The sequence below is a fragment of the Sorex fumeus genome, unplaced genomic scaffold (assembly GCF_029834395.1).
Source record: "Sorex fumeus unplaced genomic scaffold, SorFum_2.1 ptg000100l, whole genome shotgun sequence".
Classification (NCBI taxonomy): Eukaryota; Metazoa; Chordata; class Mammalia; order Eulipotyphla; family Soricidae; genus Sorex; species Sorex fumeus.
The window spans coordinates 6,081,466-6,152,231 of NW_026606157.1; the positions used below are offsets into that span (position 1 = coordinate 6,081,466).

General features: G+C 38.8%; 1 protein-coding gene across 2 annotated transcripts; it reads right to left on the reverse strand.

Moving 5' to 3' along the window:
• Positions 1–4,010: 4,010 nt before the first annotated feature.
• Positions 4,011–44,800, reverse strand: SLCO1A2 (solute carrier organic anion transporter family member 1A2). 2 transcript variants are annotated; one of them, XM_056134581.1, is made up of 15 exons: positions 44,610–44,800; positions 44,148–44,268; positions 38,262–38,403; positions 34,185–34,317; positions 24,808–24,914; positions 21,909–22,055; positions 19,206–19,304; positions 18,319–18,537; positions 15,026–15,190; positions 13,422–13,617; positions 11,925–12,090; positions 10,500–10,672; positions 8,718–8,782; positions 8,044–8,161; positions 4,011–4,517 (listed from the first exon to the last, which is right to left on the reverse strand). In XM_056134581.1, the coding sequence occupies exons 2-15, from the start codon at positions 44,217–44,219 to the stop codon at positions 4,307–4,309; spliced, it is 2,013 nt and encodes a 670-aa protein (XP_055990556.1). In that variant the 5' UTR covers positions 44,220–44,268; positions 44,610–44,800; the 3' UTR covers positions 4,011–4,306. The 2 variants fall into 2 exon arrangements, with proteins under 2 accessions (XP_055990556.1, XP_055990557.1); XM_056134582.1 differs by lacking the exon at positions 44,610–44,800 and adding an exon at positions 44,395–44,418.
• Positions 44,801–70,766: the final 25,966 nt, after the last annotated feature.

Below are 70,766 nucleotides of genomic sequence, written 5' to 3' on the forward strand. Positions count from 1 at the left end.
CTATCACTACTTCTGTTTAACATAGTACTGGAAGTACTTGCAATAGCGATTAGGCAAGAAAAAGACATTAAAGGCATCCAGACAGGAAAGGAAGAAATCAAGCTCTCACTATTTGCAGATGATATGATACTATATCTTGAGAATCCTAAATCCTCTATCAAAAAACTCGTAGAAACAATATTCTTTTTTATTATAAAATTTTTTAATAGTGAGACATCATGAGGTACAGTTGCAGACTTACACATTTTTGTGCTTGGGTTTCAATTATACAATGATCAAACACCCATCCCTCCGCCAGTGCCCATTTCCCACCACCACGGATCCCAGTATCCCTCCCACCCCCCATCCCCCCCATTCCACCCTGTCTCTGTGGCAGGGCATTCTCCTCTGTTCTCTCTCTCCTTTTGGGTGTTGTGGTTTGCAAAAGAAACATTGAGTGGCAATCATGTTTGGTCTATAGTCTATTTTCAGCATGCTTCTCCCATCCTGGGAGGATCCTCCCAACACCTTTATTTGGTATTCCCCTCTTTATCTGAGCTCCCTTTTCCCCTAGTATGTGTGGTTGGCCTCCAAGTCATAGAGTAAAATTCCTGGTACTAATCTCGGCCATTCTTGGGTGTTAGTTTCCTATTTTGTTACTTTATGTTCCCCAGATGAATGCAATCTTTCTTTGTCTATCCCTTTCTTTCTGAGTCATTTTGCTTAACATAATACTTTCCATGTAGTACCACTTGTATGTAAATTTCGTGACTTTGTCTTTTCTAACAGCTACATAGTACTCCATTGTGTAAATGTACCAAAGTAGAAACAATATTCTTGTACAGTAAAGTTGCAGACTATAAAATCAATGCCCCAAAATCCATGGCCTTCCTATACTCAAATAAGGAGAGAGAGGAAAGTGACACGAAAAAAATAATCCCGTTCACAATTGTGCCCCAGAAAACCAAATACCTCGAAATCAGCCTATCTAAAGAGGTAAAGGACCTCTACAACGAAAACTAGAATACACTACTCCATGAAATAAAAGAGGACACGAGGAAATGGAAACATATTCCCTGCTCATGGATAGGAAGAATCAACATCGTAAAAAATGGCAATACTCCCGGAAGCATTATACAGATTGAATGCAATCCCTATAAGGATACCCATGAAATTCTTCAAAGAAATAGTTCAAGCACTCCTGAAATTCATGTGGAACAACAAACGGCCATGAATAGCTAAAGCAATTCTTGGGGAAAAAGACGTGGGGAAGTATTACCCTCCCCAACCTCAAACTCTACTAGAAAGAGGTAATAATTAAAACACCATGGTACTGGAACAAAGTCAGGGCCGCAGAACAATGGAACAGGGTGGAATATCTGTACAAACAACCCCAAATGTATGAACATCTAATCTGTGATAAGGGAGCAAGAAATGTGAAGTGAAACAAGGAAAGCCTCTTCAACAAATGGTGCTCGCATAACTGGACAACCACATCCCCAAAAATGGGCTTAGACCTCGACCTAACACCATGCACAAAAGTCAGATCAAAATGGATTAAAGATCTCAACATCAGGCCAAAATCCATAAGATACATTGAAGACAAGGTCGGCAAAACCCTCCAGAATATTGAGGCTAATGGTATCTTCAAAGACGACACTCCACTGACCAACCAAGTAGAAACAGAGATAAACAAATGTGACTATCTTAAATTAAGAAGCTTCTGCACCTCAAAAGATACAGTGACCAGAATACAAAGACAATCTACAGAATGGGAAAGGATATTTATCCAATACCCATCTGATAAAGGGTTGATATAAAGGATATACAAAGCACTGGTTGAACTCTACAAGAAGAAAACATCCAACCCCATCAAAAAATGGGTTGATGAAATGAACCGAAACTTTCTCAAAGAAGAAATTCGAATGGCTAAAAGGCCCATGAGAAAATGCTCAACATCACTAATCATCAGGGAGATGCAGATCAAAACAACAATGAGATATCATCTCACACCACAGAGACTGGCCCACATCCAAAAGAACAAAAGCAACCGGTGTTGATGTGGATGTGGCGAGAAAGGGACTCTCCTTCACTGCTGGTGGGAATGCCGACTGGTTCAGTCCTTTTGGAAAACAGTATGGATGATCCTCAAAGAATTAGAAATTGAGCTCCCATTTGACCCAGCAATACCACTCCTGGGAATATATCTAGGAGAGGCAAAAAAGTACAGTCGAAATGACATCTGCACTTCTATGTTCATTTCTGCATATTCACAATAGCCAAAATCTAAAAAAAAAAAAAAAACTGTGTGCCCGCCCACGCACCCTTCCCAGGAGGGAAAGGGTGTCTGTCTCTTCCACCTTTCACCCCTCCTGGCAGCACAGTGGCCCCACCTCAGAGCTTATTGGAAAGCCAGGTATGAGCCAGCAGTGATGGGGCAACTGCAGCCTCATGGGAAGGGGGGCAGAACCGGCTGGGCCTTCATGTCCTTCATGAACCATGAGTTGCTCCCCACGAGCAGCTTTCTGGCATGGCCATGTCACCAGACGCACAAAAACCAATCTCATAATTATCTGCTCTTGGCAGAAATCCCCCAAGATTTAATTAATAAAATATCAGAAATCCAAAATATCGTGGGTTCTATCACGGCTATGCGACATCATATGGTTTTCATAACCAGCAACAGAAAACAAATTATTTCACAATGCCTTTTCAGCAGTTCTGATTGTAGGGGAGGAATTCCAAACAATAATGATGCATCTTTTGTCAAAATAATGCATGTATTTGAAGTAGAGAGAGAGTTAACTAGAAATCATCTGCCTCACACACATCGGGAAGGGGGGTATATCTGGGGTTTGGGTGGTGAAAAATAAGTTCTGGTGAGGATAGGGGTGTTTGATTTTTGTATGACCAAGACTTAAACCTGAAAGCTTTGTAACTTTTATCACAGTGATTTAATAAATAAATTTAAAAAATGAAAAAACGAGTGCTCGAGAACTGATGACTGGTTAAAGAAACTTTAGAACATCTACATAATGGAGTACTATGTAGCTGCTAGAAAAGATGAAGTCATGAAATTTACATACGAGTGGTACTACATGGAAAGTATCATGCTAAGCAAAATGAGTCAGAAAGAGAGGGACAGACATAGAAAGATTGCATTCATCTGGGGAATATAAAGTAACAAAATGGGAGACTAACACCCAAGAATAGCCAAGATAAGTACGAGGAGGTTCCCTCTATGGCTTGGAGGCCAGCCACACGTGCTGGAGGAGAAGGAAGCTCAGATAGAGAGGGGAGCACCAAGTAAAGAGTGTTGTGAGTATCCTCCCAGGATGAGAGATGCATGCTGAAAGTAGACTATAGACTGAACAAGATTGCCACTCAATGCCTCTTTCGCAAACCACAGCACCCAAAAGGAGAGAGAGAACAAAAGGGAATGCCCTGCCACAGGGGTGGAGTGAGATGGGGGTGAGGGGGAGTGGGAGGGATGCTGGGAGCATTGGAGGTGGGGAATGGGCACTGGTGGAGGGATGGGTACTCAATCATCCTATAACGGAAGCCCAAGCACAAAAATTTGTAAGTCTACAACTGTACCTCATGGTGTTTCACTAATAAAAAATAGAAAAAGAAAAAGAAAAAAAAGAAGGGGGAAAAAAGTTAAAAACTGACAAAATTATTGAGAACAAATATTGATGAAATCTGGAAAATAAAGGCATGCCAAAACTGAGAAGTATTTATCCAAGGAAAGAAACCAAATAACTAAATTAATTTCAAGAATTGTGAATCTGTTCTGCGAAAATAAAAAAGACCCAGGCAGTTAACAAAGAAAAAAAAAGAATAATTCCTTAGTAGAATAAAATTTCCTTTCCATTGGATGTAGTACACTTGAATAAGATATTTAGATTTTAATATTTAAATATTCACACAAGCAGAAAGAAAATTCCATCTCTAAATCAAAGTAGAATTTCAGTGGAATTTAATAGTTTTTTTAATAACAGGAGATATTTAGAATAACCTGGAAACAGAACTGTTTTTAATATACCTTTATTATGCAGGAGTTAAAAAAGAAATAGCTTACTTTCACATAAAAGTAAAGCTGACTCTAAATATTCTATTTTGAGATGTTTTTGCTCTTGGTGAAAATTCTCAAGTCCCATTGATGTCTCAAAAATACCATCAGTAGTGAACATTTCTCTTTTAATCAAGTAAAAAAACAAAAGTTGAGGTTCTTAAAGATAAGAACACATTACCTGTAGTACCTCTATTTATTTTAAGAACAAATTAGCTGTCTTGTGTTGTCTTCTGTTTTCGACCTGCCAAGGCATTACAGTTTCGTTTTCAGTTCTTCATCATTCCAGTCATTGGAATGTGGGTGCTTATCATTTTCCTTCCCTGAAACCGTCGCTTCTTCCAGCACCGTTCCCGAAGAGGCCTCTTCACCAGGTAGACGACGCTTTCTCAAAATGAAAAGGACCAGAAAGGCTGGAACATAGCTCGATCCCCTTAGAGCTGCGGGCAGCCCGAGGTAGATGTATCTAGGAGAATCAAAAGTTAGACCACAGTGATGCTGACCATGAACGAGTTTGCATCTCTTCCATTTTATTCCCACACAATCAAGAGTGGCCCATTATTTTGCTTGTCACTCTTCTAGTAGCGAATCTGCTGTTCCTTCTTACTAATTCTACTGGTTACTGAAATGTTTGAGGCTGGTGGAGACTTTTCACTAAGAAAATGCAGATTTTATTCTCCAATTTTCTGTTAGTGTTTTATTGAACTTTGGGAGAAGAGAGGGAGTTCCAGGGTGGGGTGCCACACCTGGTGGTGGTCAGGACTTACATCAGGTTTTGTGCTCTAGGATCACTTCTGGCAGGTTCTGAGGACCATCTGGGGTGCTGGGGATCAAGTCCAATTGTGCCCCCTGCAAGGCTAACCCCCTAACATCAGTACTATCACTTGGGTCCAATTTTATCTTTGCACATTAACCAGAACCTCCAACTTACATTGAATATTGACAAATATTGTAGTGTTGTTAAGTATTTAATAAGAATGCTTCCAAGGAATCACCATGAAGTTTAATATTTACTCTTGTGTATTTATTTTTAAGATGACCTTAATCAGGCTCTGAAAGTTCTTCTCCTTGTACTTTACAAAGTATTTGAGTTATGAATATTTAAAATACTGAATCATTTTTCTATACTCAAGTAACAGAACATCCAAGATTTCCCCCTCTTATGCTAATAGGATGTATTATGCTAATCAATTGTTCTCAGGTTTAATCACCCGAGACTGCCCAAAATAAACCCTAGTAGTGAGTTTTTGTATATTTTACATTCAATTTGTAAATATTTAGGATTTTTGCTTGTATGTTTTTGAATAAAATCATAGCATACCTTTATTCTTTATCCTAAACTTGTCCAACGTGAATATCAAGATTGTCCTACTTTTGTGAAATGAATCGGAAAATTTTCTTTCCTTTACCCCTTCTTGAAATAGCTTGTATAATGTAGGAATCATTCATTTATGGAAGATTTGTAAACCTTACCTTAATAACACCTGGGCCTGGTGCCTTTGAAAAATAAGGACTTTTTAAAAAAAATTTTCCTGATTGATAGTTTTAACTAACTACAAAAATACTAATGTTCTCTAGTTCTAACAAAGAACTTTATTTCTAACTTTATTTCTCACAAAGAACTTTAAAATAATCCTAAGTTGTTCCTGGGTTTTAAGCTAACAGTTTGGTCTGCATAGGTGCTGGCAGAACATTTTTGGTTCTTGGTCAGAGATAAAGGACTTTGGCTTGGTTTGGTTTTTATGGGGGCATACCCAGCAAAGCTCAGTGATCACTCCTGGCTCTGTGCTCAGGGATCATTCCTGGCTGGGCTTGGAGAACCTATCAGGTACAGGGACTCAAACCCAGGATGTGTACATTCAAGGCCGGCACTCTATGCACTGCTCTACCTGTCCAGCCCCACAAAATACTTTTTTAACTCATAGAAAAGTCAGCATAACTTCCTGTTCATATCGGTTTTCCTTAACTTCCAAGTCCCAAGGGGTGACACACCCAAAGAGACCTGGGTAGGTGCTGTGCCTGGGGACCATGGATCAAAAGTTAAAAGGACACTGCATGGGGCTGGAACAATAGCACAGCGGGTAGGGCGTTTGCCTTGCAGCCCACTCGGGTTTGATTCCCAGCATCCCATATGGTCTCCCGAGCACCACTCCAGGAGTAATTCCTGAGTGCAGAGCCAGGAGTAACCCCTGTACATCACCGGGTGTGGCCCAAAAATAAATAAATAAATAAATAAATAAAAAAGAACGCTGCATTTAGAAAATCTCCATCTTTTAGACAGACTTCAAGAATGCATATACCAATGTTCCCCTGCAGTGTACACTGTCTTTATCTTCTTCATCAGTCTCCTCCCTAGAGACTAACATGATCTCCATCTTCCAAGGTCATTTATTATTCAAACATCTTTGAAAAGACAGTGCAGAGCAAAAGTTCCTCCATCGTGGGATGCAGAAATGCAGAAGAGCTCTGGAAAATTATCTCTAACGTCTCCCTCTTCTGTCTAAACTACATTAGCTTCTGGTGAATTTTCCCTTAAATATACTTCATTGGCCACTCTTGTGTTAATTGACAAAGAACGGCTTCAAATATGATTATTTTATCTCAAATACGATTAAATTAACCCCAGAGAGAGTGCGATAGCTAAGGAAGGCACTTGTTTTGTCACGGTGGACCCAGGTTCAACCCTGATACTGCATGTAATCCCCAGAGGGATTCCAGGAGTGATCCCTGAGCACAAAACCAGGAGTAAGCACTGCCAAGTGTGAACCAATGACCAAAATAATAATACTAAATAACTTAACAGTACTAACAACAAAAATTTAAACAGTAGAATTAGGCAGATTATTCTAGCAGTTCTTGGGGTTGTTCAACTGTGACGCAAATCTGTTTTATGTATGGTTTTTCCCTGTGCCCACCTCCACAGAATCCCTGTGGCATTTTAGGTCAAGGGGTATCCTGACTAAAACATAAATCAGGTCTCCTCTATGATTATGATTCTCAACCTAATCTCTTACTGTGAAGATAAAATCTTAGAATATTTTAAGCAATGTTAATTTTTTTTTTAAGAAGTGAGTTTTCTTCCTGTCCTACAAGTAGAAATTAACACCAGTTACAGCAAACTACAGGCCTCCAATGAAACGGAACCAGAAAACAAAAAAATAATGAGAGAGTTATGTTCACCAATATGTTAACATTATCATAGGAGTTAGTTCAATGTGTGTGTGTGTGTGTGTGTATGTGTGTGTATGTGTGTTTGTGTGTTTCAGGGAGGGCAAGACTCAGGAAGTCTAATGTGTCAGCAAATTTTAATGGTGGATAATTCTTGGGATCAGAAGTGGAAGTATAAGGAAGTCAGACTAATATGGAAGACTAACATATGTTAATAAGGTAGTTAAGCTAGTAAGGTTTAGTCTAAATCAGGGAAAATAAAGTAATTAAGAAACTTTGCTTCTATATAGTCATTCACCATCAAACACTGTCCTCCCATTGTTCATCAATTTGCTTGAGTGGGCCCAGTAACGTCTCCATTTTGAGACTTGTTGTTACTGTGTTTGGCATATTGAATATATGCGGGTGAGATACTCTCGGTAGCTTGCCGGGCTCTCCGAGAGGGGCAGAGGAACTAAACCCGGCTCTACTGGGCAGGTTGCGCACAAGGAAAATGCCCTACTGCTGTGCTATCGCTCCAGTATCTTCAATAATATCTTATAAATTTACAGTTTATAAGAATCTGAAAGGCTAGGTTAAATAAGTCACTTATGCTTGCATTTATCAACTACTTTGAAAACATTAGGGATGTAACATTCTAGCTACAAATAAGGTATGGGCATATAATTTTAGTATCCTAAAAATAAAGCCAAATACAATTTTTAAGAAGAAACGACAGAGAAAATGGTGGTGAATGATTCCATTTTATACAGTCTGCTTAGAAATTATTTTTTTAAAAAATGAAAACACGCACAAACACACACTCATACACGTATCATCTTTACCTGAAGTTGATGGAATCATATATCCTGCATGCACCTAACTCACCACATTTCAAAGTTCCCCAGTGTAAACATGTGGAGTCCACTAATGCACCAAAATATATAGGTGCAGGAATCCCAGCTGCAGTTAAAGGAAGAAAAAAAATTAATCAAAAAAGGAAGAATTAGAATATATTGCTTTGTTCCTAATGTTTTACTTTTTTATATTAGCAAAGCAACTTTTAACAAGATATATAAGTCTGGAGCTTTACATAAAATTTTGAAAATTACTTTTATAGTGAAGTTTTTAGGTAATAAAGGTTAAGACATCAAATGAATACATTACTTCGAGAGTAATTGATAGGGAGATACACTGCATTCGTGTTTCTGGTTTTCTTTGTTTGAGGTGTGGAAGAAATTACATTTAATTTTACCAGTATATTTCCTGTTCACTTATTTGTGTGTTTGTAAGTTTTCTAATAAAACAGATTCTAGTAAGTAGAGTTAAAATCAGATAGGCCCCTTTTAAGTTACGGGATATTCTCCATGTCTTCTTGTATTTCATATTCCTATTGATTACAAAGCACCATTTTAATGCAAATTAAATATTTGGTAGACTGTTTTCTTGGGAGAAAGATTTCATTAACTTATCACTCTATCATGGTTTGCTAGACTCTTGGGAAAAAATAAGTTTTTACCAAATACTCTTGTGGAAAATGCATGTAATCCCACACCAAGTGACTTCTCTTCAGACTTGATGCATCTAAAATATAAACAATTGACAAGTTACATGAAAGTAGAGATTGAAATATTACTATTTAAAAAGATTGGAGGACTCTTTATGTGCACATACTGGGCATTAGACAGTGTTCTGAGTGCTCAGTTCTTGGCTATTCAAAGCCTACTTATCATTTCTCTTTTGCAAACCACAGCACCCAAAAGGAGAGAGAGAACAAAAGGGAGTACCCTGCCACAGAGGCAGGGTGGGATGGTGGGATGGGGGTGGGAGGGATACTTGGATTAGTGATGGTGGAGAATGGGCACTGGTGGAGGGATGGGTACTCAATCATTGTATAACTGAAACCCAAGCATAAAAATTTGTAAGTCTACAACTGTACCTCATGGTGTTTCACTAATAAATTTTTTTTAAAAATCTACTTATCTGGTTCACAATTTTCCCAACAACACCACTCTTTATTCTTGGTATTCTACCCATCCCTCTTTGTTTATTTCCATTAGAAAGCTTTCCTCCCAAAAAGATTGTATATAGATCCTCCCTAAATCTTGTTATCTTTAAAGAAAAAAAATACTTTTAAGGGCATAGATTTATCACCGTGTAGATGACTGTGGTGACAGAAAGTGGAAAATGAAATGTAGAAAGCACACTAAAATAAAAATGAAATATTATCCCAGCCCATGAGAGTACTATGTTATGAAATGCAAATTATGATGAGCGGAGGCTGCCTCTGAATTCGAATGAGAGACAATAAATTAGGAAATGAGCACTGGATTAAGATTTTCCACTAGTCATAAAACATGCTCTAAATGAAAGAACACATTGATATTCCATAGCCTGCTTTGGAATCCTAGCTTTGCACTTTGGGATAGAGTTGAGTACTTGTTATTGCACCCATTTTTCATGGAAGAAAATGGACCTTAGAGAAACCAAATGTCTTTCTTAGAACCTATGGATAGAAATGGGTGAAACTAGAGTTTTTAACAACTTTCAATTCTGCTGTTCCATAAGTTGAACTATAGATGATAATTGCTAGGCAACTATCTTCATCACCAAGGTGACCATCTTATAAGAAGAACTGCTCCTCTTTGTATTAAATAATGAGAGGTTCACTAAATGAGGCCCAAGATATATGGAACTATATGAAGGGAAATGCCAGCAGGTGAACATTTATTCATTTATTTATTTATTTGCCTATTTGGCTTTTTTGGTCACACCTGGCAATGCTCAGGGGTTACACCTGGCTCTGTACTCAGGAGTTACTCCTGTTAATGCTGAGGGGACCATATGAAATGCTGGGGATTGAACTGGACTGACTGCATTCAAGAGAAACACACTACCTGCTGTACTATCACTCCAGTCCAGGAGATGAACATTTATTGTGCTGAATTTAACATTTGTCAAGGTTGCGCTGAGGGGCTAGTTTAGGTGGCAGAGTACACACCTACCATGTGTGAGGCCCCAAGTTTGAACCGTGGTAAATATGGCCCTCCGATAACCACCAGGCAGGACCTTAATGGCCCTAAGCACTAATGGGCATGGAACCCTATAAAAAAGTGAATTTTTGTATTTGTAGAATTCAGCAATGCATAATTGAAAAAATCTTAACAAATGATAGATAAAAGCGCTGAACTTTAAGGTATCAGGGATTCCGTGGATTTCTTAGAGAAGAATTCTCTTGATAAATTATCAGACAGAAAAGACTTTTTCCTCTAAAGAAAGAGAAAGAAAATAACTTCTGTACCTTAGGAGAACCATGTAACCAGGTATGGCGGATAAAGAATAGATGAAACTGCTGACGGCTGACAAGATTAAAAAGTACTGGAGCATCATAGCACAGCCCTGGCCTTTGTCACAAAGCCCAAGAACTGCAGATGAATTTCCTGATGTTCGAATGCAGCTACAGTTTTGGAACACCTGTTCAAAAAAGAAAAGATCTTGTAAGGAAGAAAAATTTTGAATGGGGATTTTTAATATTTTTTGCATGGCAGATTGGATTGAAATGGATACCGCACCCTGCGCCAAGTGGTCAGGAGGATGGGATGAGGGCGGCATTGACTGCAGGGTGCTTGAAAATGGGAGGGAAAGAAAGAGAAACTATAACGTTATTCTCATAGCCTTGAAAAATGAAGGGAGAGAGTGAAATTGGTAACTCTTCACACACAGCCGACTTGGATTCAGTCCCCCATCTGGTGTACATATGGTCCCCCGAGCTCCTCCAGGAGTGATCCCGGAGTCTGAGTGCAGAGCCAGGAGGAAGCCCTGAGCACCGCCAGGAGGGGCCATAACCCAAACAAAACTTGCATATGCCAAACAAAATTTGCATGTGCCAAATACATTTTTTTCTAAAGGTCCAGTTGAATTATTTAGATGCTTACAGATCGCCACAACTTCGTTTCAAGAAGTATAGTTTATTTTTAAAGTGGGAGTCAATTTTAGATTGTCATGTATGTTGAGACTTTAACAATGAAAAGTTTTGTACTGATCATCAACCAACGGTAAAGTATTATGACATGTTTAAGGCAAGAAAACATGCCTAGTCTCATGGTTATAAGAAGCCATGAGTCAGTGAAAACCACTGAATTCTTGCAAGCATATGCATAGAAAAAAGGAAGAAAAGCCCCATTGCTGCTCAGCCTGGTGATGTTGGAGACCACAAGCCTTTTGTACCCCAAGCACTGCTGAGAGGTAGAGGGAGCATAAAGGCCTGGCAATTGGGTGTCATATATGCAAGGCACGAGCACTTCACTCCCTTGAACTACCTAAACAGCCCCCAGTCCAGAATATTTTTATTATTTTAAAATTCACATATAGATATAGACTGCAGGGTCAGTGATCAAACCCAGGCCCTCTCACAGACAAGGCAAGTAAGTGCTTGATCACTGAGCTACATTCCAGGAGTATTTATTAAACAAACTCTCTGGGTAATAATCTCAATGACTATAAACTTGAAGATATACTGAGACACTAATGTTTCTAAATTAGATCTAGGAAATACAAGATGAACCAAGTAGAGCATATGGAAATGACTTTTCATCCTCACAAAGTAATTAACTCTGAGGAAAGACTTTCATTACATTTATGAATGTGGCACAGTTTGTAATAGAAATTGTCAACAAGATCCATAAAACAGAAGTTCTGGGGAAAAAAGGCCAATAGGATGTGTTACCATGTTTATTCCTGTTCCAACTGATGTCTCACAGCCAGCAAGACAAGCTGACATGTAGGACAAACCATTTTCTCCACACACCGGGTCCCATGTTTTAGTTGGGCAGTTGCAAGCCATGTTACAGTCAGAGAGAATAGAATCTCCCACATATAACTTCTGTGGTATCCTGAAATGATGCAATAAAATATTATCAGCGTTGGAAGACTGGATGCCACAAAAATTTCTTGGAAACCCTTTCCCAACTGCAACCTTTGGGTCAATCTTGGGGGATGGGGTGGACAACTCCTGCCTTGCCAAAGCCCTGGCAGCCACACTCACACCCCAAAGCCAATGCCATGCCTCTGGACAGAATCCACTGCCTCACATCTAAGCTCCACAGAGAACCTAATCTATCTAAAATTTCAGGTACATGGGGGTTCTTTGGCTGAAAGCTCCAGGTCTTCTGGGAACGAGGATGCACAACCTCCCTCCCAACTCTCTGTGCTTCCAGGAGCCCCAACAGACACACCCATGTCCCACCAAAGCCACCACGTAAGCTCATCTACCAGCCTTGTTCCATACTTTCACAATAAATCTTGAAAGAGTAAAGAAATAATAATAAAGGGAACGTTTTAGGATATTCTTTATTTTTTTTTGTTTTGTTTCTTTGGGCCATTGAGGCTGGAGGATTTTCCCCACTGTATGCTTGGGGATTGACCCTTATCCATACTGAGGAGACCATGTGGGTCCAGGATACACAACAGAGCATATGCTCCAGCCCTTGGAGTCACTTTCCTGACCTCCTTTCAATTCATTTCAACTTATTACCTGAAAAACATTCTGTAAATCAATTTTTCTAATTTATATCATGATGAAAACTTTACTATAAACATCTTATCCTCAAAATATGAATTTTAAAGTGTTCTATTATATCAATAAAATGACATAGAGTATACAAATTTACTTATAATTTGATATACAACTTATTCAAATTGTTCTGCTGAATTTAGATGTATTGTGGGAACATTCAAAGACAACTCAGATTGTATGGCCACTTCAATTTTACCCATTGGTGAAAGTTTATAGATAATATATTTTAATACAACTAAAACTATAGGTAATTTTTTTCATGGAAGCTAAAATCTACTGGGATGTAACAAAGTCAAGCACAGTCAAAAATCACATTAGCTCTATGATATGTTCTCTACATTTTTATTCAATCTTCATCTTTGGTGCATTAAGTTATTATGGACAAAAGATGCAAAAGACGACTGCTTAATTAGTGATTAATTCCAATTAGCAAAGAACCTAATCCTGGAAACTCACTGGAGAATATACCTTACTAATTGTTGAAAGAGTATAATATTCAATTTAAAAAAATAACATACCCATTGGTGGGTATTTGATCATTGTATAACTGAAACCCAAGCACAAAAATTTGTAAGTCTACAACTGTTCCTCATGCATGGTGTTTCACTAATAAAAATTAAAATAACAATAATAATAATAATAACATACCCATTATAAGAGGTAGTTACACCAGCAACTGAAGAGTTATCACAAATCATGAGAAAACTTAAGAAATAGAGGAGATACTCAATTAAAGATAACCAGCACCCTATGTGGGCAGCCTGCTTGACAGTGATCTTGAATTTCTTCATAATTAAACCACCAACAATGTATCCAATGCATATTGGGGGTAAATTATAAATACCTATGAATGAAATATAGTAAATATAAGTAAAATAGTATTTATAAAGTAACTTATCAAAGGAAAACATGGTATCACTCTAATATGCCTCATATAAGAAACAATTCTGTTCCAAGAAATGTAGAATATTGATTTCATTTTATTACCTCTTGCATATAGAAATATTTCAAATGCCTCACAACACTAGTACGTGTTTCACTTCAGAAGGTTATAAATTTCTTGTAGGGAGGCATTACATTATTATTCCTAAGTTTAAAGGTGGAAGTGTTTAAGTCTATTTAACCAACAACTTAGTGATTTCTTTTTAGGAGGGTCGAATTATATTCGTATGCGTGAATATATGTGCGTATGTGGCAGTGTGAGAGAGATGTTTTACATGATTTTTGCCATTGTTTATTCTCACTCTAGTTGTCAAGAATTTGACTTGGCTTTAATTACTTTAGTGATGACTTTAAATGTCTTGTTAGCTCTCATCATCCCCTCACCCCTTTCTCCACTGCAAAGAAAGAAAGAAAGAAAGAAAGAAAGAAAGAAAGAAAGAAAGAAAGAAAGAAACGACATTTCCCTGGCTTGTATTCCTACTGTGTTAGGGTCTTCTCACTGAGTCAGATTTTTGAGAGTTTGTTTAAAATATACTCTAGAGATGGATAGGACAGATGCTAAGGTGCTTGTCTTGTTGTGGTCAACCTCAATTTGATCCCCAGCGCTGCATTTGGTCCCATGGGCACCACTAGGGGGTTACTCGAGAAAAAAGCCAGAAATAGATCCCAAATCCTGCAGTATACATCTCCTCCCTACCCTCCACCCCCAAATGTAGTCGAGCATCCGGTAGAACAGAATTTGATTTAGTGTATCTAAGACATTCTAGCTGAGTCAATGATAACTACCTGGGAAATCTTTACTTTTCAAGGCAGTAAAAAAAAATTGCAAGTGGGGCTGGACCACTGAAAAGGGGGTGGTCACCGGAAGATCAGGAAGTGTGGGCTGCAGAGACACTGCAAACCACCAGAGGGACCAGGAAGCTAACAGAATTGAAACGAGGAACTCATGGAGTAAAATCCGAAAGGGCAGTAAGACGTCTAATGAATTAATTCCAATTTCCTTTCCATATTCTTGGGGTATTCTTTTAAAAAATTATCTAATGTATGCATCCCCCAAACTTTCCCTGAATCATTCTCATGGAAATGCGCTCTGAGAGAAAGAAGAGAACCAATACTTGATGGATTCTTTCCTTCCCCATCCTTTCTCCAATTTCTAGCAAAATGAGAAAGGGACAAGGGACGTGTACCGGAGTGGGAACTATCCTGACAGATACAGATTTCAGTTGGGAGCTCTCCAGACTTATCATCACACAGGTCACCATCTCATGGTGGAACGGACTCAGAGGGAAAACAGTGAGGAACAAACATACCAATGAGGAAGATTGCATCTGAAGAAGATTTTCCATATTGCTGTTCCAGATATTTAGGCATGAAGGAAATCATATTAACAAATGCATTGAACTGTAGCACACTTATTAGTATAAAAAGCATGTAAACTGGGTTGCATAAAAGACTTTTCATGAATGGTAAAAAATCTGAAATAAAAGAATAAGAGTAATGTCAAGCTCATTTCGCTTTCTAATGCTATAATCAACTTTTTTTCTGTTCTATCAACCTCCTCTCCAAGTTATTTTCTCCACTCTATTCCTTCTTGAAAACTAAAGTTCTATTTTTTTTTGGGCAACATCAGCGGCAGATGACAGACCCCAAGAGTTTTACTTGACTAAGTTACTGCAATGTTTAAGGGAGAGGGGCTTTCATGTAACAAAAAAAAAGAAAATACTATTTGTGTTCACACCATTTCCTTCTCTTTTATGTTATGTTTTCCTTGAGGCTCCTCCCAAGTGGTATTCAGTAGGCTCACTAGTGACTCTGCCAGCCAACTGGTGGTTCAATGCAAGGACCCGAGGACACAATGCTTCTTGGGCCCAATGGTGCCAGAGATAATCCCTCTGGTGGTGCTGGCATCCCCACGGCTGCACCTGGCAATGCTTGGGAAACTGTGTGTTGGTAGAAGTCAAGCCCAGGTCAGGCACATGGCGCCCCTTCTCTCTCATTTCTAGAAACAGCCTTTTCTCTAGAGTTCTCATAGGAAGATGCTTGCTCTGTTCTCTCAGACTTGGAGTCAAACCAATTTCACACTCAGAAGCTGATATTCTCCCTCCAGGATGTTTAAAATAAAGATGTATGTTGCAATTCGTAGAATACAAAATTTACCAAGTACCAGGCATTTTTTTCTCCTTAAGAAAAAAATGTCTTTGTGGTTCTGCCAATGGTTCACAACGGAATGTATATTAAAGCCTCCTGGGAATCTTTGGAAATAAAGTCCTTGAAATATGCCCTACCACTTAAGATGTAATTTATTTGTCATACACGGAGGATCATATAAATTATTTACCTAAAATTTCCCATTTCAATGGACCAAGGAAGCCCATAACCACATGTGTGACACATCTCTAGAAAGGTTCTGGCCACCCTGGGTATACTCCAGGTTGAAGATTCTTTTCACACGTCTTTCATTCATGTTCTCTATCCTGACTTACTTAGTTGCTGTATTTTGTTCTGGTCTGCTTGATAAACTATCTAAAGGAACATCTGAGCAATTTTTACAACCCATTGCCAATTCTAAAAGACAAAAATAAGCTGTTTAAAATCCATTCCCAAACCAGGTGTCCATAAATGGACTGGAAGAGAATAAAGCACGTAATTAGTGCAATGAAAAGAAATCCATCTGTAAAAATTGGAATCAAGGACATGGCAGGGTTAAAAATTGTGTTTGGATTAAGAAGCTTTCAAAGTTAACCTTGATTATTTATTTATTGGTATCTTTTTCTTAACATAATTCTCTGGTGCTCTAACTTTTTTTTAAGTTTTACACTCAAATAGACTCTTTCATAGTTTTGAAAGTCAATCTTACAGACCACAAACAATATTCTATTGTTCAAATCCTCTGTCAGTCTGTTTGAGCCCTTTGAAAAGTTGTTAATATAATCGTGACAATTGTGAATTTGTAATGCTCTGAATTGGTGCCATGTGATTGATAAGGTATAAAGGGTATTTTAGTATAGTTTAAGTTGAGTTTTAATTGTTGTTAACAATACTGTAGGAGTCAGAGAAATTTTACAGTGAATAAGCCACTTGTTTTGTTTCTGACCAACCCAGGTACCATCTCCACCACCACATATGGTACCATGAGCCCCATCAGGGGTTATCCGTAAGTGCTGAGTCAGAAGTATGCCCTGAGCACTATGGGTGTGGGCCCAAAATCAAATTAATACTAATTTTAATAATAGTAATAACAATCCTGTGGTATTATAATTTGTGACTGATGGTAGAAATAGCAACATAAATCATACTAATACAAGTGACTATTGTCATAATAATACATACACAATTCTTTTTTACCCCATACCACAGTTCTATGCCAAGTATTATTTTTACCTCCACTATAGAGATAAGATCAGTCCATGTCATCTTCAAAATAAAACCTAAGAATACCATGACTCAGGCTATAATTCACACTGATTCAGACCGTCAGAATATCTAGTCACCATAATTTTAAAATTTTTCTTATGTCATTCCAATATGACCAACTTTGAGAATGTGTTCTTAAAAATGAAAAACTTATATTGCCTTAGATTAGGTTTCCACAGAAACACCTCAAAGTTTTTATTAAAGATCTTTCTCTGCATTTAAAAAAAAACCCTGTCTCATGCAATATATTGCATTGGCTGGAAAACAATTTCACAGTTTGCTATTATCTCTAGTCTGTGTTATATGATGTTTTTAAAAACAATTTGTTACTAGGAGAACAGTTTGCAAAAGTGGAGTGATAGCACAGCGGTAGGGTGTTTGCCTTACAAGCGGCCAACATGGCCGACCCGAGTTCGATTCCTCCGCCCCTCTCGGAGAGCCCGGCAAGCTACCGAGAGTATTCGATATGCCAGACACAGTAACAATATTCCCATATTCTTGATATATATCTATATCAAATATAGGCAATGGTGACTTAAGTTTTTTTCTCTGTCTTCACCTCTATAAGACACAGAGATAATTTTTACAATTTTGGAATTACATTCAAATTTTGACTTTTTCCTCATTTCATTCTTAGTTTGAGTTTTTTTTTAATTAATTTAAAATTTTTTAAAAATTAGGCCTGGAGCAATAGTACAGCAGGTAGGTAGGGCATTTGTCTTGCATGCGGCTGACCCAGGTTTGATTCCCAGCATCCCATATGGTCCCCTGAGCACCACCAGGAGTAATTCCTGAGTACAAAGTCAGGAGTCACCTCTGCGCATCGCTGGGTATAATCCAAAAAGCAAAAAAACAAAATAATTTTAATTAAAAATTTAAAATAACTAAAAGTAATTTATTTTCTGTAAAGCAGAGTTTTAAGGAAAATGGGGCCTATTTAACTAAATGTTGGAGTGCCTAGATTGATAAATTTTATATAAATGCTAATATAAATCAAATTTCAAATTATATGATTTGTTTTCAAGTATGAGTACATAAAGAGTCAAGACAGAAAGACACTATTAAGTACTGACTATTAATGACAAATGATCTTAGTACCGCCTCGTACATTGCTGGGTCAACATCAAATACAGACACATGTACATAAAATAAGTAATACGTTCTATAGCATTTTAATCGTTATATTTGCCTTTAGTGATTCCACCCTTTTCCTTCTTGATCTCTCTTTGTTTCTCTTCATCATCATTTCTAGTGATCTCAGCATTTTCCTTTAGTCCTTCCTTTGGAAGCGTTTTGGGTAAAAAGAAAAAAGGAATGGCGGTAAGCACATTCACTCCTGCACAAATCAAAAAGCCAAACCACCATGCACCAACCCAACGACTATCAGTGGGGGTTATGGTCAGATCATCTGTAAAGAAACACATATTTTTATTAGCTAATGTCATTTAATTTCCAGGTGACCAAGAGAAAAGCATTAAAATTATAACTAGCTAGTTCTAGAATATGTATCTAATTCAGACATTCATAAAACTCAAGTAAAAATTTTTAATTTTACAACATTGCAGCAATTGGGGTCATGGGGATAGCTCTGTGGTATAACACTGCTTTGTCTATATGAGAACCTGGGTTCAATCCCAGTACCGCAAAAAGACTAAAAACAAACAAACACAAAACCAACATTGTAGTAATAAAGTAGCTTGACTACCCTATGATGTAAAAAAAATTATAAAACAGTATTTACTAAACAATTTGGGGGCTTATTCCATTATCCACAAATGATTGACTAAAGAAATTCAAATCTAAGTGTTTCAAATCTTTTGAAATGAAATATATGGGTGCATTTTGGTTAAAAGAGCACTGAGTCAGGAGAATTTTATTTTGTTCTTTGGCTCACTGGATTAAAATTTGTTTGACAATTATTTAAACTCTTTCACTTAAATTTGCCTATCTAGCGGAGATTAACTGAACTACAGATATCTAACTGAACTACAGATCAACAAGGCAACATTTAACTATGTAAACATACCAAAGATGCCCATGTTCTCTACACACTGTATAATTATTTTACTGAATTACCTGTACTCACAGATCCAGTGTCAACATAAACATTTGCACAGAATGACGCTAGTAGAAGTCCAATCAAGGGGCCAATGATAGCTCCTGTTTCTATAAACCCTAAAAATAAAGGAAAATAACAGGTGATTGTACAACCCCACACCCACCAAAAGAATTCTAACTCCCTGATATATCTGAGGGCAGAATTAGTTTTATTTATGTGATGGCTATATTTGCCCTAAATATTGCATCTTAAATATTAATTAATATCTTAAATATTGTGAGAAAAGTCAATGTGGTAGACCTATAAGTGATAAGTTTCTTTCTGCAAACATTCATTCTCTTTCATGCTGGGTTGAGATAAAGATCTGTGGTTGCAACCCAGGCAGATGTGGATCAGCTAGTGGCAAAGATAACGCTTTGGATGGTTTCCACTGTCTCACTTTCAGAGGGATTCTAAAGCAATTCCATGTAACGGAAATGGAGCCCTAATCTCTCTCCCGGAAAATCCAACATGAGCCTGGTCAGTTTCTTTCATCCTTGCTTCAACGCACATCTTTGCCCGTTGTTGCTGCCTTCCCCGTGGTTGCATTCAGGTAGTTCAGCCTACGTTTCCCTGAGGCGTTCTGAACCCAGCACTCCCTCCACCCTGCGTGTTCCATCTCCTCTCCACGACAGAAGTCGGTTGTGTACAGCTTCTCAAACCCTCCTTTCTTGCTCTCTCTTTCCGAGTCTCTCCATCCTCTTTCTCACCACCCGGTGCCTCTAGACCCTCTGCCTTCCCATCCTCCTCCTTGATGCTTATCTTGGTCCTGTCTTCATCCTTCATCCTTTGTGATTTCACATTGCCCGTCCTCCTTCCACGTGTTCTGCCTACAGCTTCCGTAAAACTCGACACGTTTTGCTTTCTCCCCTGTGCCATGACATCTTAACTCATGATTTTTCTTCTTCCTATTTTAGTGAGTGAAAGTGCTACCCTTCATATGGCTTCTCGTGGCAATCTCATTTCCCTAGATTTTTAATGAGCCCGTGTGATACTCAAACTTTAAACCGTATCTCTCATCTCTCAGATGCCCCAGAACTATATGTGAGATGCTGCATTTCATTGAATATCATCACCACTGCAGAATCTCTTCACCCTGGTTTAAAGGAATTTCAGCATAGTTTTTAAAGCTTCACATAATGGTTGAACCCCATGTTTTTGGCAAAAAGTTAGCATAAAGCCAATGACAATCATACTGTGAAGTGTGGTTCTTTCTCTCTTATGGATAATGAACTGATATATAGTTATTTAATTACATATTCAACAAACATTCTTGATTTATAATTACATATTTAAATACTAATCCAAACATGGACAACAGTATTCACCTTAATACATTATACTTTCTAAGGCCCACTAAATAAGGAATTATGTTTTATAATGTTGTAACAAGGACCTGTTAAAAAAAAAACAGGCCCTCCCGTTGTTCATCGATTTGCTCGAGCGGGCCCAGTAACGTCTCCATTGGAGACTTTGTTGTTACTGTGTCTGGCATATCGAATACGTCACGGGGAGCTTGCCAGGCTCTGCCGTGAGGGCGAGATACTCTCGGTAGCTTGCCGGGCTCTCCGAGAGGGGCGGAGGAATCGAACTCGGGTCGGCCATGTTGGCTGTGTGCAAGGCAAACGCCCTACCGCTGTGCTATCACTCCAGCCCAAATATGTGTTTTGGGTCTTTCAGCATAACTATATAAATGGATTTGAAAGGATGAAATATAAAAAACTGACAAAAGATTATTGTAAAATCAGCACTCCTCTAAAAAATATTAAGTTACTGGGAATGGTGGTGATTCCTAAATAATTTACTCTGTCTTGGTTGTATACTACTTTTCTTCCTATCTTTTCACACCCTCTGACTTTTCTGGCTCTTAAAAGATATTTCTTCATTCATAACAATATGACTCTGTACTACAGATGGAATTTCTAAAGAATATATGCAATTTATGAGGAATAAGTTAAAAGCTTTTACAAATTAGAAAACAATGTAAGAAAGTAGATTTTAAGTTAGATATTGTGAGAGGTAGAGGTAGATTTTAGAAAAGGAAATTTCAAGAAATATAATTATGGTATGAAGATAACTTATGAAAAAACTAGATATTATGATGAAGATACACTTAATTAAGTAGAAAAACCAAGTGTAGAGAGCTGAGCAAAAAAAGAGAGAGATAAAATTTAATAAGAGCCAGGAGTTTTAATGAATCTGATAGAGAACACATTATTTTTTAAAAATTAAGAAATAATAATTTATAAGAAATTTTATAAGAAATGATAAAATACCAGAGATAAAATGATCATAATAATGTTACAGTGGCATGTGGATTAAATTATAAATAAATGAACAAAAACAGAAATAAAATTGTGGAAAATGTTTTGAATAAAAGAGACATTAAAGAGAAAATTTTACTGAATTGCTTAAGAGGTGGCAACAAAAAATAAATAAATAAATAAAGTAGGGGACTCAAAGAAAACTCCAGGCATACAAGTTTATTAGTATTTTAATAGCAAAAAAATCAGGTTAGCTAGTAAGCTGATTTGTAATATAACTTCTCCATTCAACAAACTTCTACTGGTAGCCAGCTTTGTTCATCCTTTTAGTAATATCTGAATTCTGACGGTTAACTAATATCCACCCTCATGAGATTGACTGCCTAGGAAAGCGACAGAAATATAATTTCAACGCACCAATATATAAAGGAGAGTTTTCAGATTTGGCAAAATCTTCTATGTAGGACAGACCCAAAGGCATGACCGGAGTTTCGCCAATTCCACGTATAACATTTCCTACCAGGACATACACCCACATGAATGATTTCACATCTTTCACACATTCTGCATTCAAAGACAAAAAGACATTGCATTAGTGTCTGAATAATAACCAATCCGTGACACTTGGTTCTAAAACTGTTGTGAATTATTTCTGATTTTCATTACCAAGTGAACCAAGTGAAAGATTCCATTAGTGATAAACTACTGGACCCTGACAGAATACTTAAAGATCCCAAGTGTGTGGCAAACTAAAGCCCATTCCTACTGCATTGGGACAGATAAGTCAACACATCTCTTACAATTCAGTGCTTAGGGACAACAGATTGGTAGTTTGAGACACTGTTTATACCACTTGAAAAATACTAAAATTCAGGAATGTTTTTCCCCTTCAGAAAGAACCCAGTCGACTGCTCTTCATGCTTATATATTTCTATACTGACTTTGTAGCAAGAAAAACACCCACGACTCTCTCCCTAGAACTGATTACAGTTATTATATTCTGTCACTGTCATTCCGTTGTTTGTCGATCTACTCGAGCAGGTGCCAGTAACATCTCTATTGTCCCAGCCCTGAGATCTTAGCAGCTTCTCCTTACTTGTCTTTCCCAACGATTGGAGGCTCTTTCAGGGTCAGGGAATGAGACCTGTTATAGTTACTGGTTTCGGCATATCGAATACGCCACAGGGAGGTTGCCAGTCTCTGCCCTTGCGGGCGGGATACTCTATGTAGCTTGCTAGACTCTCCGAGACGCATATATTAGATATGTCAGACACAGTAACAACAAAGTCTCCAATGGAGACGTTACTGGGCCCGCTCGAGCAAATCGACGATCAACGGGAGGGCCTTTACTGTATATATATATATATATATATATATATGGTAAGGTAAAGGCCCTCCCGTTGATCATCTGGAGTGCCCCAGAGGGGGGCCTTTACTGTATATATATATATATATATATATATATATATGGTAAGGTAAAGGCCCTCCCGTTGATCGTCGATTTGCTCGAGCGGGCCCAGTAACGTCTCCATTGGAGACTTTGTTGTTACTGTGTCTGGCATATCGAATACTCTCGGTAGCTTGCGGGCTCTCCGAGAGGGGCGGAGGAATCGAACTCGGGTCGGCCATGTTGGCCGCTTGTAAGGCGAACGCCCTACCCGCTGTGCTATCGGAGCGATATATATATATATATATATATATATATATAATATTTGTTGCCTACTCTCAGAACTCCATCAAACATGGTGTGGTCATTGTGGAAAATGGGTAGGAAGTGTCTTATGATGTTCATGGCCGCGCAGTCTGGAAAATGACCTGGAGCATTGGGTAGTGGAGGTGGCTGCTGGGGCTGGGTCCCCTGGGGCGGGGAGGGCTCTCACCCGCCCCCCTCTGGGGCACTCCAAGTGAAAAGAGCCTGGCATGGAATCCCAATTTATATTACCCAATTATATTACAAAATTTTATTATTGATATAATTTAATTAAGAATCTATCTTGCTGAAATTTACAATTCTAATTACTTTAAGGCCTTTAATTACTTTAAAGGAACTTAAAAATTTTAACTAAACAGTGATCACATATTCTCTATAGAGATTACTCTAGATTGTAACCACCAAATAGGTTTTAGGTTTTAATCAGGAAATCTACCCCAATCCTTGACACATCAGAAACTTCGAAAAAGGGGTGGGTTGGGTGACCGAGGCAAAAGAAATTGAAAAGGAAAGAGATGGGCAGAAGTTGGAGGATTTGAATCTATTTCTTTGACACTTGTTTTAAGTTAGAACAGAACAGATTTGGGAAGGAAGGAAGGAAGGAAGGAAGGAAGGAAGGAAGGAAGGAAGGAAGGAAGGAAGGAAGGGAGGGAGGGAGGGAGGGAGGGAGGGAGGGAGGGAGGGGAATTAGAGCGCAGTTGGTCTTTGGCAAAAGCTGCAAAGCATTTGGTCACTACACAACATTTTTTCCCCTTCAGTTCCCCAGGAAGTTCCTATGACTTTAAATTTCAGAAACACCTTTTCCAATACTCCCTAAAAGAATTTGGTCTCCTCTGATTTCCTGCGGACCTTAAAATCTCTAGTCTCATCATTCACTGTAACTTCAGCAGAATCCAGTGTAGAAAGGTCTCCCACCACAGACAAAGGAGTTGTGGGTTGAGGTAAAGCGATAGTACTCAGTCCAGGGTCCCCTCTGGACTGAGTACTATCAAAAGATCATCCAAGTGCTTCAGCAGAGGAAGGACTAGAGGCTGCAGGTGCCATGTCTGAGATTTCAGAAAGCTAAAAAGAGCAGCACAATTTTGTTCAACTATAGTGTCTGGTTGGGTTGGAGTGATAGGTAGGGTGTTTGCCTTACAAGCGGCCGACCTGGTCAACCCAGGTTCGATTCCTCCGCCCCTCTTGGAGAGCCTAGCAAGCTACGGTGAGTATCTCGCCCCCACGGCAAAACCTGACAAGCTCCCTGTGACTGTATTCGTTATGCCAAACACAGTAACAGATGTTACTGGGTCCGCTCAAGCAAAATGATGAACAAAGGGAGAACAGTGACAGTGAAAGTGTCTGGTAAAGCGAACAGAAGGGAGCAGAAAGACAATTTCCTATTCTTTTAAATTATAATTTAATAAGTATAATCAGTTATAAAAGTGGTGGCACTCCTATTGTTAACGATTTATGTCACCCTTTATGACCCACTCCAAAATGCTGAGGGAAAATTATTCACTGGTCTTGTTCAAACCCAACGCAAGAACTCATCCAGAGCGCCTCAACAGAAAGTGTTCGGTTACAAATTCACTAAACAAAAAGAAATGAAATGAATTAGACGACCTGATGGATCTTCTGTTGGTCTGAAAATCGCGGTTCCATTTTCCATACACAAGAAACTGTTTGAGGAGAGATTGCCTGAAACTGAAACTGTAGATTCATATTCATATCTGTATGAACACAGGGAAAACATACTTCTGTTAAGGAGCCCAAAGAGGACACTGTGAACACGGTACAGAGATTAACTTCACATAAGCTTCACGTGTTCTTCACACGTGCTCCACGTAAGCTAGAAACCCAAATACATCAAGGAAGGTGTCTTTTCATTTTTACAACTTACTTATCATAAATTAATAACACTGATGAGAATGTACCCTTGACTCCCAATGTACACTTCTTTTATCACTCGCATTCGGTTGTGTGATGATCTACCTTTTAGATGATCTAGCATCAATCTTTTGTGGTTCTCAAGGTGATCACTTCCTGGAAATAATTATTGTGGGAACAAAAACTAAGAAAAATAATAGACTCAGCACAGCACAAATAATACAATAAGCCTTTCAGGAGGGGCACGGAAATCAACAGAAGGTAAATCTCAGAATTTATTCTCTGAGGCTTGGTTATAAGAAATGTATTTCTTCTCTGAGAATCAAAACAATAATTTCTTCATGAGTTCATTGACTTCTAAAAAAAAAGAAAACAAAACATTTGCCTATCATGATGGGAACCTTAGAAGAATCTAGAACAGAGTTATAACACAATGTAAGGACTTTTTCCTCTTATCATAAGAACAAACAATTGTGATTTGTAGGCAAATTACCACAAAGCCCACATACCCTTTCTCAGAAAGTAATTTATATGTTGTAAAAGTGAGAGAAAAATATGTCCAGACAAATTTTTATTTGTTAGAAATTATGTTGGGTTGATTTCTATATTATTTTCAGATAAAATTAAGGCCAAAATAAATCTGCCCTTCTGAGTTATCAGTAAGATAGTGTTATGCTTGGGTGTTACCAATAATCCCAATTGCTGGCTGTGTTATAGAATGTATTAAAAAGTGTCAAAATATGTTCTCTTTAGAACAATTACCCAGTCATTCCCATAAGAGGATGAATCTGAACTGTGGACAAAGATTTCTGTGTCAAACTCATGACTCTTTGACACATGCCATCTTCAAAGAAAAAACATCTTTGGCAAAAGGTGGAATGAAATGCAAATAATAACTGAATGTTTCTTGAGATTGTCTTGAATATGATTTGGATTAGAAACAGGGCAGTAGAACCAATTTTCCTGGAAACTTTGATCCCACAAGAAATACCAGAGAGGATAAGGTATCTTTTTTTCATTTAACTCAAATTTCATTCATTTCCCCAAATATCAGCAAAATGACAGCGAATGGATTTTCTAATCAAAAAGGAAAAGGTTTGATGTCACGAGGATAAAGAGAGTGGAAGGTTTGACAAAAAGAGAGTTAATAAGATTTTGAAATATGAAAAATAGATAACTAATAGTCACTGAGGACTTTAGAGATAAATCACTGAGCAAATTTTAAAGAGTCTGAACAGGCACAATAACAATGGTTGAGGGGGACCAGTCAAAATATGGGGAGTCATGAGTCAAAAATTAATAACTACAACCTAAAAAGTGAGATTCCTACTCTCACCTGGTTGCTCGCAAAGTTTCCACTTACTAGACCAAAGATATGATTAGATATCCACAAAATACGAGGTATATGAGGGAAGAAACTTACAACAGTAAAAAGAGAGATAAAACTATAAAGCTATACAGTGGAAAGACACAGAGTCAATGAGAACAGATGAAAAAAATAGCTGGGAAAAGATACTGCATTCTTGAAAGAAGAACAAGTTGTGACTTAAAAAGAGACAAAGAACAAAAGAGTCACTGAAAATTGAAAATATGATAGCAAAAGTTACAAACCTAAACAAATATTTGGAAGATAAAATGAATCTCGCATAAAATAACAGGAAGACAAAGAGATTAAATTTTGAAATTAGAGACCAGAGAAATAGTACAGTAAGTAGGGTATTTGCCTGACTTGTGACTGAGATGGGTTCGACCCCAGAACCCCATATGTGGTCCCCTGAGCACTTCCAGGAGTAAGCCCTGAGCACAGAGCCATGAGTAAGTCCTGAACACCATTGGGTGTGACCCCCAAACAAAAAACAAAAATGAAATTAGCATTGGAATCAAAATATAAAATTAATCTAGGGTGCATGGAATTTAAGTAACAAAAGTTCCAGAAAGAGGAAATATGGGGCAGGGGAGTATTATAAAATCAACTGTCAAATTATGGTATTGTCAGATACAAACAACTTTTCCAAAAGTTCTAACTGAACATGCCTTACAGGGGCTGGAGCAATAGCACAGCAGGTAGGACTTTTGCCTTGCACATGGCCAATCCAGGTTCAATTCCCAGTATCCCATATGGTCCCCTGAGCACCACCAGGAGTAATTCCTGAATGCAGAGCGAGGAGTAACCCCTGTGCATCACCGGATGTGACCCAAAAAGCAAAAAAAAAAAGGGAAAAAAGCCTCACAGAATGGAGAAATAAAATTTATACCAAGACAATTATTATTTAATTCAGAGTATGGAACTAGAAAGAAAATCCCAAAATCCCCGAGAAAAGAAACTGGCCAAAGAGATTAGAAGGGCCCAAGATATTTTCTTTTGCAGGAAGTGGGAATGCTTGGCCCCAAACTCGAAGTATCTAAGGCTCATTCCTATTTCTGTGCTCAAGAATAACTCCTGGCAGGGCTTACAGAATCACATATCACACTGAGGATTGAACCAGGGTCAGTTCTATGTCTTGCAAGCACCTTAACCTTTGTACCATCTCTCTGGTCCCAAATACAAGATTCTCAATAGTAACTGTAAAAGCTAAAAAGGAAATATCTTTAATATTCCTAGGAAAAATATTTCCAACCAAAATTTTTTACCATCTAACTTGTCAATTAAGTGCAGGAATATAATAGGAATATTTTCCAGATATTCAGTATCTTAAACCAAAGATAGCATCTTCAAATAATAATGCTGGAGTGATTTTAAAACCATAGAAAAAAGCATAAAACTCAACCCCTCTATTAATACCAGTCACCAAAAAGTAACTTGAAATGGACTAAACACTTAATGAAAGACTTGAGATCATAATACTTCTAGAAGAAAATAATAATGAAAGTTCCTTACATAGGTGTTGTTAATACTTTGGATAGGATGCCTAAAGCACAAGCAAGAAAAGCAAATATAAAGAAATGAGACTAAAAAATAAAAATATTCTGGAAAGCTAAATAAATAGTGGAATGAAAAGACAACATATAAAATGGAAAATAAAGTCGGAAACCACATATCTGATATGGAACTGATACCTAAAATGTATAAAGGATTCATACAACTCAACAGCAAAAAATGAAAAAAATAGCACATGGAACTAGGTTACCTCAAATAGCAAAACTAAATAAGTTTATAAATAAATGGGGAAAAAATGGACAAAGGACTTAAACATTCTTCTAAAAGAAGACATGTAAATGTTAACTGGCAGAAGAAAATATGTTCAATATCATTAGTCATTAAGAAAATGCAAGAACATAAGAACACTATTAGGTATTCTATCATGCCTGTTGGAAGGGCCATCATTTAAAAACACATGAGAGAGGCCAGGAATGTGACTCAGGTGGTTATGCACGTGCTTTGCATATGTGAAGCTCTGGGTTCAATCCCCAGCACCACATTGCCCCAACGCGAGCACTTCTAGATGTGCCCCCTCTAGAAACAAACAAACAAATAAAAGCTCAAGAGACTTTTTTAAATGCTTGTTATGATATGGAGAAAGGGGATCTTCGAGCACTGTAAGAGGGATTAGGATTGCCACTATCATGTCATCTAGCAGTTCCACTTCCAGGAAAGTGTCCAAAGAAAACATAAACACTAACTTGCTACGATGATGGTATCTCATGTTATAATACATTATTATAGACAAGTCATAGAAACAACCATAGGATTCTTTGATGGACAAATGGATAAAGTTGTAGTATATAATCCCATGCAGATAGAAACTCATCATTAAAGGAAAGTTCAAACAGTTGGGAGATTAAATTTAAAAAATACTGTTGGGAAAAAAGTATGTTTTTACCGCTGAAGATAAAATCAAAAAAGAAATAAAATATTCTCTGAAACAAATAAAAAATAAGACACATTATCAGAACCTCTGGGACACAATAAAAGCAGTATAAAGAAGGAAGTTCATAACAATACAGGCTTTCATAAGGGAAACAGGAAAAAGCTCAAATAAATAGTCTAACCTAACATCTTGGGAGGCTAGAGAAAGAACAAGTGAAACCCAAAACAAATGAAGGGAAAAATCAAAACAGAAATCAATAGTACGGAAATCAAGCGAACAACACAAAAGGTCAATGAAACTGGGAGCTAGTTTCTCAGAAGGATAATCAAGATTGTGAAACCCTTAGCTAGAAATTCACAAGGTGAAAATGAAAGAGAACACTAATAAATAATATCCAGGATGAAAGGGGAGAAATTACAATGGGCACCCAAAAATATAAAGGAGGTACCGGAGAGGCAATACAGCAGGTATAACACTTGCCTTGCCCCCTTCCCACTGAGAACTATCGATCTATAATTTTCATTTTCTTTTTATCTGATGCCTTTGTCTGCTTTCAGTATCAGGATATGTTTGCATAACACAAGCTGTTGGGGAGGGTTCCTACTTCTTTTCCTGTGAGAAAGAATCTGATAAACATTAGGAGTAGGTCTTTAAAGGTTTGGAAGAGACATACATCATTTTGCCAGCAAAGAAATAGCAAGCATCAGACCTCTAAAAGAACATTATATAGTTGAATTTTACCAGGTAGGCTGGTTTGACTAACAACCCTGGGGTCTTCTAGAAACTCTCCTTCCTGCCTGAAGACACAGCAGCCCTCGGCTACCCTGAGACCCTCCAATACGGAAACAGCTTAGCCCTACAAGTTTCCTCGAGTCACAGAAACTGAAGATTTGTCTTCAGTAGGAACCTTACCACAGGAGTGTGAAGATGGAGAAAGGAAGTAGGGGATATTGGAATAATGGTGGATGGAAGTGAACACTTTAGTGTAGGATATGGTGCTGGTATGTTCTGTATATGAATCCAAACCATTAATAGTATTGGAAACCACAGTGGCTAAAACTTCTTTTAAAAATTTAAAGAAGGAAATACTCAAGAGAATAACAAGTGTATACAACAAACCAATAACTAACCTCATACTTAATATGATGGATAAATAGTACATTAGGTAAGTCACTTACCTTGCATGTAGTCTACCTGTGTTCTATCCCCAATAACGCATCTAGTCCCCCAGGACCTACCAAGATTGATTCCTGTGCACAGAACCAGAAGTAATTTCCGAGTACAATTGGTGTATGCCAGACCCACCACCCCTCCAAAAAATAAAAACTAAAAGTTTTCAAATCAGATTTGAGTCAAGTATGCCACTTTCTCCACTACTATTTAACATAGTATTAGAATGGTTTCATAGCCATGGCAAGAAGACAAGAAAATAGAATCAGGGACCAGAGGGAATTACAGAGGATAAAGCATTACACAGCCAACTGTGTTTCATCCCTAGCCCCTAATCCGTGAGGCACCAAGAATAATTCTTGAGCGAAAAGCCAGGAGTGAGCCCTAAGCACAGTCAGATGTGGCCCCAAAATTTAAAAAAAATAAGAAAAAGGAAGGAATAAATGAGTGAGGAAGGAAGGAAGGAAGGAAGGAAGGAAGGAAGGAAGGAAGGAAGGAAGGAAGGAGAGCCTTTCAAACTGGAAAAAAGTTTCTATTGTTATTTGCGTATGACATGGTAATTTACATGGAAAACCATAAAGATTCCATTATAAAAAATACCTGTCAGAAATAATTGACAAATACAGGACTGAAGAAATAGTATAGTGGGTAAGGCACTTGCCTTGCATGCAGCTGACCTGGGTTCAATCCCCAGCATCTCATATGGTTGGTCCCCTGAAAACCACCAGGAGTGATTCCTGAGTGCAGAGCCAAGTGTAACCCCTGAGCATCACTGGGTATGACCCAAATGCCCAAAAAAGAGAGAAATAATTAACAAATAATAAAAGAGGCAAACTACAAAATCAACATTCAAAAATCAGTTCATGTCTATATAAAAGTAACAAATTAAAACAAAAAGATAGCTACATAACAATCCCATTTATTGTCCAAAAATATCAAATATCCAAGACCCAACTAAACACAGAATGTAAAATACTTATACTTTAAAAAATTGAAGTCACTATTAAAAGAAATAGAAAAGAACTAAAAGAAATGGAATTTTTTTCCATGGTCATAGCTAGCATAATCAAAATGACCATACTACCAAAACATGATACAGATTCAGTGATACCCCATCAAAATCCCAATGGACATAAAACAAACACTGATAAAATTTATTTGGAACCATAAGATTCCCTAAGTATCTGAAACAATTCTGAACTTTAAAATAAAAAGATGGGTGTCATTGCATTTCTTCAATTTAAACTCTAAAGCAATAGAAATCAAAACAATGTGATACTAGGATAAAGGCAGACTCTCAGACCAATGGAATAGAATTGAGAGTCTGCAAATAAAACCTCTGAGGTATGAATAGTTAATTAACCAAAAAAAGGAGTTGAGTGCATTAAATATAAACAGAATCATCAACAAATGGCATTAGAAAATATGAATAACCACATTTTAAAAAGTTGCACCCCCATCCCATATCATACACAAAATTCAATTTTAAATGGATTAAACATATTGATATTGGGCAAAAATTTCTATAAAATACACCAAAAAAAGGAACAATACTACATGATATGGACCTCAGAGGTATCTTCAAGAATTAGCTCCATTGGCAAAGATAATAAAGGCCAAAAATGGGATTACATCAAACAAAAAGTTTATTTTTTTCTTTTGAAAGATATCTATTATTTTTAATTCAAACAAATTTTCACTGTTGGTGGAAATGTCCACTGGTTCAGCCCCTATGAAAAAAACAGTGTAAAGACATCTAAAAAAAATTAAAAAGAAAAAAGAAAACTCCCCTATGACCCAGAAATTCCACTTTTGGTATCTATTTCCAGAATGCAAAATTATAAATATGCCTGTATTTATTGCAGAACTATTAATAATAGCCAAGCAACAGAAACAACCCAAGTGCCCAGTGGCACATTAGTGGATAAAGAAGTTGTAGTCTATATACACAATAGACTATTCAGCTATAAGAAAAGATGAATAGAACTAGAGGTGACTTACATGAACTGTCATGTTCACATAAGTCAGGAGGAGAAAAACAGACTGGATACTTTCATTCAAATGCTGCATAGAAAGGAATAAAGTCAAGAAGTGGATGGTTTTCAATGCCAACAAAGCAATGAACTTTGACTGCAGAACCGAGGTTACCAATGAGGCAGATCCTGGTTCCATCCCTGCTACAAGATCCCACAAGCAGCAGTGGGTTGAATCCCCAAGCACAGAAGCAAGAGAAGTCCCCAAGCAATTGGGGTCTACCAGTTATTGTTTAAAACACTCCACTCTTTCCACAAAAACAAACAATCAACCAAAATCCCTGAGGTTACTAAGCCAGTAAGACTGGGGTGAAAGCAGGAAGAGGAGAACAAGAAGTAACTCCAGGACAATGCGGCAGGTCTTGGGCACTGTGGCAGTAGTGGCGGAAGAGGAACTTGGTACAACTAACACACAAACATCAACACCATTAGGAACATAGTGTTACATGTAACACCTCAACTACAAGTTTTTAAAAGATATTATCATAACTTAGAAGATTAAAAAATAAATACCTATTCCACTTGTGACAATATAGGTAAGCCTTGAAGATACTGTGCCAAGCCAAATACAACAAATGCTCTCTTATATGTGGATTCTTTTAAGAAAATCAGGATTTTTTTTAAAATGCAGAACAAGTGATCCCACTCGTGCTTAAAAGATTGAAGAAAGAAGATAGAATTAGAAGGAAGTCATCAAAGGTACTGACTAAGAAGATAAGTTATGAGATTAATAAGTTATGTTTCCTAGAATGTGATTGATAACAGGCTGGGTATAGCTAACTCTGCTGTGTAATATGTAATAAAAATAAAAGATGTTCCAAATAAATCCTTAAGATTTTGTATCATAAGAAAATGCTTTTCTTTCTCCTTTTTCTTTTCTTTTATTGTATGCATGATTGGTGGGTTTCGTTTTAGGGTCATAATTGTGAAGGTCATTCACAGTACCTATCAATCAAATCATCATGTTTGATGTCTTAAACTTATGCAATTATGACATATTAATATTACTAATTATTGTCAATTATTACTCAGTACAACTGGAAAATAAATTTTTCACTTTCTTACACACTTTCTTAGAATCTAATCAAATTGCTTTTTTTTTAAATGAGAGTTAAAAGAAACTAGAAGATACAATACACAGGAAATATTGAATGAAATAAAGAGGCAAAGCCCAGTCCAGGATCATGGTGAGGTGAAAGTTTCAAAGTAACACCAATTCTGTGGGCTTAACTAGACCCAAAGTTAACAGAGACAGACAAAATTGCAACCCACAAATATGTGTGAGTGTATTGAGAAGACATTGCTGTGGAGTGCTTGGTGATGCATTCATGACACTTAAAAAGGAATCATTTCAAAAACAAAACAAAAGAAGAAATAAAATTAAAATGTACCAATTATCAATTCTCAATAAAATTGATATAAGAAAGTAATAATAATAATACAGCATCGTTCAGGAGTTGAATATATTTACATAGTCACATACACAAAATAGTAAATAAAATCTAATATTAAAAGTCAATATTTTTTGCAGAACACTGGATTATCAAAAACTGAAAGGATAAACCTTAACTTAGAAATATGAAAGCCAATAGGGGAAGAAAGAGCTGAAAGAATTGAAATGGTCACTTCTGAAAATATGAACATAAGGAAACAAGCAACGAATAGCTTGCAATGTGAGCCTTGTGATACAATTCTATTTCTCCAATTTTATATGCGTAATACTTTATAAAAATGGAAACAAAAACCAAACTTCATGTTGGCCTATATCTTAATGGTCTACAATTAAACAGAACCTCAACATAATGAGAAGTGCTCATGAGTCCTGAGAAAGACACATGCCCACATTTTTCCAGGTCCTAAAATTCTCAATTCTATCAGACTGGATTCCAAGAGAAATGTCCAAGTTTGCACTTGATTTGTTGACAAAATATGACTTTGTAAACAGAAGTTAGATAGCCAAGGGCACTTACAGCACTAGCCTCCTGATTCCAAGGACAATGTTGTCTATTATTTGGAATCATTGTTCCCCCCAAAAGGGACAATCTTTCTTTTCTCCACCTAATGACAAGCCTACAAAATTATCAAAGATGATATTACTTACCGTTTCATGAGAAAATGAGGCAGTGATTGTAAGAAACATCCCAGACCCATAACTAGACATCCGACACCAATCATTATGGGTCTATGCAGTTTTGTTCCAAAATAACTCACAAATATAATCAACAAAAGATTTCCTAGGAAAAAATTGAAATGGAAAAAATCACATATTTCACTAAGTATTAATACATCTTAAATTCACAGCCACACAGAGGACTCTCAAGCATTTTTTTGTATAGTAATTATTTCAAGTACTGAGATTGGTGCTAGGAATGCATGAAATTATAAAATTCTTACCTACCCTAAAGGAGAGCACAGATTCACAATGCAACTAGTTTCACCAACAGCTTGAGAAAGAATAGAAACATTTATGGGGGAACGGGAAAGAAAGCCAGGTAAAGGAAGGTTAAGAAAGGCACTGAGAGATTTTAATTGCTTTATTTGTGATTATCTAGCTTTAAGAAATAGGAAGCCTGCCAGCGATGTGGCTCAGTGGTAGACCACTTGCTTTATATGCACAAGGCCCTGGGTCTGACCTCCAGCACCATCGGGTCCCCTGAGCACTGTACCTGGAGTAGTTTCTGAGTAATGCTAGATGTGACCCCAAATCAAGAAACCGAACCAACAGCAACAAAAACAAAACATAAAAAAACAAAGAACTAGAATGAAAAGTGTGTACTGTCCTAGATGTAAATTCTGGCTTGTCCTTCATGCTTTCTCTGAAGAGCACTGTAATGTTTTCCTATGCTTGAAGAGAATCATATATAAAATTTAGACAGGTATTTATCTCCCATGACTCAAATATGGTGGCCTTAAATTGGTCAAAGATCTATTTTTTATTAACAAGTAAAAGATAGCAGATTCCCACTTTTCCAACTGGGTCTAACAAGTTGGTCAAGATTTAAGGGATTGAAAAAAACACAATGAAAAATGTACCTCACTTTTTAGGAAAAATTATCAGGATAGGGGCTGATGCATTAACACTGTGGGTGGGGTGCTTGCCTTGCATGCAGCTAACCCAGGTTCAATCCCCAGAACCACATATTGTTCCTCAAACACTTTCAGGAATGATCTCTGGGTGCAAAGCCAGGAATAAGCCCTGAGCATTGGCAGGTGTAGCCCAGAAAATAAACAAACAAACAAAAGTCTTAGGATAAATAAAATAATTCCAGATTCTCTATTCTAATGGGCATGCTCTTAAGGAGTATTGAAGGAAAGAGTTGAGTCACACATATGGATAAGTTCTTAAGCCTTGTCCTTTATTTCTCCCAAGCAGACCTGAGAGGTCAGGTCTGGAGAATCTGAGTATGTGTTTCCACAGTAATGGGGATTACCCAGGCGACCCTGGAGATGCTCATGGGTCTCCAAGGCTGGACCCAGCAGTACTTAGGAAGTCATGTAGTACCCAGGATCCAACTGGGGTTGACTGCATGCAAGTTATGCACCTTAGCTGCTGTACTACTTCTCTGGCTCTCTTCTCTGATTTGGATCAGCAACTATTGATCAGCTATTGATTTGGATCAGCAACTATTGATCAGTAACTATTGATTCACTATTGATCAATAGTTCAATGACAAAAATTCCCCAGTGTTTGAGATTCAAGCAACAACAGTGTGGACATTGCTACCTTCAAGTCTAACTGGAGCTATCATAAATGATTTGCCAAAGCAGAACTCATCACTATCCCCACAAGCACAAGCAAAATCTTACTTCCTTGCCTCTAACACACCCCAGAATTCCTAAGGGCTCCACTGCCCACCTTTCCTCATGAACCTGGGTACACCCTCTTTCCACGTCTGCCACATCTCTTCTTCCACTAGAATTCTCTAGAATTTGACTCCTAAATATGACTTAGGTCACCACCTTGTCTCTGTTCCTGCCAGTGTGATCCTGGCTTAGACCCTGAGAGCCCTTCACTGTATTTGTGCTTTGACTTTTTGACATCTCTGCCCAGGTCTGCTTGGCCACTACAGCTAGAAGCATGACCATCCTATGAAGCACACTGACCTTCCCTTCAAACAGTTCTGGACCTGCAAGCTACAAAGATGGAAATCAGGGAATGAGTTGAGTGAGAATTAAAAAAATCACAGCTTTACTTTTTTTTATTACTAAATATTAGTATTTTCCTTTATAATGAAATTAGGTCTAAACCACAGTAGTATTTATGTAACTATGATTTTGTCTGATATTATCACCAGCAAAAATGATATAGATTTGTTACACATACCCCAAAATATCACTGATACTAATCATAACTTGGAAGGTAATACAGATATGATTATAAATTGAGGGGAAAAGTACAAATAAATATTACTATAGCATACAGTTTAGTTCTTTTAGTAGTATTTAATAGTATACTATATACTATAGTATATACTATACACTATAGTATACTATAGGATATTATAGTATATAGTAATAGTATAGTAATAGTAATTACTATATAGTAATAATAATTATACTAATACCAATTATACTAATAGTAATTACTATATAGTAATAGTATACTATTTATAGTATGCTATGCTATAGTATACTATTACTATACATGACGCATCAATATTTTGGCAATTTTATTTCATTATAATTGACTTTTTGTGCCTTTGTGTTTTTTAATTGATGCAATCAAAAATATTATTCTGAAATCATAGGATCCTTAGCACAGAAATATATATAACCCTGCAAATACCTTAGTGACTCTTCCTTACCTTCTCTCTGGGTTTATACCCTACTGATTTGCATTGGAAGCCTGTGGTCAGGTCAAAAATATTTGGCTAAATGCTGCTCCCCACCAAACAAGTGTAGACATTGCCTCACTCTTACGCTTCTACAATCACCTTGTCGTGATTCCCTATCTTCACTTGGAAAACTTCTTCATTCTTCAAGAGCCTATCTCCCTTGAATAGTCTGTATACCTACTCTGGAAACACATAAGGAATTATTTTAAACTCTGTGCCTGATGTCTAGCCCACAGATGTTATCTAGAAAGGACTGAGGGAATTGGACACTGGGAAATGGAGTACAGGCATCACCCATTTCAGCTTTGTTTCTTCAATATCCTGATTCCCCTTTTATATATTGATTAAATATGTTAAATCAGCTGCAACATTGCAGGAAAGAGAAGTCATAATAAAATCCTAAGGAAGTGGAAAGCATATTTTATACAGTAATATTCTGCTCTCTTCTCCTTACTTTCTGTTCCATATCTTTCCCATCATTCGCAAAAATCACAATCTAAGAATATACTTGGTTTTCTCCTGGCATGCTGTTTCTGAAATAAATGTAGGGAAATGTGAAAGCAATTCATCTTTCCTCTGCATTCAGAAGAAAAATTCTCATCCTCTCAAAAGCAGTAGGAGAAATATATTTGCTTTTTTCTTTAGATGACTTGATGTTTTGTTTTCCATGATTTCAAGATAAAGGCTTTGGTTATCTAACAGTAGGTTAGATACAAATACCTCTTGGCCATGGATATGGATCTAAGTACTGATCAACTTTGTATACAGGAGCTCCAAGTAACAATCCCTGGTGTGCATGATCCCCCAAGCACATATGGAATAAGTTCTGAGCATTAAGCCAGTAGTAGTTCCTGAGCACCACCGGGTATGTTTCAAACTCTCTCTGCTGACAAATACATATACACAAATATATCTCTCCAACAAATACATAAATAGATGTGTGTATGCAATATGTAGGGGTGTACCCAAAAGAATATTTTTTTAATAAACTCATTCTGAGCATAATCTAAAATTTAACTAGGCTGCTGTTGGAGAGATAGTACAGACAGGAAGGTGCTTCTCTTGCATGTGGGTAATCAGGGTTCAATTCCCAAAACCATATGTGATCCCCCAAGCCCACCAGGAGTGATGCTTCAGCACAGAGCCAGAAGTAAGCCCTAAGCACAGCCAGGTGTGACCCAAAACAAAAATAAACAAGAAAAGTTATATAGGCTATCAATCTATTTTCCATGACATATACTCAATCAGAATGCATGATCTAACCCAGCAAATAAAGAGAATAAAATTTAGACATGAGCCATAGATAAAATATAAAAAGAAATAATGTCAAAGTAATTGATTACCAATCTCAAAGCTCCCATTAATAAATCCAACGAGAGATGTTGGGATATTGAATTGTCTCTCTATTTGTGTGAGCATGGAATTCATATAAGATCCGGATAGAGTTTTGGATACATAAGCACATGTTATCGCCAACAGAAACATCTAAGAGAAAATAATACAAGAAAACATGAGAAATTATAATTTTAAAATTTCATATTTGACTCTTACCAAATATCTTCTACCACAATTGTCCCCAATTTAAGTAACTTTTTAAAAAAAATTTTTTTATGTAGGAGTACTGCTATTTATTCAGTCACTGATTAGCTGATTGAATTGGGCATGAACTCCACCTTACTTTTTTTCATTTTTTATAATGTAATTTATTGAATCACCATGAGAGCAGTTACAAAGCTTTCGGGTTTAAGTCTCAGTCATACAATGAAACACCTGTACCTTCACCAGTGCCCATTCTCCACCACCAACAATCCCAGTATACCCCCATCGCACACCCTCCCCCTACCTGTGGGGCAGATGATTTCCACATTACTCTCTCTCTACTTTGAATATATTCAATATTTTGACACCAGACCCACCATTATTATTTGGGATTTTACCCCAACACTCAGATCTGCTGAAAAGGCAACCATAGACAATTTGTTTTCTATTGCTGGTTATGAATAACATATGATGTTGCGTGGCTGCAGTAGTGGCCATGCGATTTTGAAATTTCAAAATTTTAACAATTAAATCTGGTGAGATTTCTGCCAAAACCTGCTGGGTTCCGAGATTTGTTCCTGAGTCTCTTGGATCATGGCCGTTAAGCAGCTTGATAAGGAGCCAGAGAGGCCATTTGTGGGCAACGACTCGGGGTCTCGTTGGGACAGGGAGGAAAGGGCCAGCTCCACCCCCATCCCATGAGGCCCTACGTGTCTCATCAACTGAAGGCCCAAACCTGACTGTCCAGTGGCCTCTGGAGGATGGCGGCCACTGGGCCGCCAGGGGGAACAGGCCAAGGCACAAAACCTATTCCTACCTGGGGTGGCCCAGTGCCAGTAACCTACTGCAGGGACTGGATGCATTTCTGCCAAAAGCTGCTGAGTTCTGCGACTTGTTTCTGAGCCTCTGGGATCATGGCCATTAAATGGCTTGATCAGGAGCCAGAGAGGCCGTTCGATGGTGGCGACTTGGGGTCTCGGGGTGGGGGTAAAAGGGCCGGCTCCACATCCATGCCATGAGGCCCTGCATGTCTCATCACTGCGGGCCAAAACCTGACTGTCCAATGGCTTCTGGCGGATGGCGGCCACCAAACCGTCAAGGGGGAGCAGGCGGAGGAACAGCACCCTTTCCCCCCTGGGGTGGCCCGGCCATAGTAACCTACTGCTTGGTCCGGACGCATTTCTGCCAAAAGCCTCTGGGTTTTAAGATTTGTTTCTGAGTCTCTGGGATCATGGCCATTAAGCAGTTTGATCAGGAACCAGAGAGGCATGCCTCCAATTATATAGCTGAGCCCGAGGTGGTTTGTGGGTGTGTCTCCCACATACCTAACTTTTGGCCGTTTACTTTCTTGGTACACTTTTCCCCAAGTTTTTGGGGTCTGGCCAAAGGCAATTTTGGGGTATCTGGAAGTCTGAAAGCACCATCAGGATGCTGATGCACTCGCCTCACAGGTATAGATTGACCTTCTGGCAGCACCATACCCCCACCCAATTTAAGTAAATTTTGAATAAGTAGGAAAATTTTAATTTATTTTGTTCTTCAGGTATTAAGGCTATGCTCTGGTTAAAAATTTCACTTGGAACTACATAACTAGAGTACTGAATTTTATAGGAAGTTGAGGCACCATTGTTTTATACACACATCTTGTACATAAATTTTTAAAAGTTATCCTAAATAAGATCAAGGTATTTACATAGACCTTTGGCGCTACAATTCTGTCATACAAAAGACTACACAATGAATAAAAGGGATTCAGTGTTACAAAAAGACACTTATCTATCAAATTTGCCTGTAGTCTTTGATTAGTAATCAAATTATATAACAGTAGAGACCGGGAAGAAAGTAAAATGGGTAGGTGACTTGCTTTGTATGTACCTGACCCATGTTCAATCCCCAGCACCCTATAGAATCCCTAAGCCCTCCAGGAGTTATCTCTGAGCTCAGAGTCAGACATTAGCCCTAGTCACCACCATGGCCCCCAAACAGCAAATAAACAAAAAAAAGTGACAAGAGATAGATGTCCTGACTCTCTGTTAATTTATTTAAAACAACAGCTTGATTGCAAACTTACAAAAATGTTTCTAAGATGAGCTGATATTTTCTAAGCTAAACAAATATATTTCTACATATTAAGTCACATTTCCTGTTTAATAATATAGTTCCACAGAAAGAGCAGGCTAATATGATCCACAGCAATCAAGGACAACTTAACATTTAGAACTGTTGCAGTCAGGAGGAGCTAATACATTTTTACTGAAAAATAAAAAAGGTAAAATTTTGATAGTTTTTATTAATTGGACAAATATACTTTTATAAATGCCTTCAAAAAGAGATTAGAAAAACTGTAATTGTATACTGAATAATAGTATAGTTAGGTAGATTCATTATTGCTTTTAAAAAGTTATAAATAAATAAATAAAAGTGTCAGTCTGGATGGGAGTCTCCAACCCTATCCCATCTCATGACCCCTAAAGATATTTCTTATGACACTTCCATCCTAGTACACCATTCATTGTAGTCTCTAGTTGTAAAAGAAAATTAAAATCTTCACCTCTGAAAATTCCATACACCTGATCATTAAGCACAATTTATATGGTAAGTCTTGATCCCCCTCAAGATTTCTGATGGCCTTTTCTTTTTCTCAGTGCCAACCACATACTCTTCATGACCAACCGATGATGTCAGAAACTTCACCTTCAAACTCACCTCTCTCCTCACCCCTCTGACTTCTCTCTCATCACGAAAGGGGAGGAATACCTTCTCCCAGGTAGCAAAACTCTCCGTTCTTTCCCATTAAATAATTGCACCTCATTTCCATTTTCAACCTCATACTCTTTAATTCCTCTATCCCGCTAACTTCTAAATATTCCCAAGGTATTTCTGTCTTACAAGTAGATATCTCTTCCTTTTCCCTAAAGTAGCTACTCAATTTACACTAAGATGTTTGTAAGAACAGTCTAGATTATTGTCTGCACCGCTCAGCCTTCCAAGCACCCTCCAGTCTACAAAGGTCTAAATTTTCTTATAGTTATTTTGTGATTGAACATAAATAACTACCTGATTTCCAAATTCCAGAAATACTTCTTGGTTTACACGTCTCTGAGTCATTTGAAACCACTCATCTCTCCTTTCTTCCTGAAATTCTCTTCCCACCGTCCATACATACCAATATATCTACCTATCTGCTAGACTTTCTGTGTAGTCTTCTTTGCCTTACTTTTGTCATGCATACTCTACTGGTTTTCCTATAACTGCCTTCTCCCCAGAAACGTTGTCATTCTCATGGTTTTAACTACCACCCGCTGCCTGAAATCTCTCCACTGCATAGTTTATCTTTGACAAGTTAGAACATTTTCGGTCTCTTCTCATCTTATTGACCTTCAAAATCCCTTTCATGTGCTACCACTCTACTTTGGAGCTTAGAAAAATACGTGTCAAACTAATTAATAAAATGCATAGTTAGTTTCACTCCTCAAAATATTTTAGTGACTTTCTATAAACAATTTTCTCTGCTTTTAGATGATGAAACCATATACATAGCTTAACCGTATCTCCCATTACCTTCCCACAGATATTCTGTACTGTGTCCAATTCCTTTGATTCACAATGTCATCTCACACATCAGTGCCATTCACAGGAGAGTCCTCCACCTGCAGGGTCGTTTTTCACCTTGTGCATATAATATGCACTCGATTTTTAAAAATCCAACTTCATCATCATTTCTATTGTGGACTCTTGACTCTCTGCCCCTGGTAGCTTTGCCCACTCACTCACCTTCTCACCCTGCTATATGCTTGCCTCAACTAAGCTCTGATCACTATGCCCTTTTCCTGAGGGTCTGTGTGCCTCTCACTCATCCCTCACTGAGATATACTGAGAGAAATTCAAAGACCAGTGTCATGTACTACTGACTTTCTCTTCTTTGGTATCCTGTAAGTGTCCCATGAAGAATGAGTACCTGCTACAATTTTATAAAAGTCATGTTATCGTGAGTATATGAAAGCATCTTGAAGAAGTGATCCAGGTAGAAAATAATCTGAGAATAAGCCAATATGTAAAGTACCAAATATATCTAAGCCAAGAGCTATCCGTGTGTCTTCTTTGGTGAAATATGAGTAGAAAATTGTGTGGAAAAAACTATGAAATAGGCACAACTAGTGCCTATTCTGACTCATGTCTAATGCAAAATTATCTCTATATTTACAAAGTCAGGCTTTAACAACGATATTCCAGAGTGGGAGGAAAACATGTGGAGGCTAAATTCCCTGGAGACTTTGTATAGAAATTTGTTTAATGAACATATATCTTTAACCTCAGAGAAGTGAAAAATTTTGCTTATTAACCAATTGCCTCTCAATTTACTCGATAAACATGTACTTGCGACAATTTGCTGTCACATTCATATAAAATATCAAATATTGTACGTGCCAAAGTAATCAGAAATGCAAGACCAATTGCTTATAGATAATACCTGGCTTGATTTGGGGTACAATTACTATTATTAATATAAAATAACAACCATTGAGTGCTAATATTGCTAAGTATATCAAAAGAGAAGGACGAGGGCTGGAGCTATAGCACAGCGGGTAGAGCGTTTGCCTTGCATGCGGCCAACCCGAGTTTGATTCCCAGCATCCTATATGGTCCCCTGAGCACCACCAGGAGTAATTTCTGAGTGCAGAGTCAGGAGTAACTCCTGTGCATCACCAGGTTTGACAAATGAATAAATAAATAAGAGGACTCTGTGAAAAAGGACAATTGCTATTACCCTTGTCATATTTGAGAACCGTAGCTCAGAGAGTAAGCAGCTGTTCAGAGTCACAGAGAATAAAAGCAAGTGAACTCAGATGTAAACCCGGGAGCCTGTTTTTTCATTCTTAATTTACCAACCTAGTTTTAGGAGCACAGGAGAACTGAAGTGTCCATAAAGGAACACCTCACTCCCTGCTAATTAGCATGGCTTTTCAGACAAAGTTTTTCTCAAGTTATTTCATAATTCTCCACTTTCGTGTACATGTGTATATTTTCCCTATCTGTCCATTGAGGCAAGAAAAATGATTGATAAGGAGAAAATTGGTGGCAGCTTCATAGTTTGGAAACTCAGGTACTTGTTACAAAATCAAGGCTAATTTTCAGGTCTTGGGTTTAAAGCAAATCAAATTTTGTTTAAAGAGAGAATTCCTTTGTAGCCATACCAAAAAGGAATCTGCTCTCAAGTAGTCAGAAATATCAGAAACAGCCAGTAAAACGGGCATTTTTTTTACAGAGAATGATTGTTATTTTGCCAGGTTTTGAAGCAAACGTTTTACTGGGTCATTGTGAAATAACACTTGCATACAGATTAACAAAACACTTGTTCATTAAACTTTCTTCCCAGAGAGACACCGTCATTCCTCTTAGATGTCCCAGAAAGGTGAGCATGAAATCGTCTCAGAAAAAGAAACTATTTTGTAATATGATGTGTGCCTGAAAAGTTACCAGAATCTGTTTTGATTTATTTCATTCCTCAAAACCATTTCTGATTGAATTGCCCAAATCGATAATCCTACTTGATAAGCCTCCTCACAAAATGTTTCACTGAGACAAGAAATGAGTGATATATTAGTACAAGAAATTTATACTGGATAACTAACTTTTCAAGATCTAAGTTAAATATATACACAAATATCTATACATTAAAACTTGCATACCTTTAACTTGGAAAGACATCTTATACTATAGGTTTCAATTCTTTTGTCGGTTTCTCCCATGTTGCTCTTCATAGTATCCCAAGGTTTTGTGTTTTAAATCTTGATATTTCTTAATTCTCTCCTTTTGAGAAGACAGAAATTGAGTAAATCACTGACAAATTCAATATTTGCCAATCTTTTAAAGAAAAAAAACTGAATCTGAGTAACAGCATCAGAATCCATTCCATTACAAAAAAAAAAAAAATACCTGGAATTCTCTCCTTAATTTTCCATTGACAAGGTTATAGCAAATAACTTTAGCTACTCTTTTATACTAAACTAAGTTACTCATTAGTGATATTAAAGATATTAGAATAACTTGTTATGATTCCCTTATGAAATAATGACTAAATAAAGAGAGAGAGAGCTTTCCGTTTCTTTCGCCAAAACAAACAGAAACCAAAGTGAGATCCCAAGACTTACATGAAATGCTGCTTTTAAGAATACACAGGCTTTGATTTGTGTTTGTGCTAGAAGTCTGCTCCAGAAAGCCTACCAAGGCTCAAAAATCTGTTTGGCTAGTCTCCCTCTTCAAGTTCTTTGCGTTCCAAGACTTCCCTGGAGTCTGAAGAAGGGAAACACTTTCTGGGGCACCACTGCTCATTCACGGAAACCTGGGGAGACGTGGAATTTTAATCATGGAAATAGCCTAAGTAAAAAATAACAAATAATTCTATGATCTCAGAAGGAATTCTACAATGGCCGGTTAAGATGAGAAGCTCAAGACAAAACTTTGAAGAGCGGATCTATGTATTTCCAAATGCAATAGAGCTATGTGACAGCTATATGTTTGTGGAGAGCAGTACACGGTCTTACATGCGAAACAAAGAGATGACTTGAACTCTACAAAAGTTTTCTAACCCCTGGTGAAGATTTTATCTTATCTGGCGACGAGAACAATTTTTTCTGCCAAAACTGAAGCTTATTTTGCTTTGTTGTTGTTGTTGCTGTTGTTGGTTTAGTGTCGGGGCCAATGCAACAGTGCTCAGGGATTATGTCCAGTTCTATTCTTGGGAGTCGCTCTTGCTGGTACTCAGGGACCACACGGTGTTAGGGATCGAACCCAGGCCTCCCACATGCGAAACCTGCACTCAGTACAGGGAATGATGTCTCCAGCCCGAAAACTGAAATATTTTAACTCCAGTAACATCTATTTTAGTAGTTCACTTCAGGTTGCCAGAGTAATTTCTTAATAGCACCCTCAAGGTTAGTTTTTTTTTTAAACTTTCTGAACACTATCCATTTAGCAAGCGATACAGAACGGCACTTATTTCCCATGCATTTTTAATCCAGCCTGTCCCATCTCTGTTTTCATTCTGTCCTTCCTTGCCAATATTTGAGCCCAAACAATAAGAGAGAGAACATCTCCCTTTTTAATGTCAAAGTCGCTCACTCCTTATTGGCTTAAAAGCATGTCTGTTCTAAACGTTCAATTGCCTAAGTAGTTTGGGGACAAAGCAGCTGGTGTGAGTGCCCTGGAAATTTCCACGAATGGGCCTTCTGACACCCTCAGCTGTGAACAGGGGACAGTGTGAACAGTGAACGGTGACTTCTGCTCCTAGGATCACAGTGTCACCAACAAATCCCTCTGAGTTTTATCAGCATACCATAAAGACTTGTTTGAAAATAAGTTTACCACCTTGAAAGAAGTTCTGTAAGTGCTATAAGTGATTGTCTTGACTGAGGTCAAAGGTAGTGTTCGAAGTGTGAATGAATGAAACGTGATTAATCATAAACATTCTTTAATTTGCCCACTTAAACAATGAAAGCATTTTAGCATTTCATATACACTTTTTAAATTTTTAATGAAACAAAACAAATCAATAAAACGCTGTACCATACATGTAACAAAATTCTTGAAACCTGAACTCTAGTGTCCCCCTCACTCAGGAGCATTTTGGCTCCAGATCAGGGAAGGCACAAGAGCTTTCTTCATACTGTGTGTAAGTGCCAGCCATGGGAACAGTCCCCTTTTGTGAGGACTGTATTGTTTACACGGTGACTTCTGCTCCTAGGATCACAGTGTCACCAGAAATCCCCCATCAATCATCACTCCTAATGGAAAAACAACTTGCCAAGATTTGTAAAGTGGAGAAGCCTTTGATTTCTCTACCCTGTCTTCAGCCTTCAAATGGGAGCTGCTAATTCTTCCGTTAGCTTCCACACAAGAAGGTGGCGTTTTCAGCTCTGGTTTCCAGTTCCAACTATGGATTAGTTGGTTAGTCAGTGGTTGTAAGTTGGTTGGTTGGCTGGTTGGGGTTTTTTGTTTGTTTGGTTGGGTTTTTTTTTTTTGCTTTTTGGGTCACACCCGGCATTACAAAGGGGTTACTCCTGGCTCATGCACTCAGGAATTACTCCTGGTAGTGCTCAGGGGACCATATGGGATGCTGGGAATCAAACCCAGGTTGGCTAAGTGCAAGACAAACGCCCCACGGGCTGTGCAAGCGCTCCAGCCCGTGGCTGGTTGGTTTTTAATCATGACAACACACGTTATAAAATTGTTCATTCACTGCAGTCGTTGGGCAGCTGGCCTTTAGAACTTCTCAATCTTGCATAAATGATACTCTAACCACAAAACAGCATCACTCTGGGGCTTTGACACCCTTTTTGAGTGCTTCTTATCAGGACATATCAATCAAAACAGGATACCACATTTTTTCACAATAGACTTTTGTCTGTGCTCTTTCCCCTGGGTAACATATACAGACATCATCTTTTACAGTTCTAGATCATCCAGGGGAAGGCATGCATTTAATTTTACAGTACTCAATCCCACAGAATTAACAACAACAACAATAAAAACCTTACTTTATAGTGGAAAACTAGTGGTACATACATGAAGAAGACTTAGGAGAACATCCTTTTCCTGGGAAAAAGGAGGGGGGTCACACCAGCAAAAATATAAATAAATAAAAAATAAAAACTTGTGAAAATTTGTATTTCCAGACTTGCCAAATGGCTCCTATCTTTGCAAGAAGAGATCAGTCTGTGTTGCATTCCTAGGATAATTCCACTGAGATCATTTCAACCAATGCCCAGCTGAGCCAGCAAGTGCCAATGAAACACATGTAGAATCAACAATGACTTTTTGTATAATGCCTTCCAAATTCTCTTGTTCCTGTTTTATTTTATTCCTGTTTTATTTTATTTTATCAGAAACCAAAATTAAGACATTGGTTTCTGCAAATAAGCCATAAGTATTTGTTAATTTCCTATGTTCAGAGGGAGGCACATATCACCTAAGTCAAAGCAAAACTAGAAAAGAAACTTCTCTGACTTCAGAATATTCATTATATGGCATTTTCACATGCAGAGAAAAGAAAAAAAAAAACATAGAAACACAGACAGAAACCTTCATCAGCAAGCTAGCAACAAAAATATTCTTCCTGCTACTTTTGATAATCTCTTGTGTAACTCTGGATATAGACCAAGACCAAGACATGGAACCATAAAGCAGAATCCCAAATTTGTGTCTTTAGGAGAACTAGTTGTGACAATCATCAGTTTTAATTATAAGAACAGTTGGTGTTTCTGCACTAGTAATTTAAGCTGTTTTATTTCTTTACATTATAATCCCTTCTTCTTCTTCTTTTTTTGTCTTCATGGCATAGTTTGGCTACCAAAACATGATTTATTATGTAACAAAGGAAAGTAAACATTTGATCTTCTTTTACTTATAGAGATCAGAGTTTATCTGTTTGTAAAGTTTCCTGAAGAGCTGAAAACAAAATTTTACATAATTTCCTAGCTCATTTTACTAACAATTTTCTCATGCACATTAATAGATGTAGGCAGCTAAGTTTTATCAAAATTAAATTACAGAGATCTTAAGGAGCTTGTCTTGCACTCACCTGTCCTGAGTTTGATAGCCTCTGAGCCCTGTCAGGAGTGATCCCTAAGCACAGAATCAGGAGTCAGCCCTGAGCACAGCCAGATGTGGCCTCCAAATTAAAACAAACAAAAACAAGCAAAAATGTCACTTTGCAGTCGGGTTGGCTTACATTTAAACCTAGCTTAATTGTAAGTTTTAAGTTTAACTCTTTGAGCCGATTTCTTTCTTTATCTATGATACGAAAACATTTGTGCTTACCTTACAAGATTTTTATGAATATTGCATTTTAAAAATATGTATAAGACCCTAGCAAGGTTACTGAAAGGAATTAGTCACTCTGTAAGTGGTAGTGTTTAATATTTATTTATTCTAATTTTTTTTTAGAGTCACACCCGCCAGTGTTCAGGGGTTACTCCTGGCTCTGCACTCGAATTACTCCTGGCAATGCACAGGAAGACCATATGGGATACCAAGGATTGAACCAGGGTCGGCCGTGTGCAAGGCAAAAGCCCTTCCAGCTATATCACTCTGGCCCCAATTCTGAAAATTTTTAAAAACACAGTATTCCAAACAAAGTGGTTAGTGTGCGGAGACAAAAAATGAATAGCTTGTGCCAAAGTAATAGTACAGAGGGTAGGGTATTTGCCTTGCACGCTGCCGAACTGGGTTCGATCCCCAGCATCCCATACAGTCCCCCAAGCACCACCAGGAGTAATTCCTGAGTGCAGAGCCAGGAGTAATCCCTGAGTATCACTGGGTGTGACCCAAAAAAAACAAAAAAAAAAAGAAAGAAAGAAAAAAGAAAATGAATAGCTTATTTGGGTTAGGGATTAGTACAACAGGGAGGCCTCTTGCCTTGCATATGTCTGACCCTGGTTCAATCCTCAGCATCTGATATAGTCCTTCAAGTGATTCCTGAGTGCAGCATCAGAAGTACCACTGGGTGTGACCCATAAAAGGAAAAAGAAAAAAAAGAATAGCATAAATCCCTGCTCTCAATGGGTCTCATAAGCTATTTCAAGAAACAAGCAATAACAGTCATAAATCAGTGCCATAATGCAGATGATAATTGTTTGGAAGATCATTTGGATGCAGCCTCGTAATTTAAGTATTTTGGCTTTGAAATGCATCACAACTGGTTTGAAAAACTAGTTTTTCAGAGGAACTCTGGGGGTTGGTATTCGTCACTTTGTCTTATCAGTGAAGATTCAGCAGGGACATCAGAGCCCATAGCATGGAGTTCCAGGAGAGAAATTAGGCACAAGAAATAGTTACAAGAAATAGCCAGTGAGGTGGACAACCACTGGGGATGCCAGATATTAGCCCAGTAGGAAGCCGGGATTCAAGGTCCTCCTGTTTTTTAGAAAAAGTAAAGGCAGAAGTGAGGTAGCCTGGGTGATCTCAGAGCCACTCCTTCACAGGCTTAAAGGGGGGCCAAAAAGATGCCCTCACTTTTGATAGTCTCCCAACCCACTTGTTTATGGATTTTCTCATTCTTATTCATAGCCGTAGGAAGCAATCTTGAAGCCCTGTTCACTTCATTCAATTACAGGACACCCCCAAGATGCATTATACAAGAAGCATGAAGAGGCCTATTACTGAAAGGGCTATCACCAGATAGGAAAAAAACATTTTCTAACATCATACCTAAATGTGATATCAATTTTTGTAAAATAACATTTGAGGGCGTTTGCCTTACATACAGCTGACTTGGGTGACCCAGGTTCGATTCCTCCGCCCCTCTCAGAGAGCCCGGCAAGCTACCGAGAGTATCTGGCCCTCACAGCAAAGCCTGGAAAGCTTCACATGACATATTTGATATGCCAAACACAGTAACAACAAGTCTCACAATAGAAATGTTACTGGGCCCACTCAAGCTAATTGATGAACAACGGGAGGACCATGTAATAGAAAATAATAAAAAATATAAACACTATGTACTCCCATCACGGTTCTATGACCTTTACATATGTTCAAGTAGAACTCATAAAAATCCTTTAAATAATATTATCCCAAAGATGTGGGAATTAAGTCACAGAAAACTGACATACTTAGTGCCAAGTCACACAGCTTTTAAACAGCTGAGTCAGTACTGAGATTCAGGCGTGAGTCTGGCTATAGATTCAACCGTAAACGGCTTCTCCCTGGGGTATCTGTCTGTATGTTCCCTCTTGTGTTCACTTAGATAATAGATCTAAGGTCGTAAAATTTTTTTTTCCTTTTTGGGTCACACCAGGCGATGCACAAGGGTTACTCCGGACTCATGCACTCAGGAATTACTCCTGGCAGTGCTCAGGGGACCATATGGGATTCTGAGAATCAAACTGGGGTTGGCCACATGCAAGACAAGCACTCTACCCACTGTGCCATCGCTCCAGCCCCAGGTCGTTAAAACTTATCAGCTCTGGATAGATTATGTTTGTTTTTTAAAGAATTTATTCATTTATTTTGGCTTTTTGGGTCACATCCTGGGAATGCTCAAGAGTTACTCCTGCATCTGCAATCAGGAATTAATCCTGGTGGTGCTTGGGGGACCATATGGGGTACCAGGGATTGAACTTGGGTCGGCCACTTGCAAAGCAAATGCCCTACCTGCTTGTACTATCACTCTGGTTCCGATTACAGTTGATTTTTTGTCTTATTTTTCCTTTGGAAACTTCTGCGCTGTTTTCTACAAGGATTGTTGTATGCTTTTCCTAATTATAAATGTAGTGACGAACCGGCTCTTTTCCCCTGCACCAATGAAACCCCGAATTGCCACCCACAAACGGCTAGTCCAGCTCCTGAATGGCCATGATCCCAGAGGCACACAAACCAATCTTGGAACCCAGTGGCTTTTGGCAGAAATCCCTCCAGACTTAATTAGTAAAATATCAGAAATCCAACATATGCTCTTCATAATCAGCAATAGAAAACCAATTTTCTAATGATGTCTTTTTGGCAAGTCTGATTGTTGGGGGGAAATTCCAAATATTAATGGTGGGTCTTTTGTCGAAATATTGAATGTAATCAAAGTAGAGAGAGCATAAAGTGGAAACCATCTGCCACACAGGCAGGGGATGGGTGGGATGGGGGATATACTGGGGTTCTTGGTGGTGGAAAATATGCACTGGTGAAGGGATGGGTGTTTAATCATTGTATGACCGAGACTTAAACCTGAAAGCTTTGTAACTATTCTCATAGTGATTCAATAAATAAATTTTTTAAAAAGAGAAATGCAGAGAGAAAGAATGACCATGACTGAAAATGATTCTCTGAAAATCTAATTAGAATGCAGCACATTTCTAATCGTGTTAATGCTATATTCTCAATTTTCTTATTTCTCAATTTTGCCTTCATGCAGAACCTTTTTTTTTTCCCCCTTTATTTTATTTTATTTTTTTTAAAGTTGTAGATTTACAATTTTTTGCGCTTTGGTTTCAATTATACAATGATCAGATACCCATCCCTCCACCAGTGCCCATTTTCCACCACCATGGATAATATCCCTCCCACCCCCATCCCCCCATCCCCCCGTCTCTGTGGCAGGGCAATCCCCTGTGTTCTCTCTCTCCTTTTGGGTGTTGTGGTCTGCAAAAGAGGCATTGAGTGGCAAACATGTTCAGTCCATAGTCTACTTTCGACATGCATCTCCCCTCCTGGGAGGATCCTCCAAACATCCTTTATTTGGTGCTCCCTTCTCTATCTGAATAGCCCTTTCCTCTAGGATACCCGGCTGGCCTCTAAGTTATGGAGTAATCCTCCTGGTGCTGATCTCAGCTATTCTTGGGTATTAATCTCATACTTTGTTACTTTATATCCCCCAGATGAATGCAATCTTTCTATGTCTATCCCTCTCTTTCTGACTCATTTCGCTTAGCATGATACTTTCCATATTGTACCACTTGTATGCAAATTTCATGACTTCATCTTTTCTAAGAGCTACATAGTACTCCATTGTGTAGATGTACCAAAGTTTCTTTAACCAGTCATCTGTTCTTGGGCATTCAGGTTTCTTCCAGTTTCTGGCTATTGTAAAGAGGGCTGCAATGAACAAACAAGTGCAGATGTCACTTCGACTATACATGCAGAACCTTTTTAGCCTCCACATTATTTTTCTAATTTGGTTATTTGGCCTTGAATTGAGCAAATGACCTGAAACAACCAGATGTTTCCAGAGAGTCGGTCTTGGGAAGGTGCTCTGGTCTTTTATCACAAGTTCCCCACTGGTTGTTTGTACAAGCCATTGTGGTAGCAATCCTGCTGAGTCCTTGTTATCGATACATGAAACTAAAGTTTAATTTATACACAGGGAAGGGTTTGGGATTTGGGATGAAGAGCAGGTAAGGTGTCCGGAAAGCATCAGTCAGTGAGTCATCCCTCTTTCCGCTCACCTCTGAAGTGAATACGGTTCGTCAGCATATGGTTTGGTTCATTAGACAATTTTAAATGATCTTATTCCTCAGAACACACTGCTTTATTTATACTTCTAATGGACCGTTAGCTGAAGATTAGGACACATGACAATCGCTGACATTAAGTGAAAACAATCTAATGGAGAGCACGGGGGGAAATATGAAATTTCTTCCAGATTGCATTCATCTCATCAGCTAATTTTATTTTTTTGTTCAAAAGCTATAACCTACTATTCATAAGCATGGTTTTATTATCAAAAAAATTATTGAAAAGGAACAATGGAATAAAAATGACAAATAAATGGCTTCTTGTATTCAGAGAAAAGATATGCAAGTCATCGTTTCAAATACATTCTCTTATTTTCTTAAGTTTAAAGAAACTTTTAAAAATCTGACTGAGTTTATTATTTAAAAAAAACAAAAGTTAGGTTGTGGGCAGAGACACAGTACAGGGATTAAGGCAGGTGTCTTGAATGTGGTGAACCCTAGTTCAATTCCCAACACAACATGGTCCCTCAAGTATCGCCAGGTGTACCCCAGTACTGAGCCCCACGAGAGTGGTCCAGGTTAACCCCAACATCACTGAACCTCAGGCCTGTGCAGTGAACCCTTGGCCCAGGTGTGTGAATATCGCCGTAGGCCTCTTGAACACTCTCGGGAGTTCCCCTCAAAAAATCTTTGTAAATAGTTAAGTGCAAATTTTCCAAACATAATTTCAACTTTTTCTTATTGTGATACTTTATTTTTTTGGTTTGGGGCCACACCCAGGGGCACTCAGGGTTTACACCTGACTCTTCATTCAGGGATCACTCCTGGTGGGGCTAGAGGGACCATATGGGGTGTAGGAGATCCAACCCAGGCAGGCTGCATACTCTCTCTCCAGCCATTCTTACCAGTTTTATATATAAACACAGTACAGAAACTCGCCACAGCCAAGTATAAAAAACAATAACATTTTTTAATTTGTTTCCTATACCAATCATGCTTTGCCTCACAACATTAATTTATAGAGAAATGAATATCAAATGTTAAGTCACATGATCTATGTATATGGAAAGACATTTGTTTTCATGTTTAATATTACTAGATAACACAAGTGAATAGCATTTGTAATTGTCTACAAACATACTGGTCATTTATCCATAGTACATACAAATCATATTGATCAATAGTACATGTTAGGTAGAAGCATCTGTTTCTAAATAAACTTCAAAACTTCCCCCACAAAAGATCCTGCATTACCCTAAAAAAGAACTGAGAACTGTAAGTTTAAAGAGATTGGCAAACCTCTCTCCAGCCAGATTTTCGTCTTGCAAAAATGCATTTCTACCATACGCGCACATTCAGAACACTCACTAACAAACTTTCTCACTCTTGCCTTTTAGATTGAAACCCAAAGGCTCGGTGGAGGCAAAGGTTCATACGGGTAGAAGCACATATCTTATAAGCAGGATAAGGGGCTCATGTCCCAACACCAGAGGGGGTTCTGAACACGGCACTGAGCATTTCCATATGTTTCTTGATCACTTGATCACTTGACTTCCCGTTAATCGTTGATTTGCTCGAGCGGGCGCCAGTCAGTAACATCTCCATTACGTCTCCATATGTGGCCCCCCAAATTTAAAATAAATCAAATGCTCACTCAATTAGATGTTTTGCGAATGTAATTTAAATATCTGTCTGCATGCCACTATCTTTACATCTGTTCATAGTATATAATTCTTCCATCTAAAAATAAATTAGAAGTAGAATTTTTATAGAGTTCTGTGTATTTGATCTGCTTCTTTGGCATGACTTCTATCTTAGGAACTTTTATTTACTCATAACTGCAAAGACAAAGAAAAGCTGCAAGATTATATAGAATTTTTATGAATTTGATTTTTATTTAATAATGTGAATTCAGTTAGGGAAATGAGATCCATTTATTACTGGATTTGGGTCTCTCAAAGAGGAATCGAAAGAACTATGCTTGGAATATCACGATTCACTCAAATGAGAGATAGAAACTGGAGTTCTGATCTTCGTCAACGCTCAAGAATCAGGGACGCTGTCTCATTTGCCAAGACATCAAAAATCAGATGGGCTGGACACGTAATGAGGTTTACAGACAACCGCTGGACTAGAGCCATTACTGATTGGATTCCACGAGACATCAAAAGATCATGTGGACGCCCACCTATAAGATGGTCAGACTTCTTCGTCAAGACCCTAAATGATCGGTTTGAGGCTCTACATGTTCCTAAAACGAACAGATACCATTGGGCTACGCTAGCACGCAACCGGGATGAATGGAGACGTTACTGGCACCCGCTCGAATAAATCGATGAATAACGGGGATTAAGTGATTAAGTGATTAATGTGAATTCAGTATTATATTCGCCTGCTTTCAGTTGTGCCATTCATATCCTTTCTACCTTCTTCTTTTAGATAACCCAGGGGGCAATCTGGGTTATCCAATTTGTTAAGGTGTCTCTTTATTTTTTGGAGGGGATTAATTTCTTTTTTAACTGAATCACAGTGAGATGCACAGTGACAAATTGTTTGTGATTGGATTTCAGTCATATAATGTTCCAACACCCATCCTTTGTACATCCAGTGTACATTTCTCACTACCAACGTACCCAGTTTTCCCTCCCCACAATATCCCCACCTCGATGACACGCACTTTTCTTTTTTTCATCTCCCTCTCTCCCACCTCTCTCTCTCTCTCTCTCTCTCTCTCTCTCTCTCTCTCTCTCTCTCTCTCTCTCTTCTCTACATCTTTCCTTTTGGGTATCATGGTTTGCAGTACAGATACTGAAAGATATACAGGTGTATCTCTTTATCTATTTTCAATACTCAGTTCCTGTCCAAAGTGATCATTTCCAAATATTGTCATACTTGTCCCTTCTCTGTCCTAACTGCCCTTGGGATAGAGAGCACACCACTTGTGACAAGTTTCCAACTCTTGACCAGTCCTCCTGGCCCCTGTCTTCCCTGACCTTAGATATGAATCTCATATTACTTGTTTATATCCCACAAATAAATGCACTCTATATATGTCCCTCTCCTTCTGACTCATTTCACTCGGCATGATTCTCTTCCATATCTGTCTAATTATAAGAAAATTTCATGACTTCGTTTTTCCTAACAGCTTCATAATATTCTATATTGTAGATATACCTTAGTTTCTTTACCCAGTCATCTGTTCTTGGGCACTCAGGTTGTTTCCAGATTCTGGCTATGGTGAATAGTGCCGCAATGATCATAGAAGTGCAGATGGTGTTTCTTCTGTGAGTTTTTAGGCCCCCGGGGTATATTCCCAGAAGTGGTATTGCTGGATCAAAAGGGAGCTCAATTTCTAGATTTCTGAGGAAAGTCTATGTTGTTTTCCCCCAAAAGGCTGGACTAGTTGGCATTCCTACTAACAATGAATGAGAGTCCCTTTCTCCCTGCATCCCTGCCAGTACTGGTTGTTCTTGTTCTTTTGGATGTGAGCCAGTCTCTGTGGTGTGAAATGATAACTCATTCTCTGTTGTGTGAGATGATACATCATTGTTCTTGAGTTGCATCTCCCTGATGATTAGTGATGTAGAGGATTTTTCATGTGCTTTTCACCATTTGAATTTCTTCTTTGAGGAAATTAATGGGGTTGGATGCTTTTTCTAAGTTCAGCCAGTGCCTTATACAACCAGTAGGATAACGTTATTTGGTCCTTCCTGCAGAGCCTCGGGTAATTTAGGTTTATAGGGTTGCGCCGGTCACAGTATTCCCATTCCTCTGTGTTTACTTGTAACTTCTTTCTTTGTGCTCTGTTGACCTGTAAATACTGTTTTTCTCTTCTCCCTAAGTCCTTTGCAAAGATTATTCAGAGCAATGTCCTTTTTGTATGGACACAAGAAGACAGTATATGCTATACTTTTGCAATGTGACTCTCAATGATATTTTCCTCCTGGGCATCTGTCCTCTCACCTAAGCCTCAGCTGCCCTTACTTCCTAGTGCCCCCAAAGGCAGAGTCCACTGGAAGGAACCAGGCAAGCGGTAAGCTGTGTGCTACCCTGGCATCAAGATGGGCCTGGCAAAAGTGCCATAATGCTTAACTATAAGTTAAGAGCTTGGTCATGGACAAATGCTGTCATGATCCAAAAAGCAATAACTAGATTTGGATCCTTCTAGGGTTAGGAATGATTAATCTGGCCTGAGTGCTGTAGTCTGAATCTGTGGCAAGATGTTCCCAGGAGAGCTGCCCTACAAGCCTCAATGTTATCTCTTACTGTGTCCATATAAAAATAACTAGTATTGAGATGTTGGATAAAGTTATTGGAAAGGAGGAAAAAAGCCTTAGGAGGTATTTTGCCCTTGGGCAGTCAGGAAGGGTTTTGGAATACCTTTTGGATGGTGTTCCCTTTGAACCTGGTGGGCCCTCAGAAAGGGCTTTCTTATGTTGATTTGGCTACCAGACTGGGTGCCATGTCAGCCCAGAGTGCTGGTAAATTGGGGAGACAAGAGAGTTGGAGAGAGCTGAGTGAGAGAGAGGCAGGGCTGTGAGAGGGAATGTGGAGAGACTAGCAAGGGGGACAGAGGGAGAAGGATGTCGAAGAAAAATACAGGAGCAGGCGCATGGAGAGAGAGCCCAGGCTGCAAGATGGAGCAGAGAGATGAGCGGGAGAGACAGGAGGAGAAGGGAATGAGGGGCAGCATGAGACTAGAATGGGGGGGGGGGGTTCAGAGAGACTGGGGCAGACACGTGGGGAGGATGGAATAAACGACATCTTATCAACCAACTGGCTTGGCCCTCGTTTCATCCACTGTCTGCCCCATGGCCCGGGCCATCCAGGCTGGGCAAGTGGCTGGGGCCCACCCCGAACCCGGGTGGCTAGGGGAAGAGCTGTCAGAGCCTCCCCCAGCCGCCCCTAAAAAATTTATACAATACCCTATATATTAGTTTTCATATTTTTGGTCTATTTTAATCAGCAACAGTGAGTCAACTATTTGGAAGATTTTGTTTGTTTAGGTTTTGTTTGTTCATTTTGGGGCTTTTGGTTTGGTTTGGTTTGTTATTTCCTAACCTTGAAATGAGATTAAAAGTGTAAGTTGGTCATTTTGTAAAATATTTCTCAACATGATTTTATCTGGTGTTTCTCTGTAATTCGGATTTTGTCATGTGTCTGGTTATGGATACAGCTGGTGAAAGGTCAGAGTTCTTCTCCAGGCATATCCTTAGTCACATGATGTCAGTTTGTTTCAACAGCAGAGATGTCACCTTTAGCACTGTTCTCCCATTGTTCATCGATTTGCTTGAGTGGGCCCAGTAACATCTCCATCGTGAGACTGTGTTGTTACTGTGGAGTCATTCCACTCCAATGACTCCATTGTTGTTACTGTGTTTGGCATATCCAATATGTCACGGGTAGCTTGGCAGGCTTTGCCATGCAGGTGAGATACTCTCGGTAGCTTGCCGAGCTCTCCGAGAGGGGTGGAGGAATCGAACTCGGCTCAGCCAGGCTGGCTGTGTGCAAGGCAAACGCCCTACCACTGTGCTATCGCTCCAGCCCTTTAATCACATGTTTTAAGTGTTTTGCCAATTTTTCACTATAATTGTTATTCTTTCTTGTCATTAAAATGTAGTATTATGGGGATATTTTGAGATTTTATAAATCTCATGTTTTCCCATAGCTTTAATTCTTTAGTTTTAGTATCTGTTTATGATTTTCTAAAGTCATTATTCAAGCCATAGTTCCTCACAGACTTTCTACTAAATTAAAGAGAGCTTTGCCGTCAGAGAGATAGCACAGAAGGTAAGTCTCTTGCCTTGCATGTGGCTGACCCAGGTCCAGTCTTCGGCACCTCAATAGTTCCCTGAACACAGAGCTGGGAGTGGTTCCTGAGTACAATCAGGTGTGTCCCAACTCCCCAGACACCCCACATTTTTTTCAATAAAAGTGTTTCCATTTTTCTCTAAACATTGATCTATTCGTTTGCTTCCATATGAAATCACACATTTTATTTTATTCAGTGTGTTATAGTCCCTTTGTTACTTATGTTTATATTCACATTTCTGACAGGGTCTCTGAAGCTGTTTCCTATTCTCTCTGATCTCTCCCTGGTCCACTGGAAGCTGCTTTCAACTGATTCCTTTATCCTTTGCCATATCCCATTATTGGGTGGCTTCTGAGGTGGGGCTGGAGCGATAGCACAGCGGGTAGGGCGTCTGCCTTGCACGCAGCCAACATGGCCAACCCGAGTTCGATTCCTCCGCCCCTCTCGGAGAGCCCGGCAAGCTACCGAGAGTATTTGATATGCCAGACACAGTAACAACAAAGTCTCCAATGGAGACGTTACTGGGCCCGCTCGAGCAAATCGATGATCAACGGGAGGGCCTTTACTTTACTGAGGTGATTTGGATTCATGTTTTACTTACCCTGACATAGTTTTCAAACTAATGTTTTCTCCACAAACCTGGTTGCATTAGTGGAAAAAAGTATTTAGGAATAAAAATAGAATGTATATAATGTCAGACAACCCTCCACACACATGAAGGAACCGACAGAGGAACACAGGCATGCAGGTCCCGGGGCTGAGATCTCCAAGCCTGCTCGGATCAGGGCTGAGCATCCTCCACCCAGATTCTCCATCTTCCAGTAGGCAGGGGTCACACCCACCAACTGCCCCCAGCACCAGGTAATTCCATCAACAGCCAAGACCCAGAGACTATAAAACCCAGCTCCCAGAAGCTCGCGGCCACATTTGCGGCCATGCGACATCTTATTATTTCATTCCTACTTTGGACAACCTGGCAGGCTACTGAATGTAACCTGCCCACACAGCAGAGTCTGGCAAACTCCCCGTGGCGTACCCAATATGCCAAATACCGGTAACAATGATGGGTCTCATTCTCCTAACCCTGAAAGAGCCTTGAATATGGCACTTTTTAAAATCTCGGGGCTAGGATGAAGGAGACGTTACTGGTGCCTGCTCGAGGCAATCGGCGAACAACAGGATGATCATGATCATGATCGTATATAACGTCTATAGAGACATATAAATAATGTACATATGAATAGATAATATAGGGATTGATAAAATGGGAGAGTCAAATTTATACTGATACCCCAATTTCCTGCCCATACCATCTCCCATCATATCCTCTATTGAAATAATCACTTAATGATTTCTTGGAAAATGTTTTCCCTCTCATCAGCTTTATGGAACTGTTCATCTTAGGTTTTTCTGCCAAGAAGATTATGTTTTTCTATTATAGGTTTTGGTTTCCAAACCTAATACACTACATCATGTTATCTTTGGATGCACTGGCCAAAAATTATACACAATTCTTAGTGCATTAATTCAAAGTAAAACTAAACTGTCAAAAAGAGCTGCCACTATTTTAATTATTACCTACAGAAGACTAATATTTCTATTTTCAGTTGCTTAATAATTTGTTCATGTCTGCCAGGTCAGAGCACTCTGACATCTAGCCTATTGCTTCTGTGTTTCTGTGCTGTTCACCACGCTGAAGTCATGGGAAAGTCTTTATTACACTTTTTTCTGCTGCATTTTTCGTACTTGTTCTATTTTGTGTTTGTATTTTTCTATTCATGTTTTGCTAGAGAGTGCAGTTCTAGATAAGATCTAAGACAAACATTGGCCTCTGAGTCAGCAGGAGCATAAAGTCTGCCATGACTATCCCTGTCAACATCAATACCACTCCCACTTTGCTGTTTACCTTATCAGCAAAACCCACTGCACACGTTTCTGTAAATCTTTTTACATTCCTGTTTATGTCATAGGATTTATAATCTGCATTAGAAAGAATAAAGTTGAGTGAAATCTGAAAAATATTGAGGCAAAAATAGTGGATGGCGATAGCACAGAGGTAGGGCGTTTGCCTTGCATGCAGCCAGTTCAGCCAAGCCGGGTTTGAAGTCCTCCACCCCTCTCAGAGAGCCCGGCAAGCTACTGAGAGTATCTTGCCCGCACAGCAAAGCCTGGCAAATATATTCAATATGCCAAACACAGTAACAACAAGTCTCAAAATGGAGATGTGACTGGGCCCACTCGAGCAAATCGATGAACAACGAGAGGATAGTGCTACAGTGCACAGAATGAATACTGTAGTCTAACTGAGAAGAAGGCAAATTTGTAAGAAATAAAATTGCTCAGGCGTGTGCTAGAAAACATGGAAAATAACGGGAGCTAATATAGAATTTGGATGAGGAAATGGATTGCAGTTAAAGGGGAATGCTGATGACACCTAAGGATAGTAGATACACGGGACAGATAGATTGTTCCATAGCTGGAAGCCTGCCTCATGAGCAAAGTGAAGAAGGCAGCTGGAATAGAGAAGGGATCACTAAGAAAATGATGGCTGGAGGAACCAGTCGGGATGGGAGATGTGTGTTGAAAGTAGATAATGGATCAAACATGATAACCTCTCAGTATCTGGATTGCAAACCATAATGCCCAAAAGAAGAGAGAGAATGGGGAATACTGTCTGCCAGGAGGCAGAAGGAGGGTGGGAAAGGGGGATATACCGGGGATATTGGTGGTGAGGAATATGCACTGGTGAAGGGATGGATGTTTGATCATTGTGTGATTGTAACCCAAACATGAAAGCTTGTAACTATCTCACGGTAATTCAATAAAATTTAAAAGAAAATAAAAAGGGATGTCGAGATCACCCTTGACCCCAGTGTTCAGAGAGGAGACAGGCAGAAAAAGGAAAGAAATCAAGGAGGGAGAAGAAAAGAACTAGAAGTAATGGGTGAACAGGCATCAGGGCTTCAGATATACCAGAGATATGAGTTAGGTATAGAGCCACATACCCAAAACACAGATGCAATAGGACTGAAAACATGAGATCTACACGGCAATCACTGAAACTCTGCAATGTGCCTTTCAAATTGACAGGTGAGGTGTAGTGGGAGTTGGATGGGGAGGAAATCTGGGAACACTGTGGAGGGAAGCTGACACAGGTGGAGGGATTGGTGATGAATTGTTGTATGCCTAAAATGTAACTGTCAGTAACACTGTAAATTATGACTCCTTAATAAACACATTTTTTTAATTACCCACATGGAAATTAAAATAGGAAGTGAAATGGAAGTGAATAAAAGGATTGGTAAATGGTATGATTTGTTAGGCTAGATCAGTTTTTAGATAACATGAATCTGTAAAAAAAAAAAAAAACCAATTGCATAGTGTTATTTAGTCCAGAAATGATCCACAGAAAAATAAAAGAAGAGGTTGATACAGATATTTATCTATAACTGGAAATTAGTTATTTTGACACAGCAGTGGGTTAAGAAAGTAAATTGATCTAGGCTTGTTCCACTCTTGAGAATTTCACATTCTCTGTCTCTCTCTGTCTCTGTCTCTGTCTCTGTCTCTCTCTCTCTCTCTCTCTTTCTCATCTCCACCCTCACCTCTCTCTAAATTTCTTTCAATAAAAACTACTTTGTTTCACCATTTCACCTTCTGAGAGTCTTTTCTATGAGGGCAAGTTGATGGACCTGGAATATCTGTGCAAACCTTAGGACTGAATTCCAAAGAAAGAAAGAAAATTTAGAAACCCAGTATTATGAACCACGAGTAAATTTCAAATCCAGAATAAAAGGAAAGATGAAGGAGATGGCAAATGACAAGGAAGGGATGATTTATTAAAAAATAAAAAAATTTTAAAAAAATAACAAGGATGGTCCTATCATGTGTACGCTGACACAGATGAAAAATTAACTAACTGAAAAGGTTAAGGAGTTAGACAAATAACGTGTTGCCAGTAAAGTGAAATAAATTCAGATGCATTTCCTGATAGAAGGTGAGATTAAGGACTAGTTTTTAAAGGGACAAAGGCCCCAAATGGTCTGATATGTGGATTGTTCAACCAACAGTGGAAGTGAAAGTAACTGAGATGGAAGAGTAAAGCCGAAATTTAAACATTTGATACACATTGGTGTGATGTTTACTCAGATTATGTCATACTTGATTTGGGAAGAAAGTCTTCAAATGTACTATTCCTAAGAATTTCTGATGCAGTTTGTATTTGGCAAAATTATGGATTTTTCTGACATTGGAAAAGAATTCCCATATCTTACATTTTAAAACTGTATCTGTTTTCCATTGCCTTGGCTTAAAAACATGCTTAACCAATACGAAAGGCTTGTTAAAATTGGTTTGTCAGGAGTTACGCCAGCATACTTCTAAGATGTTCTTAGAAGTTTAGAAAAAGGGTTCTTAAAGTGTTCCAGACAGGAGTGCCAAAGAGCCAAAGTCTAGAATGAAGTAAGAAAAGTTCAGCATTTCTCCCACAGGCAGACTAGAAACTCAGTTGGTATCTTAAGGTGGGTAGTTAGTTGGTGACAGACTATATACAGGATGATTTTAGCTCATCTTCTCTAAACCCCTTTCGTATGCAGCTTCTTATCTGAAGCTTTATCTGAGTGTAAAAAGACAGGTTGGATGATCCAATCTCTTTATTTTCCCTGGGGTGAGGGGAGGGTTGGGTGTGTAAACACACAAAAAAGGACCGACTAAGGGGAGGGCAGCGGTCTCTCTCTCGCGCAGCCCTTGTTCGGTAGTCTCAGGCCATTTCCCCACTCCACGGAGGTCGATGGAGATGGTCAGGCGAAGGAAGGAAACAGAGGCCAGGCTGGTTGGTCTTAGCAGCAGTTTATTACATGGAAGAGATGTATGTCATGGAGGCCTCAGGAGTCCTCAAGCACATGCACCCCGAGAGAACACCCTCAGAGAGCCCTGAAAATCCCCTGATATACATTATGGTACCTCTAAAGGGCCAATATAGTGATGTCATCAAAAGGAGTTACAGAAAGAACATTGAGGCAGCAAACATACATAGTTTCTTTAAAACCACATTGTTTCTTTACATCTGCAGGCCAGTAATCTTGGCCTCACCTTCTAAAAGCTACTTGGATTAACACATCAAAGACCAGTCTGCTAGAGCTTGGACCCTACATCTCAAAGATCAGCCTGCCTGGAGCCAGGTATCTACATCCCCAAGATCAGGCCTGGCTTAGCACCTGGGATCTGCTTAAAACCAGCTAGGTTCCTGTGAGATAAGAGAAACTGCCTCAATATACTGAAATCATTTACTGAAGGCAGTTTGAAGGGGAGAAAGGTTCAGTCTCATCCAAGCTAGTCAGGACACACAGGAAAACTGCTCCTAGGACAGATCAACCCACCCTAGAACAGATTTCCCTGGATGTGTTTCTCCTCTCCTTGTCCGACCAACATATAAGCATAAAATAAATCATTTTGTATGGACACAGTAAGAAATACTTTGAGCTTATAGAATTGCTCTCCTAGGGCCATCTCGATCTCAGACTGCAGTGCTCAGGCCAAATAGCTTTCCTATTCTTAGCATTTGCCTATGATCAAACTCTTAACTTATAGTTAAGGATCGTGGAACCTTGGCCTGGCCCATCGTGATGCCAGGGTAGCATATAACTTACCGGCTTGCCCTGGTTCCATCCAGTCCCACATAGGGACCCTACTTTTGGGGTGCTAGGAAGTGAGGGCAACTGAGGCTTGAGTTGAGAAAGCAGATGCCTGGGAGTCAATAATATTCAAAGCCAATTAAATCCTAAGTTATAAGGCATAATATTAATTATCTTCCTGTATCTATACAAAAAGGCCATTGTATTAAAGTAAACTATTCAAAAGACAAAAGGAGAGGAGAAAGGCAATATTAACTTATAGTACAGCTTCAGTGGCTAAGAAGGATGAGACCTTACAAATTGGTTGGGGAAGAGAGCACAAAGAAGTAGTTACAGACAAAGTAATGGAAGTGACTCGGGAGCACTGTGATGGGTGCAACCTGTTAAACCTAAGCTCCGTGTACTCCAACAGTTGGGGAATCTTGAAGGGATCTTGAAGAGATTGGTTTAAAGTAACATGCGATGCTAAAAATAGACTATAGATCCGAACATGATTGCCACTCAATGCCTCTTTTGCAAACCACAGCACCCAAAAGAAGAGCGAGAACAAAAGGGAATGTCCTGCCACAGGGGTGGGGTGGGATGGGGGGGGGTGGGGGGTGGGAGGGATGCTGGGGGCATTGAAGGTGGGGGTGGGGAATGAGCACTGGTGAAGGGATGGGTACTCAATCATTGTATAACTGAAACCCAAGCACAAAAATTTTTAAGTCTACAACTGTACCTCATGGTGTTTCACTAATAAAAATTTTTAAAAAAATAGTAACATGTGACCAGGTACAATAGAAAAGCATCAGCTGCCTAACTTCTAAAGCAGATTTCACCTGTACTCTTTCACTCTCTGCCCAGTTCTGTCATGGCTAACCTCAGCACCTCTGACACTTGTTTTTCCTCTGCTTAAAGCTAACTAAATGTACTTTTAAATGGAAACACCTGGGAACACCTAAAAGTAATGACTCACGCTTTGTCTAGAGTGACCAAAAGAAGTGATTGGTTTCAGGACAAACAGAACAAGAAAAGAAGCTGATAAGATGCTGTTAGAAGTGTCTATTTTTTTAACGGAGGCAGAACCATAATGTAGTCTCCTATGTAATCCAATAGTAGGATGGTACTGTTATTTTCCAAGAAAGTAGGACCATAAAAATCCTGGTCTGTTCCACAAAAATGATGTCCATTGTTTGAGAACAAAAACCATTAACAAATGCAGAGAAAGCTGAGTAAAAGTTCACATTAAAAGTACTTCCAAAATGCTCGAACAAGCTCACTGCAGACTGAATTAGCAGATCTTTATCAGTTCAGTCTTTAAGTTTAAGGAATCATGTTTATTTTAACATCAGTACCACAAGCAACCAGCATATTGTCTGAAGTTAGTCAAGAACATTTTTAGGCAACTCCTTTAGTGATTTTACCATTTAGGATAGATATCTGTACTAAATTATAAAATGGAATTCTTTTACCTAATCATCTGAGTTGCTTGCAAATTATCTAATCACAAAAGTGATTTTGAGTAATACAACTTAAAGAAAGAACTGTGATGGATGTTGACTCAAAGACTCATTTTTCACAAAAGGTTAATCATGATTCAGCAATCACTGGCTTACATAACTAAATAGTTAGTTCTAGTTACATTACTCACCAAACCATAATTCTGTTTGTGGAAATGTGCCTTTCTTCAATCCATTATATATTTGTTATTATATAATGGCAAAAGAATTCTTGGTTAGCAGAAAAAAAAAGCTAATAGATGTGATTTATTCTGAGACTTTTTGTTTGAAATGCCAGTGACCACTTTTAGGGGGACAGGAGGCCTCCCAAGTGGTGCTCAGGGGTTCGGGGTTATTCTCAGCAATACTCTGCTCTACAGGCCAGTGGTTCTCTATGCGGGCCCTGAGGATATGGGGACTGCTCAGGCCCTGAGCCTCAGTGTTGGCCTTTCCAATACAGAAAGAGTTAGTTGGTGTTTGTTGGCACTCCGCTGTTGCTCCTTCCAGCTAGACAGAATAAATGATTACCTCCTTGTGGAATTTTAAATAAGCTAACTCAAATTTTCACTCTCAAAGGTCAAAAGTTTCTGTACTCCTTCATAATAAAGTCCTCAAGAGTTAAATGTTAAAATTTTTTTTTCATGCCCAACACAGCAATAAGTTAAACAATTATAGGTAGTCTGAGAATTTTTCAGGCACTAAGAGATGGTTATATGCATAGTGAGATGGATGCTTTGAGATGGAATAGAGCTTATGTAATTGCACTGATTCCTCTAGGCAGGACAAAACATCTAAATATACTATGCAGTATATGCAGGTGCATGCGCGCACACACACACACACACACACACACACACACACACATGTGCGCGCACACACGCACGTGCACACACAGCATATACTCCCTGCCATCTTGAATCCTTTCTCTTCAGTCTGTATGAGAGATGCCAGGTTTAAATCAGACTAAAAATGAAAATATTTTTTCAGCTCTAATTTTTCCCTTTCGTGTTCTTTGATAAGTTCTTAACTCTATTCATGAGGAAAATATTCAGATTCACTTAACATTATTAATAATTATGTGTATGAGAACCCATACACAGAAATATTTAATGAGCTTATGCAGACTAATCCTTAAAACAGTATTTTTGGTCAAGTAGCACAGGAGAAGCAGGCTCTCGCACAAGTAGTTTTTAGTGCCCTGATCTTGGAAAAGTCTGCTTCCATATCATTGTGGTCAGAACGTATTGGAAAAAAGATATTGTTTTACTGAGCATGAGGTAGAGATTGAGAGATTATTGTCACTAAAAGTATGATATTTAAATAAAACCAAAACTAACAGTTGGCTTTTATTAAGAGCATAGGATTCCCACTAGAAAACATGCAAAATAATAATTTTATCCTTCGGCAAAAGTCCTGGGCATCATTGTAGGTACAACAGCTCTCTCTACCTACAATTCCCAAAGCATTTTCTCTTTGGTGGAAATGTGGTCTGTAGTATGACAGAACTCCAATATCATCATCTCCTATACACTTAGAGTTTGCAAAGATATTGCTAAAACTGTCTACTGTCCCCCACTCTGAAAGAGACACCCACATCTTCCAATGCACTTCAATTGAACACAAGATGAACTAAGAGCAATATATGCTACTGTGCCATTAATAATTTTATTGTATTTTGTGGCAATTATCAATATAAATCCATTCGCATAAGGTAGAGCATTTTTCTCATTCCTTGTGAGAAGCTATTAGTAATATGACTGATACCATTCTGATTTAAACTAGACGGTGAAAGCCCTAATTATAGCCCATCTGTTAAAGGGGTATCATCAAATGTATTTTAAGACAAAGAGAAATTATCATTCATTTGATCTCTTGAATTGAAAAAATGTTGACTATGAAATAACCAAAGAAAACTTGCTTAAAACTTCATTGTTCATGGAACCATGAAATGAAATAAAATGTCCATTGATATTTCATCATCAATAAACCAGAGCTGATCTTTGTGTCCAAGGGCTATTTATTTTTTGATACCTGCAAAAAAAAGTGCTACATTGACTGAGTAATTTGAGTATAATGTATACTTGGGTCATTTCATCAGCTTGCCTGAGCCCATTTGCAGTAATTGTCTATACTTTTACCATTAGCGAGTATTAGAGCTGATCCTGCACATTTATTGTTTTATGTGCATATGTCTCAATAATGTGCTTCCCTGAGACTCAGCACTATGTTTGTGTCTTATTTTTATGCTCGCAATTCCTAGTGAGTGCCGAGTTTGGAGTGTTTACTGCACACATAATAAGCAGTATGCTAATGCAGAGTCAAGAAATCTCACTTAATCACTTAATCACTTAACTTCCCGTTAGTCGTCGATTTGCTCGAGTGGGCGCCAGTAACGTCTCCATTTGTCCCTGTCGCGTGCTAGTGTAGCCCAATGGCATCTGTTCGCTCCGGGAACATGAAGGGCCTCAAACCGATCGTTCATGATCTTGACGAAGAAGTCTGACCATCTGGTAGGTGGGCGGCCACGCGGTGTCTTGACATCCCGTGGAATCCAATCAGTAACAGCTCTAGTCCAACGGTCGTCTTTAAATCTCATTACGTGACCAGCCCATCTGATTTTCGACACCTTGGCAAATGAGACAGCGTCCCTGGTCCTTGATCGTCGACAGATGTCAGAACTCCAGATTCGTTCTCTCATTTGAGTGAAACGTGATATTCCAAGCATAGCTCTTTCTATTCTTCTTTGGGAGACCTGAATGGCGTTCTCATCTTTGCGTAGGGCCCAGGTCTCTGAGGCATATGTTAATGCAGGAAGAACAGTGGAATCAAAGAGATGTGCCCGGAGCCGGAGGTTCTTCGTCCTCTTAGCTATTTCTTCGACGTTCTTGAAGGCATTCCAAGCCGCTCTCTTCCTCCTGCGCAGCTCGGGTGCCAGGTCATTTGTCATGTTGACCTCTCGACCTAGGTACACATAGCTGTTGCATTCGGAGATGGTCGTTCCATTGAGAGCGAATGGGGCGTCAGGAACAAGGCTGTTTCTCATAAACATTGTCTTCGTAAGATTCAGCTGTAGTCCTACCTTTCCACACTCACGGTCAAAGTTGGCCAGCATTTGTGCCGCTTGGCTGATGTTTGGTGTTATTAAAACAATGTCAACAGTGAAGCGGAGGTGGTGTAATTGCCGACCATCTATCTTCACTCCCATTCCTTCCCATTCCAGTCATCGCATGATGTTCTCGAGGGTGGCACTGAAGAGTTTCGGTGAAATGGTATCACCCTGCCGCACCCCTCTCTTGACATCAACGATCACTTCTTTGTAGAATGGTGAGATCCTAGTAGTGAATTCGCAATACAGCTCATGGAGGATCTTGATGTATTGGGCTTGAATGCCCTGATTGGCTAGGGCTTCAGTGACCGCTTCCATCTCAACAGAATCAAAGGCCTTCTTTAAATCAATGAACGTTAAGCAGAGCGGCATCTTGAACTCCCGAGAAACCTCAATGAGCTTGGTTATCGTGTGGATATGGTCGATGGTGCTGAATCCTTTGCGGAACCCTGCTTGCTCGCATGGTTGTCCTTCATCTAGTGTTCTGCCAATCCTATTCAGGATGACTCGAGTGAACAACTTGTAGATGACAGACAATAGGCACATCGGGCGATAGTTGCCCATGTCATGGATGTCTCCCTTCTTGAACAGTAGTACGGTCCTGCTGGTTTTCCATTGGGACAGAACCTTGCATTCAGACAGGTAGCGTGTGAAGAGCCGAGCCAGTGTATTGATGAGTACTGACGGCAGGTTCTTCAGGTGTTCAGGTCTGACCTTGTCTGGGCCGGGTGCTGTTTGTTTCTTTACCGACGAAATGGCGTGTCAGATTTCGGAAGGGAGAACGTTGGGAATGACATACCCATCCAGGAAATCTCAATCAATTCAAATCTGACTAAATGAATGGCCAGACTCCCATTTCTATAATGAGCCTTCAGGCTAGTAAAATATGTGAGAATTTATGTGTATCCTCCTCCATTCTGATGCTATATGCTCCTGAATTTACATTACAACAGGATAAAATGTGTCTATCCACAACTAGAAGGGCAGAATTATCATCGGAAAGGACACATAGCACAGGTACCAGAGACATAGTACAGTAGATAGGGATCTTGCTTTTCACACCTCTGATCCAGGTTTAATCCAGTTCTCCCTATGGTCCCCCAAGCCTGCCAGGAGTGATCCCAGAGTCAAGAGTAAGCTCTATGTGGTGCTGTGTGCTCCCCCTCAAAAAATACATATGGCATATTCTTTCCTCTTATTTGATTGTTTTTTTCACCACAGCCAGATATGCTTGGGGTTTATTCCTGGCTCTGTGCTCAAGGATCACTCCTGGCATCACTCCTCGGGGACCATATGAGGTTTCGAGGATTGAACTTGGGCTGACTTCCTGGAAGGTCTTTCCTGCCTTTACAGTTTATATTTAAATAAGAAAACACAAGCCGCAAAAATAGTATAAATGGTATGAGGTCATTTTAAACTACATGCATAGAAACCAGAAGGTTAAAATCAATGTTGAGGATATTCATTCTGAAGCTGTATTTTATTATCTAAGGGGTAAAATTGGTTGAAACTTTTTATTTTATTTTCTTCTTATATTTTCTATGTCTCTTTAATGAATATATGCTGGGAGATTTAAAAATTTTTTCCCATAAAATTTCTACTATATATTGAGAACGTAGGATCCAGACGCTGTTCAAAATAATATATATATGTATATATGCATTGCCATTAAATTATCAAATAATTATCAAATACCCAGACAAGATAACTACTAGTATCCAATATTATAAATAAGATTATAGAGAGTATGAGATATTCATTTTCTGAAGAAAATGCAACTTGGAGTCCAGGCCAAATTTGTCAGCCTCCAAAGGCCTGGTTTTTTAATCAACACAATATAATAATGAGGTATTATGTCCAAGGTACTCTGCTAAGAGATATTGAATAAGGAGGGAACTGTATAGCATTGTAGCACTGTCCTCCCATTGTTCATTGATTTGCTCAAACAGGCACAAGTAATGTCTCTATTGTGAGACTTATTGTTACTGTTTTTGGCAAATAGAATACGCCATGAGGAGCTTGCCAGGCTCTGCTATGTGTATGGGATACTCTCGGTAGCTTGCCAGGTTCTCTGAGAGGGATGGAGGAATCGAACCCAGGTTAGCCATGTGTAAGGCAGACGCCCTACCCCCTGTGCTATCGCTCCAGCCGGATAAGGGAGGAGTTAGCAATTATTTGCACTCTGTGCAGGCCAGAAGCCAAAGGTAAATCATGGAGACAACTAGTGTCAGGGCAAACGGGTTGTGTAATATGAGAAGCCCGGACTGAAGGTTACAGGTTCAGGCCTTATCTTGTACTCCCTGTAAATTGGACTTGCTTCTGGGTTTCAAGATT

What these genes read in the sequence shown, in the direction of transcription:
- SLCO1A2 (XM_056134581.1), bottom strand. Translation starts at nt 44,219, where the DNA reads ATGAAGAGCAACATGGGAGAAACCGACAAAAGAATTGAAACCTATAGT. An exon ending in CACTGGATCTGTGAGTACAG is followed by an intron (nt 18,538 to 19,205) that starts GTAATTCAGTAA and finishes GTTTCTTTACAG; the next exon opens with ATGATCTGACCATAACCCCC. An exon ending in TATGATTCCATCAACTTCAG is followed by an intron (nt 4,518 to 8,043) that starts GTAAAGATGATA and finishes TGATTCTCCTAG; the next exon opens with ATACATCTACCTCGGGCTGC.